The sequence below is a fragment of the Taudactylus pleione genome, unplaced genomic scaffold (genome assembly GCF_031769625.1).
Source record: "Taudactylus pleione unplaced genomic scaffold, aTauple2 ptg000923l, whole genome shotgun sequence".
Taxonomy (NCBI): domain Eukaryota; kingdom Metazoa; phylum Chordata; class Amphibia; order Anura; family Myobatrachidae; genus Taudactylus; species Taudactylus pleione.
The window spans coordinates 712,598-777,098 of NW_028285324.1; the positions used below are offsets into that span (position 1 = coordinate 712,598).

General features: G+C 43.9%; 1 protein-coding gene across 16 annotated transcripts; it reads left to right on the top strand.

The window, feature by feature from the left end:
* The first annotated feature begins 1,852 nt into the window (after positions 1-1,852).
* Positions 1,853-57,923, top strand: LOC148473391 (uncharacterized). 16 transcript variants are annotated; one of them, XM_088459644.1, is made up of 6 exons: positions 1,853-2,040; positions 23,672-23,713; positions 34,293-34,624; positions 37,305-37,379; positions 37,519-37,599; positions 54,311-57,923. In XM_088459644.1, the coding sequence occupies exon 6, from the start codon at positions 54,521-54,523 to the stop codon at positions 56,234-56,236; it is 1,716 nt and encodes a 571-aa protein (XP_088315770.1). In that variant the 5' UTR covers positions 1,853-2,040; positions 23,672-23,713; positions 34,293-34,624; positions 37,305-37,379; positions 37,519-37,599; positions 54,311-54,520; the 3' UTR covers positions 56,237-57,923. The 16 variants fall into 16 exon arrangements, with proteins under 16 accessions (XP_088315770.1, XP_088315769.1, XP_088315771.1 ...); XM_088459643.1 differs by lacking the exon at positions 37,519-37,599 and having other exon boundaries at positions 37,305-37,454; XM_088459645.1 differs by lacking the exons at positions 37,305-37,379; positions 37,519-37,599 and having other exon boundaries at positions 34,256-34,624.
* Positions 57,924-64,501: the final 6,578 nt, after the last annotated feature.

A 64,501-nucleotide genomic window follows, 5' to 3' on the forward strand; every position in this document is an offset into this window, starting at 1 on the left:
AGCGGCCGCAATATTGGTGCCCCCTCCACCCCCCAAATTAAAATTTGCCACCCCCAGCACCTATGCAAGCCCCAGGTGCTACACCCCCCCTATGCAGGTCCTCTTATACAGTGCCCCCAGTAGTGCCCCATATACAGTGCCCCCAGTAGTGGTCCCCCTATGCAGTGCCCCCAGTAGAGGCCTACCTATGCAGTGCGCCTTATACAGAGACCGCCTATGTAGTGCCCCCCAGAAATGGTCCCCTTATGCAGTGCCCCTTATACAGTGCCCGCCTATGTAGTGCCCCCCAGTAATGGTCCCCCTATGCAGCACATCTAGTAGTGCCCTTTATACAGTGCCCTCAGTAGTGGTCCTCCTATGCAGTGCCCCCAGTAGTGGTCCCCCTAATGCAGTGCCCCCAGTAGTGCCCTTTATACAGTGCCCCCAGTAGTAGCCATTCCTATGCAGTGCCCCCAGTAGTGCCTCTTATACAGTGCCTCCAGTAGTGGTCCCCTATGCAGTGCAATTTACAAATAATGGTGATACCAATACCATGCGCCTACTGAGCAGCCCGTGATCTTAAAGTGTAAAAAAGTGTCTCCTACAATTCAACAACATAGAAATAATTTTTTTACCAAAAAGATCTTCAGGCGCTATCAACCTAATTCTCCCTGAAAGGAAAATTCCAAAGGTTGATGTCCTAACATTCAAACAAACAGAAAAAGAGAGAATCCCATAGTGTAGTATTTAGGGTTCTTCTAAAATGTCCCAATTTTTTAAAGTCTGTCAGGACTCGTACCAAATCTGATGGTCTACTATAGATAAAGTAGACAAAACAGCAATTGTGACATAGGAAATTCGTGGATCTCTTCCCAGAATGGATATTTCTCCTCATCTAGGTATAGGGTTCCCACGATGGTTTATAGAATGAAAATGACAATACCAAATAGTGTGACTGTTTTAATTCATATACACATACATAGTGGTCCCCCTATGCAGTGCCCTTCATACAGTACCCTCAGTAGTGGCCCTTCCTATGCAGTGCCCCGTTATGTAATGCCCCCAGTAGTGGGTCCCCCTTATGCAGTGCCCCGTTATGTAATGCCCCCAGTAGTGGGTCCCCCTTATGCACTGCCCCTTTATGTAGTGCCCCCAGTAGTGGGTCCCCCCTATGCAGTGCCCCTTACAAATATAACACATAACACAGATTACTTACCTGAATCCCCGTTCCTGTGCCCGCCATGTCCGCTCCTCTGTCTGTCCTCCTGCTCGGCACTACTGCAAGAACCGGAAGGCAGGAGCTCAGCTCCTTCCGTGGATAAAGCAGCTAATGAGAGTCTATCTGACTCTCATTGGCTGCTAAAACAAACACATCGCCGGTGGCACTGCCGGCGATGTGTTTGTTGCTGATTGGCACTCCGGCAGCAGCAGGTCATGGAGGTGGAGCGCCAATCAGCAGCGGCACTCCTCCATGCGGCTCCTCCTCAGCAGTGCCCGGAACGGACGAGTGACAATGGAGCCAGGTGCCCCCTTCAGGGCTGGTGCCCGGCAACAAATGACTCCATTGTCTCCGGGAGTTCCGGCCACTGGTCATTGTGTGAGAGAGTGCATTAGAGAGCATCTTTGGTGCAATCATGCCATACCACTGTAAAGTCCACAGCATAACATGACTGGGACTCATCATTCACAATAGCTAAAAACCAGACACTACAAAAACCTAATATATGAGAACCAGAATAACCGCAAACAATACTACAGCCAGAGACTAATTTTCTTTTTATCTCTTATTAACGAGGCCGCCCCTCTATGACGCGGTCGTGACACCTTGCCTATAGCATTAGCATAGCACAACCCATGTGAGGAGGAGCCACCATTCACAGCAGGTCACATGACAGTGATGTCAGCACACGTTACTGCCTCCGTTGCTGCAGCTGAGCTCTAGTCTGCGGCATCTATGATCTTCTTCCTGCGAGCGGGCAGTAACATGGTACAATCTGCCGTCAGCAGGGCCGGAGGATCTAATTGCGGTGCGTCCCCTGCACGGCCGCTGTATCAAGGCAGGTACGCCGCATCTCCTCCTGAGGCCTGACTCCTGCTCTCTTATTGTAGTAGGCCTTTTTCCTGTTGACATGCTTAGTAGGGAAAAACGCTGCTACAGTTGGGGAAGAGAATAACCTCAGGTAACCCATACACGCAATAATGCTGGATTATGTGCTTGTACTCTCTATACAACTCCCACTCTGACTCATTTTTTTCAGGGCTTTTTTCATGTAGAATGTGAACTTGGTACCGTAAAATGTAGCCATGTATTGCATATTGATGTAATATATAGTAATGTTTTGTAGCCATTCAGTGCTGTGACATCCTCCAGTAAATGGCCTCTCTACACGATCCTGTGTAGCACCGCGAAGACAGACATATGGGGAATCCAATAAGTCTTCACACCGCACATGTGCCGGCATTGTTTTGCGATCCAGTCCTTTGTCCACGTCACTAGTTATGGCTATCATTAACAGCTGTCAGTTTTGCCATCGATGGAGGAGAACCAATGGTTCTCCATCAATAGCAGAGAGCCTCCGCAATGTTTTTGTTATTTTTTTTTGGAAACCCACTGATGGCCATCCCTACAAGTCACAGGGTGGATGCTAGACACAAGGGGCGGAGCGATGGAGCAGTGTACTTCACTGTTATTCTCCACCCAGAAAACTAAAGGCAGGTATCCACTTGCCGATTAAAATGAGCGATTGAATGATATTGTTCTCGTTCAATCGCTCATTAATAGTGCACAAATCGGGCATGAAAATAACCAGTGATGCGCGCTCCCGCTGGTCGTTTTTTACATCCATCATTGCCTGAACATGATGGTCAGTCTGCCGATAACACATTGGGCATGTTCAGGGATGAGGGAGGGTGTCTGCACTGAATTACATATCGTTCAGTGTAGGCACTGCAGGGGAAGAGGAACGACTGTATGATTGCAACATTGTAATCGTACTGTTGTTCCACTATCTGCTATGCACCTTAAGTTTCGGTTCGTTTTGCATTCTGGAGGTTGGTAAATCTGATATCTTTGCTGTGGCTGCTGTTGCAAATGCAGTATCAGCCATGGTACATTTTGTGAATACTTAATAATTACAGGTATAACCCTGAAAATGGCTGTTTGTTGAGAATATCCTGCAAATATTGTAATATCATGTTGTTACCAGTCTACAGAAATGAGTTATAGTGAATCAGTGGCAAAGCATATTTAAGATTTAGGGGGTTATTTATCATAGAGATATATAATTTAAAAAAAAGAAACCAACCAATCGGCTCCAAACTATTGTTTTTTAAAAGAAAGCAAATTTTCACAACCTTTGGCGCTGCCCCATATAGCAGCAGAAAAAAGATCAAAATATAAGTCACCAACTTACAGATACATATAATAATGATCTTACAAGTCCGCGCTAATGGGATGTTCCAAATAATGAAGCTTTTTCACAGACTCCGGACGTATTTCAATCAGTCCATATGAAAAAACATTAAAAACAGAGAATTCTTTTATCATACAGTTCATGCCATACATGTTGTACACCTCGGGTGTCAGAAGTGAATGGAGGGGTGATGATAGTCCCAATTCACAATGGTAGTAGATCTTCAGAGAATGTTCTAAACGTCCATGAAGATAAAACCACACCGTGATATCAACAAATAGTGCTTACATGTAAGCTTACTTGGATAACGTGATACAGGTACGTAGCGGTTTCTTTTAATAATCTTCTTTAACAGAAGTAACTCCACAGATTCCACATATGGATATGGTCCACAGAGCCCCAAAAAATAAAGGGACCAAGAATGGCTAAAACTCCAACTTTATTATAAAAAACATATGGAAACACATAGTAACATACCCTATGTGCTTCCAACAATCCTACAGCGAAAGATGGATCCCGGGAATAACACTAGGTAGGTATAATAGACCGCACAGGGTAAACTAAAATACAGACACTAGGACGCGTTTCGACGCTCTGCGGCGTCTTTATCAACTTGAGTGTCTGTATAAACAAGAAATATAAACCCAATTGGGCTACAAAAAATATAAAAGGAAATTACTGCAGGACAAAGTGCCATGACTTACCAATAATTGCGGCGAGTGTTAACATACGGCCGCCATCTTGTTTGAAATGACTACATGCCCCATAAGCCACCACTGGTATTTAAACCCTATGTGGGGTAACTGGATAATTCATAGGACACTACAGTCACATGGTATACCTCACTATAAACGTCATCCAGGCATGCCGCGCATAACAATATGACGCGGACCACGTGACTCAGCGGGCATCAATTTAATTATAAAAACTTCAACTCCCATGGGGCATCACAGTTACATGGACATGTATTGATCTTATCACAAACGTCATAAGCCCATGCCACGCATGACAATATGACGTGAATCCGTCGTGACTTAGCGGGCGCCATTTTAGTAGTAAAAACTACAAATACCATAAAACATAGAGGAAGAATGTAACCGCCTCTTACGGCCCTACTAACTCCAATATATGATTAGTAATAACCATCGCGCAAGAACTCTAATGCATAACTATATCGAAGACTTATTAAAATAAAACTTGATGAAAATAAATAAAATGAATAAAAAACGGGTTAGAAAACCTTGCGGTTGCTACACAACCCAAGGAAAGGGATTAACCAACGACATTATAGCCGGTTTCCATCTTGTACATAACAAGTAATGAAATAAACATAATTTATAAAAACCATTTAATTTCAAAATCGGAATTTAATCCTTTAGGTTTAAGTGTCTGAAGATCATATATACAACGCATCTCTGTTTTGGCAAGTCTAATATCCCTATCCCTAACTCGCCAATTATCCCTAACATAAGCAATACCACAACAATGTTTCAAACCCTTAATAGAGCTGTTATGTTTTTCCTTAAAATGCATAGAAAATGGGTGATTCTCAGAACCTTTAGTGATATTGTACACATGTTCCGCCCATCTTAATTTCAACTGACGTTTAGTCTTTCCAATATATGTTAGATCACATTTACATGTCAACGCATATACCACATAATTAGTATGACAAGTAATGAAATCTCTGATCGGAAAACAGTGACCATTAATAAACACTTCAGTCACCTTAGACTGTGGGATCTTGCATGCCTTGCACATTTTGCAATCTCCACACCTATAGAAACCTTTGTTCCTTGGTAATAGGTGTCTTTCATTAAGGGGAAGTGCACTAGATACCAATCTATTTTTGATGTTAGGAGCTTTTCTGTATATGATTTTAGGTTTTGATGGTAAGATCTCTTTCAAAAGATCATCCTTTAATAGGATTCCCCAGTGTTTTCTGAAATACCTTCAATATACTTGTATTTGTTGGTAAATTGTGTGTTGAAAGACACAGTATAATTATTTTTACAGTTTTTATTTTTGTTGTCTTCCAACAGGCACTTTCTATCTGCCTTTTGTACTTCTTCCATATCGCCTTTTAATTTTGAGGGACTGTACCCTTTTTTAATAAAATTCTTAATCATTTCTTTGGCCTGAATCTTATATGTAGAGTTGTTGGAACAATTACATCTAAGTCTCAACAGTTGTCCCTTCGGTACGTTCTCCAACCAAAGGGGAAGATGGTTACTTTTTCTGTCAATATACGTATTGCAATGCGTTGGTTTCCTTAAATTACTGGTCTCAATTTGACCGTTACTCACATAAATTTGTAAATCTAAAAAATTCACAGTAGCTTTACTATTGGAAAAAGTGAGAACTATGATCAACAAATTCTTATTAAGATATAAGCAGAATTCCTTCAGCTCTTCTTCATCACCATCCCAAATAAATAAGATGTCGTCAATATAACGCCACCACTGCACCAGGTTTGTGCCCCAGCTATGCCCAGACCACACATGAGACTCCTCCCATTCAGACATGATGGCGTTATATTGACGACATCTTATTTATTTGGGATGGTGATGAAGAAGAGCTGAAGGAATTCTGCTTATATCTTAATAAGAATTTGTTGATCATAGTTCTCACTTTTTCCAATAGTAAAGCTACTGTGAATTTTTTAGATTTACAAATTTATGTGAGTAACGGTCAAATTGAGACCAGTAATTTTAGGAAACCAACGCATTGCAATACGTATATTGACAGAAAAAGTAACCATCTTCCCCTTTGGTTGGAGAACGTACCGAAGGGACAACTGTTGAGACTTAGATGTAATTGTTCCAACAACTCTACATATAAGATTCAGGCCAAAGAAATGATTAAGAATTTTATTAAAAAAGGGTACAGTCCCTCAAAATTAAAAGGCGATATGGAAGAAGTACAAAAGGTAGATAGAAAGTGCCTGTTGGAAGACAACAAAAATAAAAACTGTAAAAATAATTATACTGTGTCTTTCAACACACAATTTACCAACAAATACAAGTATATTGAAGGTATTTTCAGAAAACACTGGGGAATCCTATTAAAGGATGATCTTTTGAAAGAGATCTTACCATCAAAACCTAAAATCATATACAGAAAAGCTCCTAACATCAAAAATAGATTGGTATCTAGTGCACTTCCCCTTAATGAAAGACACCTATTACCAAGGAACAAAGGTTTTTATAGGTGTGGAGATTGCAAAATGTGCAAGGCATGCAAGATCCCACAGTCTAAGGTGACTGAAGTGTTTATTAATGGTCACTGTTTTCCTATCAGAGATTTCATTACTTGTCATACTAATTATGTGGTATATGCGTTGACATGTAAATGTGATCTAACATATATTGGAAAGACTAAACGTCAGTTGAAATTAAGATGGCCGGAACATGTGTACAATATCACTAAAGGTTCTGAGAATCACCCATTTTCTATGCATTTTAAGGAAAAACATAACCGCTCTATTAAGGGTTTGAAACATTGTTGTGGTATTGCTTATGTTAGGGATAATTGGCGAGATAGGGATATTAGACTTGCCAAAACAGAGATGCGTTGTATATATGATCTTCAGACACTTAAACCTAAAGGATTAAATTCCGATTTTGAAATTAAATGGTTTTTATAAATTGTTTATTTCATTACTTGTTATGTACAAGATGGAAACCGGCTATAATGTCGTTGGTTAATCCCTTTCCTTGGGTTGTGTAGCAACCGCAAGGTTTTCTAACCCGTTTTTTACTCATTTTATTTATTTTCATCAAGTTTTATTTTAATAAGTATTCGATATAGTTATGCATTAGAGTTCTTGCGCGATGGTTATTACTAATCATATATTGGAGTTAGTAGGGCCGTAAAAGGCGGTTACATTCTTCCTCTGTTTTATGGTATTTGTAGTTTTTACTACTAAAATGGCACCCGCTAAGTCACGACGGATTCACGTCATATTGTCATGCGTGGCATGGGCTTATGACGTTTGTGGTAAGACCAATACATGTCCATGTAACTGTGATGCCCCATGGGAGTTGAAGTTTTTATAATTAAATTGATGCCCGCTGAGTCACGTGGTCCGCGTCATATTGTTATGCGCGGCATGCCTGGATGACGTTTATAGTGAGGTATACCATGTGACTGTAGTGTCCTATGAATTATCCAGTTACCCCACATAGGGTTTAAATACCAGTGGTGGCTTATGGGGCATGTAGTCATTTCAAACAAGATGGTGGCCGTATGTTAACACTCGTCGCAATTATTGGTAAGTCATGGCACTTTGTCCTGCAGTAATTTCCTTTTATATTTTTTGTAGCCCAATTGGGTTTATATTTCTTGTTTATACAGACACTCAAGTTGATAAAGACGCCGCAGAGCGTCGAAACGCGTCCTAGTGTCTGTATTTTAGTTTACCCTGTGCGGTCTATTATACCTACCTAGCGTTATTCCCGGGATCCATCTTTCGCTGTAGGATTGTTGGAAGCACATAGGGTATGTTACTATGTGTTTTCATATGTTTTTTATAATAAAGTTGGAGTTTTAGCCATTCTTGGTCCCTTTATTTTTTGGGGCTCTGTGGACCATATCCATATGTGGAATCTGTGGAGTTACTTCTGTTAAAGAAGATTATTAAAAGAAACCGCTACGTACCTGTATCACGTTATCCAAGTAAGCTTACATGTAAGCACTATTTGTTGATATCACGGTGTGGTTTTATCTTCATGGACGTTTAGAACATTCTCTGAAGATCTACTACCATTGTGAATTGGGACTATCATCACCCCTCCATTCACTTCTGACACCCGAGGTGTACAACATGTATGGCATGAACTGTATGATAAAAGAATTCTCTGTTTTTAATGTTTTTTCATATGGACTGATTGAAATACGTCCGGAGTCTGTGAAAAAGCTTCATTATTTGGAACATCCCATTAGCGCGGACTTGTAAGATCATTTTTATATGTTTATTATTTTTTAAACACAGCCTGCAAACTGTAAATTGGAAACTGATTGGTTAGTACTTTCTCTCACAATTTTATCTCTCTCCCAGCTTTGATAAATACCTCCCTTAATTCTGTAGTGTAAAGGTGCCCATCCACTAGCAGACATGAAAACGACTGCACGATTACGACATTGTAATCGTGCAGTCGTTTGTCAGTCTGTGATGAGCCTGCACTGAACGAGCTGTCGTTCAGTGCAGGGTCATCAATCATCTGCAAACATGCTGAACCTGACGATATCCTCAGGTTGTACAGCATGTTAGCACGATGATAGATGTCTAACCGACCAGTGGGAGCACGCATCGCTGGTCATTTTAGACATTTTTTGCAAACTATTGAACAATCGTTATCGTTCACTTGCTCAACGTAATAACTTAATCGTCTAGTGTATGGGCACCTTTACTGTGTAAAGCATACTATAATGCATTATATTCTTTCTTATCCTATTGATAATTAAGAACAACTTAAATGGCCGGATGCAGAGTTGAATGTATTAGGGCAGGCATGTCAAAATCCTAACCGGGCCGAATATACAAGGTCTAAAGGGGCCTCTCCACTAGGCGACCTGAAAGACTGAATATCTAGTGTTCAGACCTTCAGGTCGCCGAGGTGCGGTGCCCGCACTGAATGGCGTTCACTGAACGTCATTCAGTGCAGGAGCCCGACCTATCTCTGAACATGCCGAACCTGACGAGCAGTCTACAGGTAGATAGTCGGGGTTGGCAAGGACCCAGAGTGCACGCACATCTCTGGTCTTTGTCGGCTATCCATTACCCGACTTTGTGAACAATGCGACCAAAACCTCCATCCCCGCCACGACAGTAGCAGAGTTTGGCGAGATAACAGGTTCCCGGTGAGTGTTTTTAATATTGATTATGTGGCTATATAAAGGGATCTAATGCCTACTGTTAGCCATGTTTCTGATGAAGGACCTATTAAGGTCAGAAACGCGTTAAGCTTGCCTCTGTGTCGTGTGTGGTGGTATTGGCTATAGCTACCTGTTATCTTTGGTAACTGGGGGAGACGGAGTCCGGACCTGTCATTATCTCCAGCCCTTACTTCCATCTGGGGAATCCAAAGAGGACCTTGGATGCGCTGCTGCCTCACCACGAAGGATTTTTTTTACATGCTATTTTTACTTCTTGACCTTGTAAGTGCAAGGTGTCATTAAAACTTACCTTTTATCATAAGGTTTTGCACTCTCTTTTGTTTCTGTTCTTGTTTTCCCCCCATTTATCTGCACTTGTTGTTGAATATATGGGAGACACACCTGTTGTTTCAGATTACATATATCTGTGTAGCAAATCCCTAATAAGACGGACTGACCTACTGTATAAAGAAGGAAAACACTAACTGACTATATGTGAAGTGAATTTATTTACTGTGGTGTTTTTTTGTTCACTTGATGTCACTTTATTTATTATTTAAGTGTGTTGATTTACTCACCTGGTTGTTATACATGTGTAAAAGGAAGCGCAGATTTATTACACATTTTATTTTTATTCTATTGGTTCATTTGGGGTTGTGGATGTACACTCCCTTTGTGTAATTTCCAGCAGCATATCCTATCTTTTAACAGCGCACTGTTTAAAGCACTGTTCTCATTATTAAGGGTCTCTTGTCCCAGCATGAGAACTCGTAGACTTGGTGACTCTGCAGCAGCAGGAGACCACCAGCAAAATGAGGAAAGTTTCACAAACACCCCCTACGATCTACATGGGGAATTAGACACTCAAAAGAGACTTTGGGAACTCCGCACAGAATAGATAACTATCACATAAGACTATTAGGGGTATTCAATATGGAGCGAAAACTCAGTTTTTGCGATGTTTTCGCACCAATGACGTAATTATCGGAGGTTTTGGTTTTACACCGTATTCAATTTCAAAGACTTTTCGCAGGTTCGAAAAGTCTTTGAAAAAAAACGGGGATAACTTTCCACCACTGAATAGGTGGCGAAAAAAAGTGCAGAATTGGGGTTTAGGGGTGCAGGCTTAAAAAAAATAGCTGCACCCATGGGAATGACATTTTAAAAATAACTGTGTCAAAAAAAGTTTAAAAAAAAAAATATAGACACCCCAAAAAATGAATTAAAAAATTGGGGTGAAAAAAAAATTTTTTGGAAAAAAGTGTTTAAAAACAGGGAAATAGGTTCAGGGCTATTCTGCGCGTCGGGCCACGTACTCCACAGAAGTCTCTGTGCGCACAGGAACTCCTCACACCACGGACATCAGTTGGCGGCATACATACCCTTTCCCCACCGTTGTGCTGACAGGTACTTCATTTCTTCTCCCTCACGGGACTCTCATCAGCTGCTGGCTATACACTTTAACCCTGCAATGCTATGGTAACAGGGTGAGTGTACCGCCCGCACTGACAGCAGAGAAAGTACTTTATTGTTTCTTCTCTGTGCCCTGGGACATAGACTCTCATTTCCACTCCAATGGTAATTACAAGACTGGTAAAAAGCAGATCTATGTCCCTTTAAGTGTCTGTTTCTCAGCACACTCTAATCGGGGGTATACCATTACAAGGTCTATGCAGAGGGACGCCTCATGCTATTATAGTATAGTAATTTAGAACTATATGTCCATGGTGTTATGGCAATTATCTGTCATTATATTATGTAAATATTGAATGGTGACATTTGTTTAGCATTACTGCATTTTCGCCTTGACAGTCATATTTACTAACAGCAATTGATGTTATCTTATGTGCTTTTCCAGACTGTGACTTATATTTAGAATTAGAAGTTATGCACATTCCTGACTTTGTTTTTCAGGAATCATATTTATATAGCATTCATGTAAGCTATTATACAGTTGCATACGGCTTTCAGGTATACATGCAATGGATTACAATGCACTAGCCCTTTATTAACAATTGCTGCTATTCATGTCTTCTTTGAATATCACTATAATAATTTTTTTTTCATGATTGTTCCACATGTTAGATCATCTGTTTGCAAACCGCAAATATATCATGTTGCACTAGCACTTTTGATCTGTTTATTATACATTTTCTCATATTGTTATTTATATTGATTTAATTTTTTCACTGTCTGCATGTACATAGTGTATACTTTGAGAAGCAATTCTTATATTTATGATGATATAACTGTCTTTTTCAAGGATAAAAATAAGTTGTTTTGGTTTTCAGAGTTCCAACTAATGAATTTTTTTAATATATAATAATAAAAGTAAATTTTTAATATTAACACATGACTTAGTGTGCCCCAAACTAGGGAGTTGTTCTTTTCTCTTCCTCTTCTCTTCATATATCACATGTCATATCTACATACATCTGTATCATACACACATATAGATAGATAAATATATACTTCTTCTCATTCTACATATGCAATGTTCTACCCAGAAAATGTTTCCAGCCGGGTGGGGTCCTTCGCAATAATATATAATGATTTAAACTCGGGGCACTCTCCCTGGCTCCAATACGGCACATCTCCGTACAACCTACTGTCTAGCACTCCCGCCCCAATGCGCCACATCCTGTCATCCAGAACCCTCACTAACGTGTCCTTATGCCAGACGCACTGAGAGCTAGGGGTGTATCTAAGGGCCCAAGCACCCCAGGCAAAGTAAGGGACTAGTGCCCCCTCCCCCCATATTTTAGGAAAAACAAAAAAATGTAACAGTTGCTCCCTTTCCCATCACACATAACAATATAGATAGACAGACCTATAGGGCACAATTCTATTCTACGCGATGTGAATAGCGCCGGGAGTGAGCTCCCGGAGCTATTCAATACACAGCGCTGCTAAGCACGACTAAGGATTTCTTCTCGCTCCCCTCCGGGGATGCAAGCAGAAATCCAACAAAAGTCCCGGCGCGAGGCTGTTTTCTGCCCTTAGCGCCGGGAAAACAGCAACGCGCTAGTAGGTTAGGTCGGGGAATGCCAGTTCTCGCATCTAAACACCCTGTTTAAGGTGCAAGAACAAGCCTTCCCCGACCTAACATCGCGACGAATTGAATAGCTCCGGGAGCTATCTCCCGGCGCTATTTACATCTTGCTCAGTTGAATCGTGCCCATAGATAGATAATGAAAAGAGGCTGGTACTCCCTAGTTGAATAACGGCATGACCGGGTGCCTTCTGTGGGAGACAAGGTATGTAGCAGACGTAGAGCAGCAGCACTCACAGGAATTCCAACACAGAAAGGTTATATACATACAAAGCTATATCAACTTTTCAGTTTAATAACAGTCTGCCAATCATTTTGCTCTGCGGCCGCCCCAGGGTCCCTCTCCCTTCAGCAGTAGCACACCACTTCGGATCACATCAGTAACAAAGATCCGATCTCAGACACTGCTGGCCAGGGTATACGCTCCCCTCTCCTAAATCCGGCTCTACCTGCCCTCTTTTATTATGAGACACTGCTGTTGCCGCTGTGTCACAGAGTCCAGAGCTCTGCGTGGCTGTCCTGATTGACTGCAGAGACTCCGCTTGGATAGGCTGCAAAGTCTCCATCCCACGAAGGGGTCTGTCCCACTGGTGATAGGTTGTCACATCCGGCATCCGTGTCCGTAGCAACATGGATATATTGGGGGTGACCGTGCGACATGGGACACGGCACATTGGGGCGGGAGGGAGTGCCGGGCGGTGGGCTGCTGGGCGTTTTGCCCGAACAAAACAGCCTGGGGAGAATACTGATATGTTGACGGAGGTAAAGAATACAATATAATTCAGAGTATTTAATATGCACACTCTCAGAAAAATAACACCTTTTAATTCAGTGCCATTTTGTACTAATGTACGAAAGACTGATATTATCGCCGGTATGTACCCAATAAGAGGTAGACCGTGCTTGGTATCATCCCGCACGTGGTGGTTGATCCTGAGCAGAGCTGGGTGTGGGAGATACTGTCCCCTACTACCAGCTGCATTGTGTTACAGAGTCTAAAGATGGGAAGAAGTCCAGACCTTGGAGCTATCAGGCTTTTACAGAACTTTGCACATAAGAGTGTTGTCTTTGGATGGGCATACTGGAGATGTTTGACGTGACTGACATTGGATACCCTGTGTGTTAAGCCCCAGAGGGTTCACTTATCACAGATTTGTCTACGCAGCCTACGTAGCCCTTTGGGGCTTATCTCAGATTTTTCCTAGCAACTCTTGAGGCTGCGTAGAAAAATCTGTGATAAGTGAACCCTCTGGGGCTTAGCGCATGGGATAATGATACCTCTGCTTTAGCCGTGAAACCCCGCAGCAAATGTAATCTGCACCTGTGTTTCAGCATGTCAGGTTTTTGTGACTAACTATCTTCCCAAATCAAATCCTCTGATCTTGAATATCAGTCACTTTCAAAAATAAATCCCTTACTACAGATAATTAATCAGTCATGTATACTTCATGTCTCATCTTTCCCTAATGAGAGTATAATTATCAATAGTTTAATACAGATGGTATTTACTGCAGGAAATATTTGTTGATCCACATTTAGTATGCTTATATTATGTTTGACATACTTAATCAAATGGTACTATGATCCTTCAATTTGGATAATTCAAAGAATTGGCCCTGCAGACCACATGTGCTGCCAAATAAAGCATAATAATATTCCCTTCGTTATGTTGCTACTATTTAGTCCTTGCCATACATACCAGTAGTGCATGTCCACCATCTGTATGTCACCTGTTAAGGCTTGCAGGCCCCACATTCTAATCTGTGATATATATATATATATATATTAGAGATAGATAGATAGATAGATATATATATATCTATATATATATATTAGAGATAGATAGATATATCTATATATATATATATATATATATATTAGAGATAGATAGATAGATAGATAGATAGATATATATATATCTATATATATATATTAGAGATAGATAGATATATCTATATATATATATATATATATATATATATATATATATATATATTAGAGATAGATAGATAGATATATATATATCTATATATATATATTAGAGATAGATAGATATATCTATATATATATATATTAGAGATAGATAGATATATATATATATATATATATATATATATATATATATTAGAGATAGATAGATAGATATATCTATATATATATATTAGAGATAGATAGATATATCTATATATATATATATATATATATATATATATTAGAGATAGATAGATAGATATATATATATTAGAGATAGATAGATATATCTATATATATATATATATATATATATATATTAGAGATAGATAGATATATCTATATATATATATATATATTAGAGATGGATAGATAGATATATCTATCTACCTCTAAAATATATATATATATATCTCTATCTCTATCTATCTCTATATATATATATATATATATATATATATATATCTCTATCTATCTCTATCTATCTCTAATATATATATATATATATATATATATATATATATATAATTAGAGATAGATATGTGGACACATCTATGTCTATCATCCCTGGGCTACATAACATAACTCATGAGTGTTCTATGACACTGGAGCGCTGAGCATCTTTTCGTGCAACTTTTTACTAGGGATGTGCAGGCTCGGTTCTACTCGGTTCCGTTCGGTTCTTTTTACCGAATCTTATTGGCTATCCAAAACTCGTGACAGCTGAAACCCAATAAGATCCGGTAAAAAGAACCGAACGGAACCGAGTAGAACCGAGCCTGCACATCCCTACTTTTTACCTTCCATTAAGTATTATTTGCACGCTGATGCGAATAGGACGCACAAGCAGCTGCTGACTAAAATGAAACGCGGCATGCCTATATTCTGTGTGCAACTGCGGGTGTATCTGTGACACTAACATAGCGTTTCCTGTGCAGAAACACCCGCAGTTTGTGTTAGCCTTCCTCATATAGAGGTGGCATATACAATCTCACATTTGAGTTACTGAGTAGGCACTGCTTCTCTCATGGTAGTGTCCAGAATGATGACTGTGTAGTATATTTCATCTAAACAACTACAATTTCAACTACATATGTACAAATAATAAGCACTTTTTACCACATTGTTTCCAACAGTAGAGTCATGTGAACATGAGACCTCAGATTAGTCAAGACTCAAACTGTTTAAATTATGCAAAAAGAGATACTTAAAACCCTCCATTCACCGGGGGTGACCGCTGCACCACCATTTTCCACACCCGTGGGACACTGTGACCCGCGGGAGGGGACAGAAACTGCAGACTGTTTCAGTGCCGGAGGGTGCTTTCTGCCCTTTACAAATCGGGCGGGGCGTGGTGCCCTGCTGAAACAGCCTAGCGGGAACACTGGGGCTTGTGACAAGGATATGCCCCCTCAGGTGGAGCACCTTCGATGGGTGCAGAAACTCCCTGCCCACACCCTCATTGCCCTGCTCTGCCTACATTCTAGCGGGAACATATGCGAATGTAGGGCTTGACAAAATTTTCTAAAATCTAGGAGCCAGGATGAAAGTGTAGGAGCCAAACGGCCCGCCCCCCCAAAAATAAAATTTAAAGGAGTGAAGAGCACATCTCTGTGTGTGTGTTATGCAACCTTCATAGACCCTATGCAAGTCCACAAAATGGTCACAGTTGCATGGGTACAGTAAAATGGAGGCCCCCTCACTGCTCTACACAGCTCCCCTGCTCCACCCTCCAGTAATAACGAACCACATTTCACATAAAATAATGGTGCCAGAAAGTACAACAAAACCCCCTCCCCTCGTGGTCACACCACTATCCCTCTGAAGCCGCTCCGCAAACCCTGGCCACGTATAGGCCCTACTACTGGAGAGCTCTATGCAGCCGGAGATAGGAGACAGACAGCCGGGACGTACAGGATCAGCGTAGACTGGGCCAGAAAGCAGGAATCGGAGCAGGCCAGGATGGAGAGGAGTCGTCTGCGCAGGCCAGGACGGACGAGGCACAGCAGTCACCGCAGATGACACTCAGCACATGCACTCCTGTGCATGATATGAGCACCGCAATAATATAAGCATGAATCCCCGCCGGAGCTGATGAGGATCTGCTTCCTCCCTCACTGCAAAATCTAGTAGCCAGGCAGCAAAATCTGAAAGCCATGGCGACCTGGCCCCCGGGATTTGTTGAGCCCTGTGAGAATGAATAAATAACAATGTGGGATTATCCTGCGAGCCATAGCGTAGTCTCCTGCATTATGCAATTATTTCGTTTATCAGTATAAGAGGGCGATTCAATTGTTTTTGGATTTTGTAACGGCGTCTAAAGTGACCAATTGTCTTCTGTGACCAGCTGCACTTAATTCCCAGGACAGCCCTGTTCTTGCGTCCTAATGCACAGGAATATACTTTAAGCCGCTTCTCTTGTCCTAACTGCTGGGTGCGTTGTAGTTAGAGCCCCGAGGCCCTACATTATGTGGATTCCTGCTCGCACCTCAGGAGGGAGGGTGCAAGCAGAAATACGCGACAAGTGCAACCATAGGCTGATTACGCATAACATTTTAATACTGATGTGTCCACATACATCTAGCCTCCTTGCACGTTAAACAGCCTTTCTAGTCGTGCCATGCCGTGTGACTTTTTCACTTAAAATCCATCCTATTCGCATCACTTGCGAATAAAACGCATTTTAATGTAGAAGTTGCACAAAAAAACGCTCAGCGCCACCGAGTCACACGGCGCTCACGCGCTATGTGTAATGCGACTTGTAGCACACAGAGAATCGATGTATGTGGACACGTGTAGCTCCTGGTCACTTTAGATTGGAGCTACAATACCCAGAATCATTTGAATCACCCCCTCAGAGCAGATTAGAACGCGGGTCATCCTGCAAGTCTTAAGGTGTATACACACGGTCAGATGAGCGATTGAACTATTTGTAAACTGTTTGCAAATGATTGAATGATTTTTGACTGTGTTAAAATGAATGGAAATTGTCCAAAACTGGCTGCAAACACATCAGATGTCAGATATCGTTATCTGACAAACGGGAACGCGCATTCTTCATCGTTGCATACATCAGATTTTCCTTCAGATATGAACGATTCAACGATTTTTTTTTAGATCTGAAGAAAAATCTGACTACTAGTACCAGCGGGCCCTTAATGCCCAGCATGCTTGTGCTTCACAAAGTACCAGCATGTGGGGGAAGCTTGCTGGGATCTGTAGCTCGCCAGCAAAAGACAATTTTAATACAACTATCTTTTACACTACACTTTACACAATCAACCCGCCACCCTCCGACTGGGGATAGCCCCGGGCCTTCAGCCCAGGCCTGGGGTGCCCTAGAGAGGGGGACCCCTTTATACCTGACCGCTAGTCAGCCCAATAATGTATTGGCTGGGGGACCCGGTGAAAGGGTTCCCCTGGCTGTGGCAATACACCCCTGATAGAGTCTGATGCAGGTTATGGAAAATACAGGGGACCCCCTACTCCTTTTGTCCCCTGTATTTACACAACCAGGATTGGCTCTGAAAAGTTCAGTGCTGGTTATGCTTTTAGGGGGGGGGGACTCCACCACATTTTTTTTATTTTATTTAACATGGCATCTGCTTTATATACCCTCTAGATCAGGGGTATCAAGCTCGGGCTATCCAGCTGCAGTGGAACTACACATCCCAGCATGCCCTGCCACAGTAGTTTTAGCATGCCCTAATAGCAAAACTGTGTATGTTGGGATGTGTAGTTCCACTGCAGCTGGATGGCCTGAGTTCGACACCACTGCACAAGATAGTACAGCCCATTATTTAAATTTAGCAGAAATTTTTAAGATGCTCGTCGGGTGTTTTGGAGAGCAAACTATATATGGTAAACGATTTGGAAATTGTTAACTACGCACAATATATCGTTTGGGTGTTGGTAAGCTTGCACAGTGTGTATGCACCATATCATTTGTCCAGGAGTTCCAGGAAGTTCAAAGGAAATTGTTGATGACATTGCATTGTTTGCAAGACGTCTAGTGTGTACCCAGCTTTAGGCCCCTTAACTCGTATGATGTGTGTGAAGGCTATAAATGGCATTGAATATCATTCCATTACTTTACCCCTATGACAATGTATGGGATATGTATTAATCTGCATGGAATAACATTTAGACTGGGCAGGGCAGAGAGGGAACTCTCACATGAGCTAATTGGTCTATACAGAAACAATTGTAAGGATCAGTACTATGGCATGTAGTGATCCTTTCGCCCCTATACCCTAATTTTGAATCTATACCTATATAGATTCAAAATTAGGGCTAATACTCTTTCTGCCCGATGCAAAGTCCACATAAATCAAGACATGAATGCAGAGCCTGTGTTTTATGTATGGAATGGTCAAGGGAATAGTGCAGATAGGTAGTGGTGAATATGGAGGGGTCAGGGAGGTAGTGCAGAGAGAGTGTTTGGGAAGGAGGGGTCAGGGGGTAATGCAGATAGGTAGTGGTAAGCATGGAGGAGTCAGAATTAGTGGTGAGCTACCCAGTAACTCTTGGTTGTGGGTAAATGAGACCACTACACATGTACTAACATTATGCCATGCTGTAGTGCCCCCCACAATAGGCCACACAGTGCCCCCCACATTATGCTGCACAGTAGTGCCCACACATGCCACCTATAGTGCCCATGCCCCACATTATACCACACTTTAGTGCCCACAATTTATGCCACCTGTTGATCTCTGAGTTCAAGACGCATGTGCTGAGCTCCAATCAGAGCTCTGCACATGCTCCTCCGACCCCCTCTGCAAAGACTACTGGGATTTATTACCCAGTAGTGCACTGAAGTGCTGAGTCTGAGTCTGGTCCTCTCTGCATGTAGCTGCTGGCTGGGTCAGTCACAGCCTTCATGACTGCCCGGCAAGCAGTTGTACTGCAGGCTGCTATACAAATAGCGCCATAGGCCATGCCCTCCTGTGATAGAGGACGTGGCTACAAATCACTGGGGCCCACCTTGGATTTCACCGAATCCCCGGTGGCCCAGTCTGAGACTGGCCCTAACTTTCTATTAATCTTGAAAATTAAATTCTTTGTTTTTAGTTGTTTTTTCTTATTTACCATGTGAACCTTTCTTATACTTTCACCCATATTTCGCCCTCATCTTTTTCTCCACAGGTGACCTTTCACCTAGATTCACACACACACACACACACACACACACACACACACACACACACACACACACACACACACACACACACACACACACACACACACACACACCTTGCTACCTACAGTTTTTTTTTTTTTTTTATACTTTATAACACTTGTATATCATTCATAAGAGATTATATATTAATACTGGTACTTGGAAATGATTCAGGATTTCAAATACATAACAATATTATTTAGTAATTTGTTCAGACTCTTAGGGGACAATTCAATTGTTTGAGAGAATTAGCTCCTGTCTGGGAGCTCATTTAATTGTTTTGGGCGACCAGTCCCGAGGCTGCTCTTATTGTGGGTGTTCACAGCCTCCTGAGGTGCGAGCATAAAGTAGGGCTTTGGGGCTGGTCGCAAGTCCTGGGCAAACCATTACTGGGACGTTCCCGGCACTTAGCATGGGAGAATACACTTATGCTACTAATCCAGTGCATTAGGGCGTGAGAATGTGGCCGTCAGGACTAGCGCGGGACAGGTCATGCACACGAAAGAATTACCTCCTGGCCACTTTTTAGAATCCCACCCATGGTGCTACTGTATATTTTACTGTGTACTAATAGAAGTTAAATTGTATTATTTATTGATAACTATATACATTATAGTGTATATTAATTTGCTCTCCAGTTATTAACATTGCTATATCTCCTGATAGATCAGCATCGTTGGGCTTATGGTCAGGTTATCAAAACTGACACGGATTGATCTATAATTACTGTGATCACTAGCTGGTGTAACTAATATAATGCACACTTAGGGTGTTAACTAATTCTACTTGGTTAATGTATTTGTAAATACATACAGCGTAGTGTCCACTATAGGGAAGGCAGGGCAGCTATCTAAGAAGGGGACTTTGCACGTGCCCGGAATTGGGGCGTGGTCACTTGAAAAGGGGCTGTTGCCTTGAAACGCATCCCCTTAACACCACTGTAGGGGGCGTGCCCAGCACTCACAAAGATGCTGGTCTGCCCCCAACTTCTCCCCACAGTGTGAATAGATGCTCTTCACTCGCAAGTGATTGTATCACCCCAAACCTCTTTCGGGTGGGGACAGCACTTTTCAGCAGGGCAATTAGGTCAGGAAGCTGCCAAAATAGCTTAGCAGGAATTCTGCGGTGATTACATTAACACTCTTTGGACTTTGACATGTATTCTATTAAATGAAACCACACAATATCATTCTTTAACCATTACAGACATGAAGGACCTACACAACTTGAATTATATATATTACGCCAAGAAACAAAACTGCGGCACTCCAAGGTGGTTGCTGTAAAAAGGTATATATTTGGCAATAATCTTGCCGACGTTTCAGAGCTGCGCTCTTTTATCAAGGCAGCCAAATATACAATACTGACATCGAAGATGACAAACAAGACATGTAAATAACACTCACAGCAGTTTTGTTTCTTGGCGTATTTTATATGTGCTGAGGGTACCCAACAATAACTCCATTAGTAGCAACGAGTGCCAGTCCTCTTGTGCATCATATATATATATTATAACTTTACCATGCTTTTACATTTAGCTAACTTTAAATATTTGCGACCACATGACGTATTTGTAGTTGACATAGTGAAAGTTAAGTTTTAACTAATGTTGCAGTGTACTATTGAGTTGGGACCACATTTTCACACCTTAGTGGACTATGGGGCTGATTCAGCTAAATGCAGATTCCTGATTATCGGGAATCTGCTCGTGTGCAGAATGGGTACTGCCTGATTGCACGCAGACCTTTCTATGCCTCTGCCTGGTTGACAAACAGGCATTTAAGGGGTGGTGTGGCAGCAAGGATGGCCGGCCCTCCCCGTAAAAGGGGGCGTGTATGTGTTTTCTGGGAGTGCCAAGGCCAGGGGCTGCGTCCAGTTTATTGGCCTCGCAAAATGGCCAGCCTGAGTAAGGCGAGACTAAAGCTGCATACACACTGGGCCTAATTCAGACCCGGATGCTAAGTCGCGATCGCTCGCTGCCAAAAGAGGCCGGGTATGCAATTTCTGCGATCGCACTGTGTGGTGTAAGGACGCCCTCTGTCTCAGAGAGCGACGGCAGTGAGCGTACTCTGGTGTATAAAGACGCCCACTTTCCTTTCTTAACACACGTCATCTCCAGGAAGTGTATGATTAATCGGTAACATCGAGAGCCATCGGAGCTGCACGCAGCGCTTGAGGTAGACCCTACCCCGCCGCAAGCACTGCGATCAGTACTGACTGAAATACAACCAGGTGATGTGTACAATGACGCATGCCCTTTAAACACCGTTTTTACGCCCAGACACGCTTGCGTTCGCCCCACCACTCCCCCGTTCACAAGCACCTTCCCCTGTTACCACCCACAAAATGGCACTATCTGTCACTCAAGGTATCGCTCAGTCTTTGTTCTACGAGCGCACAATTCCCGATCACAGTGACTGGCACGCGCACTTCGATGCAGACGAGCGACAATCGCCCTTAGCGATCGCAGCTTAGCATCCGGGTTTGAATCAGGCCCACTGTACGATCTGTACCACCAACGACTTGAAAGATATCTTTCAGTGAGTCATCCTGCCACATCTCTGAACAGGCAAAGTTGACGATATCGTCCAAGTTGGCCTGCATGCATAGACGAAAGATATTATCGTTCATGCGGGAACGGTCAATCGTTCATATCGTTCATTTTTGTGCAGTGAACGATTGACCGTTGAACGATATCGTTCAGGAGAATTGTCCCGTGTATGCAGCGTTAAGCTGCATACTAAATATTCAATTAAATTGTTGAACAATTTTCCTTCAACTATCTGTAGTGCAGGACAAACGATATTTGGCGTACACACTGAGGGATATCTATCTTTCAGTGAAGTCACCCTGCCACATCTCTTAACAGGCAAATCTTGATGATATCGTCCAAATTGGCCTGCGTGCACGGACGACCATAGACGTATCGTTATCGTCCATGCGGGACTGGCGCATCGTTGGTCGTTTGCTGCATAAAAATGTATCGTTATCATAGATAACGTACCGTGTGTACGCACCTTTACTCCGCTTGCCAGCGCCCGATGTTGAACCAAGCCTGCACCCTCAGTCGCAGTGCTGGGATTGCAAATGCAGCAGGGGGTCATACATCTCCTGCTATATTTGCATATCAGCAGTGTGCAGCTTTGCAATTACGTTCTAAACTGAATCACCCCCTCTATTCTCAGATAGGAGTTCTCAAATCCAGTCCTCAAGTATCACCTCAAGTCATGTTTTGTGAATCTCTTTAATGCTCGGATGAGTTGATTTATTTTGCTGGGTCAGTGATTATACCACCTGCTTCCACATGCAGAATTCCACAAAACATGATCTGTTGGGAGAACTTGAGGGTTGAGGACCAGAACCACTGCTCTACCATGATGGGCTAAATGTAATGGGTTGTGGTCTTACGATGTTAGCGGGGATCTGTGCAAGTCTCCCTGTATTTTTAAAGAAACAACCATTTTAAAGGCTAAACCAAGGGGGTGATAAAGCTATCGCCCATGCATGCCAACCTGGTTGATATCGACCAGGTTACGTAGGGACCCGCAATCGTAGGTCACCTGCCCGTCGTTGGTGGTGTGCTGGATGATCGATATCTATCATCCAGCACACCGGGAAAGTACAGGTCGGTCAGTAAGCGATACCGTTATCTCTGTTTTGATCGTACTGTGTACGCACCTTAAGAAGACTTTTTGATAAGATTGCCACAATGATTGTTTCACAGAAATAAGCGTTTTACAATATATAGAGGATACTAACAAATACTGGTAAATGGAATCCATATACTAACCCTATAGCACCTACCAGTGGACACACTAGTGCAACACGACTCTGCATATATTGTTGATGACTATTAAGAATGTGTTCTAGCATTATCTGCCGAAATATTTGGTGCTTTTGTGTGGATAGTGAATTGTTTATTTTAGATCACTTTTATACATTTTAACTTTCACTAAAATTGTATCGCTGGCTGTATTTTCACACCTTTTTAATACATAGTTGTAACCCCTTTTCCACAACTTGAATATGAAATATGCGAGTATGGGGTATTTTCTAAACAGATTTAGTGCCTCCACCCAAGCTATGAGAGTTCTATGTGGGCCTGTTTGGGTAAGCCCAAACCCTCTGTACTTTGTGATGTGTCCTAAAACAATAGTTATACCTTTTGCCCTTTTTCTTCTCTTTTTTTTTTTTCAGAAATTGAATTAATGTTAAAGCAATTCACTTCACCTTACACAGGTAAATGATGCATAACAGTGGTATGTATTGAGAAAGAGTATGTGTATGTATGTATGTGTGTGTGTGTGTGTGTATGTGTGTTTATGTATATATATATATATATATATATATATATATATATTTTGTATTCCACTTCAGGGTCCACAGGGTGACCTTGGGGTATAGGTGATGCAGAGACATCTGGGCACCATATGCAGTAAATTTTTCTCCCAGGATGCATTTGGGTCTCCCTCTATACCCTGCCTCCGGGCCAGAGACACATCAGTTTCGTTGGGTGTCCAGCCGGAGTTGGGTCGCTGCGCGGGGATCCGCCCCCTCTGAGGTCTCCGGCTGCCTTTTTCTCCTGACTGAAGTCGCAGATCACACAGAGGGTGCGGAGCCCGGGTCCCCCTACATACCTCTCCTACTAGAATTGGTCAGTGTATGTGGCACTATATCCTACCAGACGCTAAGTCTGCGTAGTTGATTGGTAGTGCCATTAAGTGCAGGTGTTGTTTGTTCTGCATTGTATGTGACTGCATGCTAGCGCTGTCTGTCTGAGTTTCACTTTCTTCTGTCAGCCATTTTTACTTTCCCTGTGTCTTTTTTTTTTTTTTCTCACTGTGCCCTCATAACAAGTGTTGTCAGGGTACAACCTCAGTCTGTTTTTTTTTTTACTGTATGTGGTGGGTCACATACAGTATACTGGTATCCTCTTCACCATATCTGGTAGTGAGAGTGATATGCCAAGTTTGGCTCCCGCTTGGCTGGTATGTAAAAGGTTTACAGCAGAATTATGGGTGGGAGACATGGTCCTTGAGGAATTATGTTTGAGGTGCTATGTTCCTCCAGGTCTGTTTACGGTCTCTGCCACTTTGCTGGAGCCCTCTTGGGCGTGCTTTGCACAAGCACTGATGGTCATTGTGGGACGTTTAGCAGGCCTCCTGTGTTTTCCGCTCTAGGGTTTACACATCAGCAGCTTATGCCCTCTCAAAGTCTGCTTCAACCAGCTACACCCATGCAGGTGTTGTCCTCCCAGTGGGTTAATACGATTCCCAATGCATTAGAGTGTAGCTGAGGTGCGACAGGGGTAGGCACCCCTCAGTAGACTGGATAAAAGAGTTTAGCTTGAGACGGTGGCAACTCTGTATGATGATGATGATCTGTCATCTGATGATGGGCTGCTCCCGGAAGTCTCAGACTCCGAGTCCCCTACATGGGAGGTAGAGGCCAAGTCTAAAATTTAACTTCTGGGTCTGATACAAGCTGTGCGGGCAGCCTTAATCATAGAGGTGGACGAACCTCCAGCACCTAAGTCCAAACATGAATTTTTCATGCAACTGCTATATTTTCTTTGACCAACTGGTGGACCACCTGGAGGTGGCATGGAAAACACCTGGAAAGCATTACCAGCCACAGAAGCATCTGTCCTATGCTTACCCTTTTGCTGCTGATTATTTTACTAAATGAGGAACTTCACCAGCGGTGGATTTCCATGTTATGCGCTTGGTAAAAAGCGCAACCCTCCCAATGCCTTCCATGTTGTCACTGAAGAATACTACTGATAGGAAGGTGGAGGTTTGCCTGAAATCCATTTATTCCCTCTCAGGCGCCGCATGCAGACCAGCTATGGCTATCTGCTGGGTGGCTCGGGCTATGAAGTGTTGGGCTAACACCTTGGAAAAGTCCCTTGTCTTCGGATGCTACCGGGGAGCAGTTGAATCTTGTGGGCAACCTCCGAGATTCAGCTACTTATATTAATGAGGCTGCCTTAGATGTCAGCTTATTGAATGCTAGGATTTCCGCTGTGGCCATTGCGCTCGCCGCTTTCTGTGGCTTCGTTCTTGGAGGGCAGATGCGGACTCCAAGAAGGGTTTAGAGTATTTACCTTGTAACGGTAAAGTTTTGTTTGTCCCTGATTTGGATAAAATTGTGCATACGTTGGCAGCGGCTAAGTCTACTTGTCTGCCTTCTGCTCTTGCTACTTCGGGGTCTCGTACTCAGTCCTTTCGGACCTATCGAGCCCCAGGTAAGGTTAGAACTCAGTCCTTTCCTAGGCCGTCAGCCACCAAGAAAAATACCAAGCCTAAGAAACAGGCTTGGAGTGCGATACGTCCGGCTTCCAAGCCTGACGACAAGCCCTCAGCATGATGGGGGTGGGCCTCCTCCTGGGGGATCCCAGGGTGGGAGGCCGACTTCTTCAGTTCGCACAATACTGGTTTCAGACTACCACAGACACCTGGGTGAGAGAAGTGGTCTCTAAGGGGTACGCCCTCTCCTTCCGCAGACTTCCTCCCCATAAAGTTCTTCTGCACCGGCCTCCTGTCCAACAAGGCCTTGGCTATTCAAGAGGCAGTACAGTCCTTGCTTCAGGCAGGCGTCCTTATACCGGTCCCATTACCCCAGAGGGGAACGGGTTGTTATTTTAGCCTTTTCTGGTTCAGAAACCGAACGGATCCTACCGACCTATCAATCTCAAGTCCCTGAACTAATTCCTCAGGGTACCTCGGTTCACGATGGAAACACTACGCTCAATCATACTGGCTATGGAACCTGGGGATTTTATGGCGAATATTCAGGATGCATACCTGCATATTCCGATTTACTTCAGCTCACCAGCATTTTCTCAGGTTTGCTGTGTCACAACAACATTTCCAGTTTCGGGCTCTGCCGTGTAGCCTCTCTACTGCAACTCGGGTGTTTACAAAAATTATGGCAGTAATGGCTGGGGTCTGCCTGTTACTATACCTGGACTACCTTGCTGTTGGTAGGGTCTCCAGAGGTACTTCACCACCACCACCTACAGCTGACTATCTGTGCTACAGATGCACGAGTGGTTGATCAATTGGAAGAAGGCCTCCCTGATTCCATCTCAAAGGATGCTCCATCTGGGAGCTCTGTTGGTTTCACAACTGCAGAGGAATTTTCTGACCGCAGAAAAGATCTCCTCCACTTTGCAAACACGAGTGCGCAGATGCCGAGTGTCCATACACTCAGCTGTGCAGTTGCTGGGATCCATGGTGTCGACGTTCGATATGGTGGAATATGCCCAGTTTCATTCCCGGCCTCTGCAGAAATTGATCTTCCAGGTGGGACGGATTACCCCATCAGATAAAGGCACAAACGATAGTGCTCTCTCCGGAAGTGTGTCTGTCTCTTGCTTGGTGGCTGCAGACTGGTCACCTCACCAAGGGGCGCCCATTTTGGGTTCCGGACTGGGTCTTTCTGACGACGGACGCCAGTCTCCAGGGTTGGGGAACAGTGACAGGTCCGCACTCCTTTCAGGGACTGTGGACAGCCGATCAACCTATTTCTAACTTCAGGCAATCATCAGGGCCCTGCAACAAGCCAGACTCCTCCTGCACGGAAAACCCGTACAAGTCCAGTCAGACAACGCCACAACCGTGGCTTACATAAACCATCAAGGAGGGACTCGAAGTCAGGTGGCAATGACAGAGGTGTCGCGCATTCTGACATGGGCGAAAGGCCATATAGCCAGTGTTAATCCCAGGAGTTCTCATTTGGGAAGCGGACTTCCTAAGCCGTCATGACGTGCATCCCGGGGAATGGTCTCTTCACCAAAAAGTGTTTCAATTTCTAGTGGACAAGTGGGGCCTTCCGAATGTGGACCTCATGGCCTCTCGACAAAATCACAAACTTCCTCTGTACAGATACAAAATACGAACAGTAACGGCGCTGTGATTAACAGTAAAGAATATTCTACTGCTGCTCTCTGAGTGGTGACTAGCCACTCTAATGGGATAAACCCAAGCAAAAAATAGTGTAGAAGAAAGCGCAAATAGAATATTGATTTGATATATTTAATATAAAAAAATGTTAGACCTTAATGGTAAAAACAGGGGAAGAACCACCTGAATCATATATAAATCCACAAAATAAGTACAAGAGCTGTATATATATTCAACAGTATAAATTTAAATTGAATTCACATATAAAATAGAATTGAATTAAATAATATTAAAATAAAATACATGTATAATTGTTGCATATATATTGATCAAATTGTTCTATATATATCCTTTATGAGACAAAAGCCTCAATCCGATGTTATAGGTATACAATCATTCCCAAATGATAAAAGGATTCCTGTTAGATGAATAATATAACCACTTGTGCATATTGCACTAGTATTGGTTAATTGAACAATGGTATTGTGCACAATACTAGCTGACCTGTTATGTAACTCCCAATTGCGCTCCGAAAACAAACAGAGGGCAGTGTTCCGAATGCCTCTCTGATGTTGAAAAGTCATCGCACAGAGGGGTAATGATGATGATGTACACCGGGAATATAGCAGTCCTGAATAACCACTCAGTGTGGAGTCACCTAGCAGGAGCCATCTGACTGGTGTGTATATGCTTTCAATCGCCGCAGCAGTAAATGATCGCTGTTAGTCAGCGGTCGGGACTCCGTGTAAGGGAGAACCAGGAGGAGAGCTGAGCCGAATATCAGCTGGATCTGCGGCTGTTGGTATTCCTGCCACACACAGTCGGAGCTCCGTTGAAGCCAAAATAAATAAGCCGGGTATTTGCTGGTGTGCGGCTGCTGGAAATAAAGCCTGTGCCGGTGCTTAATATTCCGTCTGAAGTTCAGTCATAAATAAGGAAATAAGTCTAACGCGTTTCTCAGCCTTCTTGTATCTTGGCGTTCATTGTCTCTGAGGAAACGGCCAGATACAAGAAGGCTGAGAAACGCGTTAGACTTATTTCCTTATTTATTTTGGCTTCAACGGAGCTCCGACTGTGTGTGGCAGGAATACCAACAGCCGCAGATCCAGCTGATATTCGGCTCAGCTCTCCTCCTGGTTCTCCCTTACACGGAGCCCCGACCGCTGACTAACAGCGATCATTTACTGCTGCGGCGATTGAAAGCATATACACACCAGTCAGATGGCTCCTGCTAGGTGACTCCACACTGAGTGGTTATTCAGGACTGCTATATTCCCGGTGTAAATCATCATCATTACCCCTCTGTGCGGTGACTTTTCAACATCAGAGAGGCATTCCGGACACTGCCCTCTTTTTGTTTTCGGAGCGCAATTGGGAGTTACATAACATGTCAGCTAGTATTGTGCACAATACCATTGTTCAATTAACCAATACTAGTGCAATATGCACAAGTGGTTATATTATTCATCTAACAGGAATCCTTTTATCATTTGGGAATGATTGTATACCTATAACATCGGATTGAGGCTTTTGTCTCATAAAGGATATATATAGAACAATTTGATCAATATATATGCAGCAATTATACATGTGTTTTATTTTATTTAATATTATTTAATTCAATTCTATTTTATATGTGAATTTAATTTAAATTTATACTGTTGAATATATATACAGCTCTTGTACTTATTTTGTGGCTTTATATATGATTCAGGTGGTTCTTCCCCTGTTTTTACCATTAAGGTCTAACATTTTTTTATATTAAATATATCAAATCAATATTCTATTTGCGCTTTCTTCTACACAATTTATTCCTCTGTACAGGACCAGGACAAGAGACGCCAAGGCTCTCTTGGTTGGTGCTCTCAGTCAAGTGGATCTTCCAGTTTGTGTACCTGTTCCCTCCATTCTCCCTTCTTCCTCGAGTACTTCGGAAGATCAAACAAGAAGGAGGCACTGTTCTACTGGTGGCTTCAGTGTGGCCCAGACGTCACTGGTAGTCAGATCTTCAGAGTCTATCCATCGACACTCCGTTGCTGTTGCCTCAACGTCTGGACCTGTTGTCTCAAGGTCCTTGCCTTTACCCGGACTTGGGTCGTTTGGCTTGGATGGCGTGGCTCTTGAGACATCCCTCTTAAGGTCCAAGGGATTTTCTAGCTCTGTGGTTAACACCATGCTCGGAGCGCGAAAACCAGCCTCTGCCTGGATTTACCACAGGGTGTGGCACACCTACTTTCAATGGTGTCATCCCAAAGGTTACGACCCCCAGGTATTTCAGATATCCAGAGTTTTGGCTTTCCTGCAGGCGGGTTTGGATCTTGGTCTCTGCCTTACCTCACTGAAGGTGCATGTCTCTGCTCTTTCAGTGTGGTTCCAGCGAAGGATTGCTCCTCTTCCTGATATCCGCACTTTCCTACAGGGTGTCCTTCGCATTCGGCCTCCCTTTTGTCCCTCCTGTGGCACCTTGAGATTTGGCTGTTCTCCTTAGGGAATAATGCAAAAACTCCGGCGCTTATCAGTTTGAATAAATGAGTTACTATCAAATATAATTGACTGACATACTGTATAAATCCAGCTGCAAAGACTTAAATGAGCCTGTGAAAACGCATTCTAAAATCAAACACTAAGAAAAAAGACGACATATCTCTGCGCTAATGAAAAATAAAAACAGTATGTGAGATGGCAGACAAAAACAGAAAAAAATCTGTAGAAATTGTCAGGACTCAATCAAAATTCGTAAATACTATTTTTTTAATTAAATGATAATACATGAATAATAACTTTTAAAATACCAAATTTTTGGACTTAATACGTCATATTGCCTCTAATTATCATTCATCAATCAGTTAGATCTCTCAACTCCTTAGTACTGATGTAAAATCCAGGTTATATGGCTTGATGAACTCCCGCAGATATTAAAGTATAAGTCCCACGTGTAGTATATACTTATATTGATCATGCAAATTAGCCAGACAATTACCCTCTTAAGAATATTGTATACGGTTGAAGTCCCGTGAGGGTGAAAATCAGAAATGGCCTGGAGTGTGACAGTCTATAGTGATGCTCACCCCGCAGGTATGCTCTGTGTCCTGGAAACGCCTTGCCGTGACCCGGCTGCGGGTGCCTTGGATGTGTATATTGGCACCAGCAGTCACTCCGCTGGGACAATGTCTTGCAGCAGCGGTCTGCACACCAGCGTCCTGGATGATCGGGGTTTCAGCAAATGGACGTCTTGGCCAACAAGTAATAGCTGGGGATCCCTCTGACGTGTTTCGCCCCTGAAAATAGTGGGGGCTTTCTCAAAGGGGGCCCTTCAGGGTCCTCCAGATGAAGTACTGGACTTGGTGGATCAGATTTGGGGCTTCCTTCTTGCCGTTCCCCATTTCTTGTCTTTCACTAGGACAGGGCGGTGCTTCGGACTCGCCCTTGGTTTCTAGTTTCCACATTGAGGAAATTATTGTGCCGGCCTTTAATTCTCCAGACCTCTGAGCAGGTGAGGCCTCATTGGATGTGGTACGTGCCCTAAGGATTTATCTGGACCATACCAGTTCCCTTCGAAAGTCAGACTCCTTGTTTGTCCTTTATGGTTTCCACAAGAGGGGATGGCCAGCCATTAAACAAACTTTGGCTAGATAGCTTCGTATGACGAGATCTGAGGTTTACACTCTTAAGGGGCTTCCAGTGCCGCCCTCTGTTACTGCTCATTCTGCTCGGTCTGTGGGTCCTTCGTGGGCAGCTCGTCGTGGCGCCTCAGCTGTTAGCTTTGTATGGCAGCAACTTGGTCTTCTGTCCAGACACTTTTGAGGTATTATGCTTTTGATACCTTTTTGCCTCTCAGGATGCTTCCTTCGGGCGGCGGATTCTCCCCTCTGCAGGAGCGTCACCACCCTTGAAGGTACTGCTTTGGGACATCCCCAAGGTCACCCTGTGGACCCCTATGGACCCTGAAGTAGAAAATGAGAAATATGGTAAGAACTTATCTTTTGTTATCTTTATTTCTACGAAGTCCATAGGGTCCATGCAGCACCCACCTTGACGCACCTGTGCTTCAGATGGGCTTCGCTCTGGTCACCGGTTTTCATCTCCTTCTGTGTAAGAATGTGATTCTTGTGTGTTCCAGACTTTCTTCTCTCTTTTATCCGCCTTTGGCTTGCTACGAAACTGAGGTGCCTCTGTCCAGGGGCGGGGTATAGAGGGAGACCCAAGTGCATCCTGGGAGAAAAATGTACTGCGTAAAGTGCCCGGATGACTCTGCATCACTTATACCCCAAGGTCCAAGGTCACCCTGTGGACCCTATGGACTTTGTAGAAAGAGAGATAACAAAGGTAAGTTCTCACCATATCTCTCATACACACACAAAAAATATATATAATATATAATTTTTTTGTGTATATATATATATATATATATATATGTATGTTTTTTGCAGTTTAGAAGTGTAATGATATTGCATTGAAATTACAATATTTGTGAGTAGAGTACATACAAATAATTTTTCTATACAACAAATGACCATTTCAACCTAGGTAACTTTATGGATGTAACATAGGTTAAATTGACAAAAAAAGTTGTCCAGGTGAGAGCTAAATGTAGACTTCACTAACTGTTCACTGTTCATAAGTTTCGGTTGCTTAACTCTGTCCCCTACTGGATCCTTCTTTAGTAACCCCTTTGTTAGGCTTTGGTGAGCTGAATGAGATGTATGTTACGAAGTACTATAGTCATGAATGCAGAGGTAAAAGTTCTCGGCTCCTGTGATCCCTTCCTTGTAATGATTTCACTTGGTGACTAAAGACTCAATAAAGTATTGATGATATCCTAGAGGCTCCTTAGTCTTAGTAACTGCTGAAACAGTATTATTGAATGGTTGGCAATATGTAAAACCTGCTAAAGCAGGTTTAGGCAACTGCAGGCTTGGGTGTATCCACACCGGAATTGTGGGCATCTGCTCTGGAGTATGTGGGTAGGTAATATTTTTCTATATACTTTTATACATATTGTATAGGTCAAACTGAGTCTAACTTGATTAGCAATTTATGCTCCACTACACACACCAGACTAATAAAGAGATATATATAATATTTATTTATCTATCTATATCTGGCACTCCTATAACCAATTAACAAATGCCGCAGTGCACAGCTCAATAATAAAATAATATCCAATAGATAGCGGCATTCCAGCGGGCTTGTAAATAAAGATACACAGTACATAGAACTATCAACTTTTTGGAATTTACTCCATCTTCAGGATAGTCAAAAAGTCATATTAAAATTACAAATATATATATATATATATATATATATATATATATATATAGAAACACATACACTCACCAAATAGCATCCACCTGCGACCGACGCCCGTGGAGCTCGGCAGCTTCTGGGTTTGCGTCATCTCTGGAGTCCTGTGAATGATGCCACAATGGAGGCGCGTATTGCGGAAGCGCGGTCATGGCAACCAGACAACACTGAATTGGCTATGGAGACAAAATATAAACAACACAGATCACCAATTGTGAATACACAGAACATATTGTCTAAAGCCTAAAACCATAATGTGGGGAGCCATTACCAGTGCAGACACATAGCTATCACATACAGTATATTTAGATTATTAGGATAATCTCTTTAACAGTAAAAGTGATATGCGACCTTCGGCTTATTATTTGATACCATCCTATCATTTTTACTCATTATAATTGGAGAGGTAATATGACACTATGCACGTTGTCTCTATACACTACATTATAGATCTGGACAGCACTTTTACTGTTAAAGGGATAATCTCTGTAACATTAAAGTGCTATCCAGATTTATAATGTAGTATATAGAGACAACGTGCATAGTGTCATATTACCTCTCCAATTTTAATGAGTAAAAATGATAGGATGGTATAACCTAATATATGTGATAGCTATGTGTCTGCACTGGCTCCCCACATTATGGTTTTATTCTTTACACAATATATTCTGTGTATTCACAATTGGTGATCTGTGTTGTTTATATTTTGTCTCCATAGCCATGCCAGTGTTGTCTGGTTGCGTGGCGTCGGTCGCAGGTGGATGCTATTTGGTGAGTGTATGTGTTTCTATATATAGGTTTGTATTTTTCACATGACTTTTTGACTATCCTGAAGACGGAGTAATATCTGTTGATAGGAGTTCTACGTGCTTAGTGTCTTTATTTACAAGCCTGCAGGAATGCTGCTATCTATTGGAATATATATATATATATATATATATATATATATATATATATATATATATATATACATGTGTGTGTGTGTGTGTGTGTGTGTATATGTATGTATGTGTGGCACTCCACATCTGGCATTAGAAATGCCCTGGTGCCCTCCACAATGTTCCCTAAGGAACAGCACATGCACAACTAAAGATGAATTGCGGCACTCACGGGTCTTGCAAAGATAAGAATATACTGACACCTGTGTCAATCCTGCTCGACGTTTCAGTCAGAATAGACTTCTCGATAAGTCTATTCTGACTGAAACGTCGAGCAGGATTGACACAGGTGTCAGTGTATTCTTATCTTTGCAAGACCCGTGAGTGCCGCCATTCATCTTTATTTGTGTGTGTGTGTGTGTGTGTGTGTATATATGTATATATACATACATACGTTGCTGTGTCCCAAATGGACCAGAGGAGTTCTCGTACCCACACTAATAGTACTGCCACTGTTTCCCCCCGACTCTTTCAAGGAGTTAATGTATGTTAATAGGTAAGCGCTATACTATAGTATTGTAGCTCTCTTATTGGTGGGACCCCTCTCCCTTTGTTAATTTAACTGCAGCTGAAGTATAATTCATAGTGACTACTATCATCCTAATTGGTCTCTCGCCACCTCTTCCTTGCAGTCCAGTCTCCGCTGCTTTAACACTCGATTTTCACCAGCTGTAGGTTTATTAGAGCCTTCTTGCAGTGGATTACTATCCTGCTTCACAACAGGCATATACACGAATCCGTCTTCCCGATGACAGCCACGGCTGGCTCTTTCCGTCTCACCGCCTCCTTGCTGCTTTGAGCTGCCTGGCACCCTTGTGTCTGCCCTGCCCGCCGTTGTCCACCACAGCCTCGGGGAGAGTCTCTGACATGGCGCCCAACCTCCAATGAGGGAGTAATGTCCAGGCCAAGCCTTCACTGGCTACACTGTCCGCACACCAGATGCCGCCGGGAACTGCCCTAGAGATGCTGCTCTTGAGACGTGTGGCGCTGGGAATTTAGAGGTGAGCACTCTGGGGGTGGGTACTGCATTCTAATACAGTCACCTCCTTTTATAACATGTGCCATTGGTCGTGGAGGAGCACAAACCACACATTCATACACATTCTATACAATAAGTTGTACATACAATGAACGCTAAAGCTTGGCATCCACTATACAATTATCTATCAGATATCTGTCCAATCTGGCTGGTTGGAATGCAAACCTGGTAATGTATGGGAGCAAATGACAGTCGATCATATGGTTTTAAACACTGAAAAAAGGAAAAAAAAATTGTTCAAATTGGTTACATTTGTGCGTTTTAAAAAAAATTATCTGAACAACCATCTTTGGCTATTTTACTGTGTTTGTGAGCAAATGGACGATTGTCATTTGCTCCCATACATTACCAGGTTTTCATTCCAACCAGACAGATATCTGACAGATAATTGTATAGTGGATGCCCAGCATTATTACTCTTTTATTATCATTTATACATCAATCTTCTTTTTAATTTATTCTAAGCATTTTGATTTAACACTCTAACCCATTTTATAAACCTATAGTCAAATAAAACATCTGATTTATGAGCTCATTCTACCATTTCTCTTACTGTATAGGCACAAATTATGATCCACTTGTATTGTAACAACAAAAAGGGTGTTGCATATTACTAAAAGTGAAGTATTAAAAAGAGGCTTTTCTAGTACAGATGTGTCCACATACATCTATACTCCATGCGCTACAAGTCACGTTACACAATGTGCGAGAGCCGTGTGACTCTGTAGTGCCGAGCTTCTTTTTGTGCAACGTTTCCCCTTGAAATGCGTCTTATTTGCAAAGTGATGTACTAGGACACACAAGCCGCTTCTGCTGATTAAAAGGATATGTGAACGACGTAATTCAGACATATTGGCTGTACACACCCACCGATACAGTTTCAATATATTTTTCATCGATAGAACGAGTGATATATCACTAATTGTGTACTCAGTAGGGTGATCTGTCATACTCCCTAAATTTTATATAAAAATTACTATAAATAAATAAACCTCTTCTTTGTTTATTGTAATAATTTTTATAGTTAACACTCACCAGCTTTGTAGAGCTCTGTGGCACTGCAGGGATATGAGGCAGCAACAGCTCAGCCTCTCTTCTGTATAGTCAGACACTGCTTGCAGAGCTGGGGGGTGGGGCCACACAACGGGCAGTAAGCTGCACAGAAAGAGAGCTAATAGAGACATGCCTCTCAGTATGGGTGGCGTACCTTGAGCACTGATGGACACCTTGGATGTGCCATGTGACCTCGTTGTGCTGCCAAAATAGCGCTGACCCCGTTGAGGCATGGACTTCACTAGACCTCTGAAGGTGTTCTGTGGTATCTGACACTAAAGCTGGCCAAACACTAGACTGTACTATGCACAATTTGGCCGATTCCGACGAATTGTAATTACAAATCGAGCTTAATATGTGCAAATCATGAGTGCAAATGCGCGGCATATCATTCAGTGTTTTATGCCTGAACAATATGTCGACCCAATCTGTACGATGCCGACGTATTTACTTTACACAGATGCATGCACGGATCAGTGAGATCTGTGCATGCATCTGTGCTAAAATAAATAAATAAATGATTAAAAAGTGTTTAAAATAAAAAAAACATGCTCCCCCCCCCCCTCAAAAGCGCAACCAGCACCGGGCTTTCCAGAGCCAGTGCTGGTTGTGAAAATACAGGGGACAAAAGGCGTAGGGGTCCCCTGTATTTAGCACAACGAGCACTGGGATAATCGAGCAGGTCCTGGTTTTGGAAATACAGTGTATTTTCCATAACCAGCACCGGACTCTTTCTAGCGGTGGAGTACTGTCACAGACAGGGGAACCCTTTTACCAGCTCTCCCGGCCAAAGCATTACCCCTGACCGCTAGGCTGAGGATCCCTGGGGAGGTTGGGACCCCCCTAATAAAGAGGTCTTCCTCTCCAGTGCACTCCAGGCCTGGGTTGATAGCCCGGGGCTATCCCCGGCACCCCTGGCCAGAGGTGCCGGGTTGATAGTGTTATTGTAAGTGTAGTGTAAAAAAAATAGAAGTGATATTGTCTTTTGCAGGTGAACTACAGGTCCCAGCAATCCTCCCCTACATGTTGGTACATGGAGAACCACAAGTACCAGAATGTGGGGCATTACCGGCCCACTGGTACCTGTAGTTCACCTGCAAAAGATAATATTAAAATAAACACAAGACACACAAATCGTGATAGTAACATTTTCTCAAAACATACATACACACTTACAATCATACATACTCGCCTAGTATACCTGTAGCCACTCACGTCCACTCCCCTTATTCTTGCGTGGATCACGTACTCTTCGTTCCAAGAAGGCATCTAAGGTCTTCGGAAAACAAAAAAATGATTTGTCTTGATCTGCGAACTGGTACTATCCTCTAAAGACAGTACTACCCGAATGTCCGCTCAGCTGCGGGATTTCTGTGTGCTGAGCTTTCATTGGCTGAGAGAGGCGAGCCAATGAGCGATTCCCACCATTGAAGCCAATGTTGAGAACCGATAAGGTTACCTTAGCGTGGATTTCTACATGGTGGACGTGAATGGCCACAGAGATACTAGATGAGTGTGAGTGTGCATGTATGTTTTAATAAACTTTTACTATCGTGGTGTGTTTTGTTTATTTTAATTTTTCGTTTCCAGGTGAACTACAGGTACCAGCAGGCCCGTAATGCCCTGCATGCTGGCACTTGAGGATGTGATTCACAGAAGGAATAGGCGAGTATCCATGGATTTCTACATTGACAAGTGGATGTGAATGGATACAGGGATACTAGGAGAGTAAAAGTGCATGTGAGGTTTTTTTTTTTTTTTTTTTTTTTAAATGTTGGATCATGCATGATATATCTTTTATCAGATTGTACAGTTTATGCACCACATCGTGTCCTGGAGCTGCCGAGTTCAAGGGAGATTACTGATGACATCACATCGTTTGCAGGTGTGTGGCCAGTTTAAGACATTAGCAGCAGATCCTTTTAAGTCCTTTAAGTTGCTAGGTGGGGCGTTCATAACTCAAACTTCTTTTCTCTTTCATCCACTAGGGGACACTGGAGGTGCTTACGCTGGGGTATAGAGGCGTGGATAACTGGAGCCGGCACTTTAATTAATTTAGAAGTGTGAAGCTCCTCCCCCTCTATGCCCCATCAGCCCTCAGTTTAGAAAATGTGCCTACTAGGAGCTGGTCACAATCCGTGTGCTCCAGCAACACATCTATTTTATTTATTTAGGTTATTTTATTTTGTTTGCATCTTTTTAACACTTTTAGGTACCCTTCGCCACCTCTCTAAAGGTGGGGTCCGGGTACCTGGCGCCCTGCCTTATAGGAGGCAGGAAGGAGTGCACAGCGCTTATACTAAAAGCACTGACAGCTCCTTACCGCCACAGCACATTCTCAACAAGGAAGAGAGAAGTGCTGAAGCTGCAGAGAGACTCCATCGGGGACCACGCTGTGAGTAACCACCTGCGCATCCCCCGGCTCCCGCTTCCGCCGCTGCCCAGCGTTCTTACAGAACTTAGTGTGCTGGGCAGCTAATGCAGACGGCTCCCTGCTCTGCTGACTAAGTCCTTATCCCCGCTCTTACACTGCATGCGGGGCTGCTAAGCAGAGCTCTCTCCGCGCTATTACAAGGCGCGGGGCTGATGACTGAGCGCTACAGCGCGCCACCTGGCTCTCCCTCTCCCCGCTCATTAAGTGGCCTGGGGCAGCTATTAAGTGCGCTACCGCGCGGCTGGCCTGCTCTCCCTCCCCCTGCTATTACAGGAGGCGCGGGGCTGATACTGAGCGCTACCGCGCGGCTGCAACGTCTCTCCCTCCCCCTGCTATTACAGGAGGCGTGGGCCTGAGGACTAAAGCGGTACAGCGTGGCCCCCGGCTCTCCCTCTCCCCGCTCATTGAGTGGCCTGGGGCAGCTAATTAAATGCGCTAGCGCGCGGCTGCACCTGCTCTCCCTATCCCCGCTGTACATGCGGTGAGGCACGCGGGGGGAAGGTTAATGGCCAGACATCTTGTATAGCCCTTTCGGGCATAAAGAAGGGGCGGAGCTTAACGGCAGCGCGGGTCTCTCTCCTCTACGCGGCAATGGCTGTATAACAGCAGGGCTGCCGTTCTTTCATGAACAGCAGCTCATACTGCGTCTCCATTACAAGGAGATTACAGTGTAAGAGAAGGCTGGACTCCTCTGCTGCCATTCCTCTGCTGCAGGACAAGTACATCTCCTGATTACATCCTGGTAAAGAGGCTGTAAGTAACTGGGGTGTAAGTGCAGGTGGAGTCTGATCTGTGGGAGGGGGGTTTCTCCTCCTCTGTGTCCCACAGCCTTCTTGTTTTTATATGTCTGTGTCTTTTCTGTTTTATGCTGTTTCTCTGAGTGACTGTGTGTACCATGTCCAACAGAACCAAGGCTTCTCAAAGGCTGTTTGTCTGTTCTGAGTGTAACAACAAACAGACCAAGCCACATGCGGGGTCCAGCCTACGGCCACACCACCCTGAACACTCCCGATCTCGGAAGCTAAGCAGGGTCAGATCTGGTTAGTACTTGGATGGGACCGCCTGGGAATACCAGGTGCTGTACGTTATGTGATGCTAACAACGGATCCACAGATGGCGATTACTAACTCTCCTACACCGCCAGGGGCCACTGACGTGGTAGGAGTTATGTCAGACTTAGCAAAGTTGGCTGAGGCGCGCAGGTTTTAACCTCCCTGGATAGCTGGGTTAACCAAATCTCCAGACACCCTGGGTCAGGTAAGGGGTGCAGCGGTGCCTGCACCCTTCACTTCCTACAAAAAAAAAAAAAACTCACAAAAACGTACTCTAATGTCTGTTCTCCAGTCAGGAGAGTTGGTCGAAGAATTCCTCGATGCGCGGTGCTTATAAGACGGCATCTGTTGAGCAATGCAGCCAGATAAGTGGTTCCAAATTCCACGTAGGTTTCCGTCTCGCTTCCCTTTTCCATCATCCATGATGGAGAAGTGGGAAACACCTCCTCCTATAGATGTCTGTTTCCCGTCTCTCTAAGAAAACGGCACTTCCGGTGTCGGGAGCTACTGTTTTAAAGGACCCTTAGGATCGTAGGTTGGAGACAACACTAGGATCTATATATACCGCAGCGGGAGCTCAACTTGGACCTACCCTTGTTTCCGCCTGGGTTAACAAGGCTGTGATGTGCTGGGCTGATCAGTCAGATTAGTGTTCGCATATCTGCATCTGCTATTTCAGGATCCCAGAAGACCTTATACTGGACCTTCGTTTGATTCCTTTCGACCGCCTCATTCCTTTCGTGGTAGAGCAAGAGAGTTCCCACGCAACCGGAGGCGGCAGAGTTAAAGGTCGTCCTTACACGGTTCCACGTAGACCAGAGCCCAAACCAGTTGAAAAACAGGTAGCATGACGGTCTTCCGGCCCACCTGGGGTCTCCTGCGGTGGGAGCCCGCTTGCAAGAATTTCAACAGGTTTGGAACCAGACCTCTTCAGAACCGTGGATTCACAGTACCTAATAGACTTCGAAGCCCCCCCCCTCCACCTCGGTTCTTCACTACGAATTCTACAGGAGGCTCTTAGGTCTCTAGTGTGTCATCTGTGCTAGTTCCGGTTCCGGAGCATTAGCGAGGTATGGGGTTTTTTTTTTTTTTTTTACTCAAACCTGTTTGTAGTGCTCAAACCGGATGGTTCGGTCAGACCCATACTAAGCCTTAAGTCTTTAAACCTGTATCTGAAGATGTATCGTCCTTCGGTCATCAGGAGTGAACATTGTGAGCTTGAAACCAGGGGAGTTCCTATTATCCCTGGATATCAAGGATGCTTATCTCCTGGTTCCCATTTGGGAACCACACCAGGCTTTTCTGAATTTTGCCATAATTAAGATCATTGCCAGTTTCAGACATTGCCGTTCGGGTTATCCTCGGCTCCCCGCATAATCCCTTATTTGGACGATCTGTTGCTCAAGGCTCCATCGGTATCTCTTTTATTAGATATGCCTTACTGACCTATCACACTCTAAACCAACACGGTTGGATAGTCAACTTCAAGAAGTCAAATCTCAATCTGTACCAGAAACTTCTATTTCTGGGCATGATATTGGATACGGAATCACAGAGGATTTTTCTTCCAACAGACAAGGCCAGGGATATCCTGTTGTTAGTCCAGCTGGTCCTCAGAACAGGGAAGGTATCAATGCTTCTTTGTCTGCGTCTCTTAGGAAGGATGGTAGCTGCCTTTGAGGCACTGAAGTTCGGACGGCTTTTCAGCTGGACCTGTTAGCACAGGGATCAGGGTCTCATCTGCTTCTACATCGACAGATCTGTCTGAGCCCGGTTACCAGAGTGGCCCTTTTCGGGTGGACGCAATCCACCAATTTTTTAGCGGGCCGTAAATTCGGAGTGGGAGACTGGATCATCGTAACACGGATACCTGCCTCCGAGGATGGCAAGCAGTAGTCCTTTATTTCCACTTTCAGGGTAGATGGTCTCCTCTAGAACAGACGTGGCCCATAAATGTGTTGGAACTCAGAGCAATTTACAATGCTCTGATAGAGACAATAGAGTTTCTACAGGCTCGTCCTGTAAGAGTTGAGGCCGACAACGCGACGTCGTTTACATCAACCACCTAGGAGGAACTTGGAGTCGCATGGCTATGCGAGTAGTAACTCAGATCCTCCGGTTGGCTGAGAACCAGTCAGTAATCCTGTCGGCGGTATTCATTCCGGGTGTGAACAACTGGGAAGCAGATTACCTAAATCGACAGGATGTCCATCCCGGGGAATGGATGCTTCATCCATCGCGCTGATACGTCGATGGGGAGTTCCTCAGGTGGACCTCATGGCGTCACGACTGAATTGTCAGCTCCCGGTATATGTGTCCAAGACTCGAGATCTGCAAGCGGAAGCAGTAGACGCTCTGACAAGTCCGTGGATCTACGACTTCGTTTACCTTTTTCCTTCTATTCCGCTTCTTCCTCGTCTTCTACAAAGGATAAACAAGAGACAGCCTCTGTAATTCTCGTGGCTCCGATCTGGCTTCGGAGAAGTTGATTGTCGGACCTTCGGTCCCTATTGTCGAATGATCCATGGCCCCTTCCTCGGCGCCCGGATCTTCTACAGCAGGGCCCCTTTTCATACACCCCAATCTTAGCACAACTGCGTTTCGTGAGGTGGCTCTTAAAACCGATATCCTAGGATGCAGAGGCATACCAGACGCGGTTATTCCTACCATGATACGCGCCAGAAAGCCAGTTTCGGCTGTGCATTATCATCGCTTCTGGCGTGCTTATATCTCAAATGGTGTTCCAGTCGGTGTCTTCCGTCTAGAATTTTTCTTTTGTCTCGTTTCTGCTTTTCCTTCAGACAGGTCTGGATTCTGGCCTGGGAACCTTTAAAGGTGCAGGTTTGTGCCCTTTCCATTTTCTTTCAAGGGAAATTGTCCCTCCTTCCTGAGGTGCAAAAGTTTCTTCTAGGGGTCTTGCGTGTGCAGCCCCCTTTTGTACCTCCAATAGCTCCCTGGGATCTAAACTTTGTGCTTTTGTTTCTTTAGTCGCCCATGTTTGAACCTTTTGGAGGAAGTTGATCTTAAGCACCAGGATTGAAAGACTGTCCTCCTCCTGACTCTCGCTTCAGCTCGTAGATTTTCAGGTTTGGGTGCTCTGTCTTATAGCCACCTAGGGTGGAGCTCCGGACGATACCGCCTTCCTTTCCAGGGTTGTGTCGGCTTTTCATTTCAATCAGCCTCTTCTAGTACAGTCGTCGGTGAAGAACTGGTGGTTCTTCTACCTTGGATATGGTTAGGTCTTTCCGCATCTATGTTGCAGGACAGCGTCCCTTCGTAGTCTGAGGAGTCTTTTTTTTTTGTCCTCTATGTTGTTGTTCGGAGGGGTTGGCCAGCGTCTAAGCAGATTTTGGCATGTTGCATTCGGCTGACTATTCATCAGCCTTATGTCAGTGCCGACCGTGGGCATCCATCGTCCATTTTGGCTCATTCCACACGTTCTGTGGGTGAGTCATGGGCGGCCGGTAGAGGAGCCTCCACGTCACAATTGTGCCGTGCGGCCATTTGGTCTTCAGTTCTCACGTTCATCAAGTTTTACAAATTTGGTACGTTTGCTGCTTCGGCATACCGTTTTGGCCGTCTAGTTCTGCAGGCGCCGCAGAGCGCTCCCGCCCGTTGGGAAAACTTTGGGACGTCCCCAGCGTAAGCACCTCCAGTGTCCCCTAGTGGATGAAAGAGAAAATGGGATTTTGGTACCTACCGGTAAATCCTTTTCTCTGATTCCACAGGGGACACTGGACGCCCACCTCTGCGCTCTTTGCCTGTCTGTTCTGTATGTTGTATGATTCAGTTATTGTGTGTTCTTCTCTCCTTTTTATTACTCAGCTTGTTCTCCATCTCCTCTCGGTCTTCCATTTTCTAAACTGAGGGCTGATGGGGCATAGAGGGGGAGGAGCTTCACACTTCTAAATTAATTAAAGTGCCGGCTCCAGTTATCCACGCCTCTATACCCCAGCGTAAGCACCTCCAGTGTCCCCTGTGGAATCAGAGAAAAGGATTTACCGGTAGGTACCAAAATTCCATTTTTCCAGCACATACCATAGATGCTTAATCGGATTGAAATCTGGAGAATAAGTCAACATCTTGAACTCTGTCATGTTGCTCAAACCATTCCTGAACAGTTATTGCAGTGTGGCAGGGTTAATTATAATGCTGTAAGAGGGCACTACCATCAGAGAATACTGTTGGCATGTAGATGTGTACTTGGACTACAACAATGTGGTATGTGTCAAAATATCATTCACATGAATGCCAGAACCCAAGGTTTCCCAGCAGAACATTGCTCAGAGCATCACACTGCCTCTGCTGGTTTGCCTTCTTCCCATAGTTCATTCTGGTTCCATCTCTTTCCTAGTTAAATGATGCACATGCACCCTGACGACCACATTAAAAGGATGTGTGATTTATAAGAGTAGGTCACCTTGTTCCATTGCTTCATGGTCTAGGTCTGACTCTCCCATGCCCATTGTAGACATTTTCAGAGGTGGACAAGGCTCACCATGGGCACTCTGACAGGTCTGCGGTAAAGCTGCGATGCAGTGTGTATTCTCACAGCACTATGTGTTCTGACACCTTTCTATCATAGCCAGCATTAACTTATTCAATTTGTTATACAGAACCTAATCTGTGGGATAGAACCATACGGGCGCCCATGACCTTGTTGCCGGTTCACCAGTTGTCCTTCCTTGGACCACTTTTGATAGGTACTAACCCAGTGTTGGCTAACCTTGACACTCCAGCTGTTAAGGAACTACATAACCAAGCATGCACTGCTACAGTTTTGCTATTAGGGCATGCTAAAACTGTGGCAGGGCATGCTGGGATATATAGTTCCACAACAGCTGGAGTGTCAAGGTTAGCCAACACTGTACTAACCACTGCATACTGGGAACATCTCACAAGACCTGCCGTTATGCAGATGCTCTGACCTAGTTGTCTAGCCATCACAATTTGACCCTTGTCAAAGTTGCTCAGATCCTTAACACTTCTACATTTTTCCTTCTTCCAACACATCAACTTCAAGAACTGCGTGTTCACTTGTTGCCTAATCTATCCCACCCCTTGACAGGTGCCATTGTAACAAGATAATCTGTTATTTATGTCACCTGTCTGTCACTGCTGATCTGAATATAGTAGTATTGCATCTCCAAATTACATTTGTTAAAGGAACTGCAAGCTATGGAGAGTTGAGCATAAATGTAGATACACCTGTTTACAGGTGTATCTTTTGCACCAAGTATATGCTTGTTCAAGTTTGCACTGATGATGACTAGTCTAGGGTATTGGTCCGTCGCACAATGTAGTAGCACATACAGCTAATTTCCATCCAACTCTGCATCAGGCCCATACTGTTTTACACCTTTGCTGCTAAAGAAGAGTGGGACGCTGCAGGATTTCAAATGGGGGAAGGGGACTTACCTAAAAGTACCTGCCCCTTTACAATTCCTGTCACTCAAATCTGACAGGGTGTTTGGCCTAATAACTGCATCATGACATCATTAAGCTCTGCCCCTTCCAGGACGAACATTGCAGAACTTTTTAAAAGCCAGAAACTAGCACTTTTTTAATCCTCTCTTCCTTATCTACCCTATGCTGGCACCTACAGACTCAAGCCTTTCATTTGAAAGATGGATGTCTTCTTACAAATGATGTGACCTGTTTTGAGTATGGGCAGGATGCATTTTGAATGTGAATATGCATCCTGAAGTGATCGCATGCATATCAGAGTTTAGTAACGCCGTATGTATGAAGATTTAAGTAAAGGACACCTCTTCCGATAAGGCTTATGGCCCGGGAGTCCTTCTGCGCATACGCAAGCCACGGGGAACCCTTTTGAGGAAGTCTCCGAAAAGAAGCCCATATAGGATTCTAAAGGTAAAGATAATCATAATAAAAGTAAACTTAAAGCAAATGTTTAACAGTTACTTATATAGCACCAGCATAATCTGTTGCGCTATACAATTGGGAACAAAATAGTAAGAGACCAGTAATAAAACAAGACTGGCTAATAATAGACAGGTAAGTGGGTCCTGCTTGCCAGTTTACAATCTGTAGGGAAATAGGCATTGATGCACAAGGAAAAGTGCTACCAGTCCAGCCAGATTGTAGGGGTCCTTGATGGGCTGAATGCTCCCAGTCACACAGGAATGTTGGGCGGGATGTAGTTATGTGACCGCCGACTGCTGAATGCTGGCAAAGGATTCATGTTGGGCGTCAAAATACCGACGCCCATCATAATCCCGACGACAGAATCCAGGAGGATGCGTGCCCGAACATGGCAAGTACGGGCCGTGCGTCCAGTTAGTCGCGGGGGGGAATGGTTAGGCTTAGGGCAGTTAGCTGGGTTAGTGTTAGGTTTGTTTTGGGGGGGGTTAGGATTAGGCACCTCCTAGGTGGGAGGGTTAGGGAGCGGTAAGGGGAGGTTAGGGTTAGGTACCACTAAGGGAGGATTAGGGGGGGGGGCAGGGGAAGTTAGGATACTTACCTGCCTCTGTCAGGATCTTCATCCTGTCGTACAGCCGCCGACATTTCAATCCCATACCTGTTGGGCAGTGATGTGAATGTAGAAAGCGACATTATGTAAAGTTAGAGGGTAGGTAATTGACTAATTTAGAGGTTACATGGGTGGAATTTGATAATCTTACATAAAGAGACCAGTTTTCAGTGAATGCTTCAAGGTTTGGACACTAGTGGATAGTATTGTTGTGCGTGGGAGGGCATTACTCAGAGGACAGCCCGAAAAAAGTCCTGTAACCATGAATGGGAGCAGGTAATGAGTGTGGATGAGGGATGCAGATCCTGTGCAGAGCGAAGGGGTTGATCTTTGAGATAATTTGAGATAAGCGAAGAGATATATGTTGGTTTCGTTTGGCAAATAGCCTAAAGTAGAAGTATTTTACATTGGTTACCAGGTTTTTACTGAATTCAGTGTGGGGTCTGACAGCAGCAGCAGAAGAACATTTTGCGAGGTAGATCAGTCTAGTAGCTACACTAAAAATAGATTGTAGGGGTGTAAGTATGTTTAGTGGAAGACCAATAAGGAGACTATAGCAATAATAAGATGATGAGTGTATGAATTAGACTTTCTACTTCAGGGTCCATAGAAGGTCCACAGGGTGACCTTGGGGTATAGGTAATGCAGAGTCATCTGGGCACCTTACGCAGTACATTTTTCTCCCAGGATGCAAAGGGTCTCCCTCTATACCCCGCCCCCGGGCCAGAGGCTCCTCAGTTTCGGTGGATCACTGAACACGCACTGGGGCTGTTGCAAACAGCTCCTGAAGTATGAAGATTAGAAGAATAATTTTCTTCTAGTGTGGACAGTCCAGTGGAAGTTCGCACTTCCGCGTTGTCACCCCGCTGGCGCAGAGACTCCGGTACTGATCCGGGGATCTCGGCAGGCCTCTGGGGTCTTTGCTAGCAGGGACCCCATAGGATCCCTAGACTGCAGCTGGATGCTACAGGGTAGCAGGTAAGCGACACGCAACCGCTGTGGTGCACGCTGAATCGCAGTCTTTTTCCTCGAGGGCTGGGGACAGCGTGTGGAACCAGGCACTGAGTCCTGCGCTTCCTTGCGGGACCGGTCCAGCATCTTAGGGGTTAATCGTTGGCCGGGGGAGGCAGCCTTCCCTGTTTTACAGCTGGCTCCTCCCCGCTGCACAGCGCGCTGCCTTCTGGCTCCACCTCCCCTGCTCCCCTGAGTTCTTCGGCGGCCATTTCTCCTGGCTGCGTGTCGCAGATCTCGGCGGGCGGTGTGGAGTCCGGGTCCCCCTACATACCTCTCCTCTTGGTGGTGGTCAGTATATGTAGCGCTTTGTCCTACTAGACGCTAAGTCTGTGTAGTTGACCAATAAGTGCCATTAAGTGCAGGTATTGTTATTATTCTGCATTATCTGCTACTGTATGCTGGCGCTGTCTGTCTGAGTTTCCTTCTGTACAGTCAGCCTTTTTTTGCTATCCCTGTACTTCTTTTGCTATTCTGAGCCTTAGCACTGGTGTTGTGTGGGTGCAGCTAAAATCGCAGTCAGTTACCTTACTACGTAGTCACATTTAAAGAGTAGTATCCTCTTCACTGTCTGGCAGTGAGAGTGATATGCCTAATTTGGCTCCTACTAAGCTGTGCTGTAAAAAATGTACAGTGTTGTTAGGGGCAGGGGACATAGCCTCTGAGGAGTTATGTTTGCGGTGTTATACCCCTCCAGGTCCCTCTGCAGCTTCTGCCGCTCAGCAGGATCCACCATGGGAGTGCTTTGCAAAAGCACTGACGGCCATTGCGGGGCATTGGGCAGGCCCTCCTGTGTTTCCACAGTTCGGTCTTCAACAGCAGCACCTTTTGCCAGCGCAAAACCTGCTGCAACCATCTACACCAATGCAGCTGTTGCCTCCTCCTCCCCCCAGTGGGTTAATACATTTCCTGCTGTGTTACAAGATGCAACTGAAGTATGGCATATGGTGTATGACGCACCCATCAGCAGACCGGATAAAAGTCTTGCTGTTGTCGCAAACTACTGTGTGGGATGACTATGATGTGCCATCTGAGGGTAGACTGCCCCCGGATGATTCTGACTCTGAGCCCCCTCCTCAGGAGGCAGAGGGGAAGTCAAAAATATATATTCCAGTTCTGATACAGGCTCTGAGGGCAGCCCTGATAATTGAGGAGGATGAGCCTTCTGTGCCTAAGTCTAGGCATGCATATTTCATGGAAGAAAAGGTGACTGAGGCTATATTCCCATTGTCTGACCAACTGGTGAATCACTTATTAGCATGGAAAACGCCAGGGAAGCGTCATCAACCTCAGAAGCGTCTAGCCTCTGCTTATCCTTTTTGCTGAGAATTATTTTACCAAGTGGGAGACTCCACCGGTGGTGGATTCCCATGTCACGCGCTTGGTTAAGAACGCAACGCTACCTATGCCTTCCATGTCATCCCTGAAGGATTCTACAGATGATAAGGTAGAGGTCTGCCTTAAATTTGTTTATTCCCTTTCGGGGGCTGTGTGCAGACCAGCTATGGCCATCTGCTGGGTAGCTCGGGCCATGGAATGTTGGGCTAACAACCCGGAAATATCCTTGGCCCCAAATGATACCAGAGAACAGCTGAATCTTGTGGGAAACCTCAGAGATTCTGCTACCTACATAAATGAGGCAGCGTTGCCAGGATTTCCTCGGCGGCTTTTGCAGCTCGCCGCTCTCTGTGGCTCCGTTCTTGGAGGGCAGATGCAGATTCCAAGAAGGGGTTGGTGTTTGCCTTATGACGGTAAAGTTTTGTTTGGCCCTGATTTGAACAAGATTGTGAATATCTTGGCAGCAGCTAAGTCTGCTTGTCTACCTTCTGCTCCAGCCTCTTCAGGGGCTCGGACTCCGTCCTATCGGGCCCCAGGTAAGGCTAGAACTCAGTCCTTTCCCAGGCTATCCACCGACGGGAAATCTGCCTGGCCTAAGAAGCAGCCTTGGAGTACCAGACGTCCGGCTGCCAAGTCTGATGACAAGCCCTCCGCCTGATGTGACGGGCCTCCTCCTGGGGGATCCCAGGGTGGGAGGCTGGCATCTTTAGTTCACTCAGTGCTGGTGTCAGACTACCACGGATTCCTCGGTGAGGGAAGTGGTCTCTCTGGTGTACTCCCTTCTTCCCCATCAGTTCTTTTGCACAGAACTTCCACAAAACTTGGACAAGGCTTTGGCTATTCAAGAGGTGGTACAATCCATACTACAGGCAGGGGTCATGGTACCGGTCCCGTTGTCTCAAATGGGCACAGGTTATTATTCCAGCTTTTTTCTAGTCCAGAAACCAAATGGTTCTTAACGTCCTATTCTCAATCTCAAGTCCCTGAACAAATTCCTCAGGGGTGCCCAGGTTCAGGATGGAAACTCTGCGCTCCGTTATACTGGCTATGGACCTGGGGATTTTATGGTGTCTCTGGATATTCAGGATGTATACCTGCTTTTTTCGATTTGCTTCAACTCACCAACAGTTTCTCAGGATTGCTGTGTCATGACAACATTTCCAGTTTTGGGCTCTGCCGTTTGACCTTGCAACTGCACCTTGAAAACTCACAAAGGTCATGGCAGCAATGGCGACCCATCTGCGGCTTCAGGGGGGTCCACCTGTCACCATACCTGGATGAACTCTTTCTACTAGCAGGGTCCCCAGAGGTGCTTCGCCACCTGCAGCTGACGATATCTGTGCTCCAGGGGCAAGGGTGGTTGATCAATTGAAAGAAGTCCTCGCTGATTCAAAGAATGCTCCATCTGCGAGCTCTGTTAGATTCACAACAGCAAAGGATTTTTCTGACAGCAGAGAAGATCTACACTTTGCAGACGCGTGTACGCAGATACTTCACAATCGCCGAGTGTGAGTCCACTCAGCCATGCAGTTACTGGGATCGATGGTGTCGACGTTCGACATGATGGAGTATACCCAGTTTCATTCCCTGCCTCTGCAGAAGTTGATCCTCTCCAGGTGGGACGGATTACCCCATCATATACGGACTCAAATGATGGTGCTCTTTCCGGAGGTGTGCCTATTTCTGACTTGGTGGCTGCAGACGGACCACTTCTCCAAGGGGCTCCCCTTTTGGATCTCGGACTGGGTCCTTCTGATGACAGGCGCAAGTCTCTGGGGTTGGGGCGCAGTGACAGGTCCCCACTCCTTCCAGGGAAGATGGACCGCAGAGGACCTGCGCTACCAATAAACATTGGAAATTCGGACAATTTTCAGGGCCCTGCAACAAGCTAGACTACTGCTTCACAGACAGCCTGTGCAAGTACAGTCAGACAACGCCACGAAGGTGGCTTACTTAAACCGTCAAGGAGGAACTTGAAGTCAGGCGGCAATTACAGGTGTCTAACATGGGCGGAAGGCCATCTACCACCCATATTGGCAGTGTTCATTCCAGGAGTGCTGAATTGGGAAGCGGACTTCCTCAGCCGCTACGACGTGGATCCCGGGGAATGGTCTCTTCACCAAGAAGTGGTTTCAGCTCCTAGTGGACAAGTGGGGCCTTCCAGACGTGGACCTCATGGCCTCTCGACTATATCACAAACAGACACTCTGCGGGTCCAGGACAAGAGATGCCAGGGCCCTCTTGGTGGACGCCATCAGTCAAGTGGACCTTCCAGTTTGTGTACCCGTTTCCTCTGTTCTCCCTTCTTGCATTCTTCGAAAGTTCAAGCAAGAGCTAGGCATGGTCCTGCTGGTGGCTCCAGCATGGCCCCGACGCCCATAGTACTCAGGTCTGCAGAATCTGTCTATTGACACTCCGTTGCTGTTGCCTCAACGTCCGGACCTGTTGTCTCCAGGTACTTGCCTTTACCTGGACTTGGGTCACTTGGCTTTGATGGCGTGGCTCTCGAGACATCCCTCCTAAGGTCCAAGGGATTTTCTAGCTCTGTGGTTACCACCAAGCTCAGAGCAACCTGCTTCTGCTAGAATTTACCATAGGGTGTGGCACAACTATTTTTATGGTGTCTTCCAAAAGGATATGACCCCCGGGTGTTTAGGATATCCAGAGTGTTGGCTTTCCTGCAGGCAGGTTTGGACCTGGGTCTCCGCCTTGCTTCACTGAAGGTCCATGTCTCGGCCCTTTCAGTATGGTTCCAGCGTAGGATTGCTTCTATTCCTGATATTCGCACCTTCTTTCAAGGGGTCCTTCGTATCCAGCCTCCCTTTGTCCCTCCTGTAGTGCCTTGGGATTTGAATGTTGTCTTTGGGGCCCTCCCTTTGAACCACTGGGCTCAGTGGAGCTCAAATGGCTTACTGCCAAGACTTTCTTCTGACCATTGCTTCGGCCAGAAGGGTGTCCAATTTGGGGGCTCTCTCGTCGTCCCCCATTTCTAGGTTTTCATCAGGACAGGGCAGTGCTTCGGACTCGTCCTGGTTTCCTTCCAAAGGTGGTCTCTAGTTTCCACATTAATCAGGAAATTATTGTGCCGGGTTTTAATTCCCCAGACCTCTCGGCAGGTGAGGCCTCATTGGATGTGGTACGTGCCCTCAAGATTTACGTGGATTGTACCAGTTCTCTCCAGAAATCAGACTCCTTGTTTGTACGTCATTGTTTCCACAAGAGGGGATGGCCGGCCAATGAACAAACTCTGGCTAGATGACTTCGTATGGCTATCTTTGAGGCTTACACTCATGAGGGCCTTCCTGTGCCGCCCCCTGTTACTGCTCCTGCTACTCAGTGTGTGGGTCCTTCGTGGGCAGCTCGTCGTGGTGCCTCTGCTGTACAGCTTTGTAAGGCAGCCACATGGTCTTCTATCCAGACCTTTTAGGGACATTATGCTTTTGATATCTTTGCCACTCAGGATGCTTACTTCAGGCGGTGGATTCTCCTTTCTGCCCAGGAGCGTCCCCGCCCTTGAAGGTACTGCTTTGGGACATCCCCAAGGTCACCATGTGGACCTTCTATGGACCCTGAAGTAGAAAAGTAGAGAGATGCTAAGAACCTACCCTTGTTATCTCTCTTTTTCTACGAAGTCCGTAGGGCACCCGTCCTGACGCACCTGTGCTTCTGTTGGGCTTCGCTCTGGTCACTGGTTTTCCATCTCCTTCTGTGTGAGAATGTGATTCTTGAGTGTTCCAGACTTTCTTCTCTCTTTTATCCTCCTCCGGCCTTTGGCTTGCTATGAAACTGAGCCGCCTCTGGCCAGGGGGCGGGGTATAGAGGGAGACCCATTGCATCCTGGGAGAAAAATTTACTGCGTAAGGTGCCCGGATGACTTTAATCACCTATACCCAAAGGTCACCCTGTGGACCCTATGGACATCGTAAAAAGAGATAACAAGGGTAAGTTCTTACCATTTATCTACTATTTTGCAGTGTCTAGTGTGAAATTTCTGTGTATTCTGGATATGTTTCCTAGATGGATGTAACAGGATTTGGAAACAGGGGACATAACATACCACCTCATCAGTGAAGCATGGTGGTGGTAGTGTCATGGCGTGGGCATGTATGGCTGCCAATGGAACTGGTTCCCTTGTATTTATTGATGATGTGACTGCTGACAAAAGCAGCAGAATGAATTCTGAAGTGTTTCGGGCAATATTATATGCTTATATTCAGTCAAATGCTTCAGAACTCATTGGATGGCCCTTCACAGTGCAGATGGACAATGACCCGAAGCATACTGCAAAAGCAACCAAAGAGTTTTTTTAAGGCTAAAAAGTGGAATGTTATGCAATGGCCAAGTCAATCCTCTGACCTGTATCCGATTGAGCATGCATTTTAGATGATGATGACAAAACTGAAGGGAAAATGCCCCAAGAACAAGCAGGAACTGAAGACATTTGCAGTAGAGGCCTGGCAGAGCATCACCAGGGATGAAACCCAGCGTCTGGTGATGTCTATGCGTTCCAGACTTCAGGCTGTAATTGCCTGAAAAGGATTTGCAACAAAGTATTAAAAAGTGAAAGTTAGATTTAGGATTGTTTAGTTTGTCCCATTACTTTTGGCCCCTTAAAAAGTGGGAGGCACATATAGAAACCATTGTAATTCCTACACTGTTCACATGATTTGGATGTAATTACCCTCAAATTAAATCTGAAAGTCTGCAGTTAAAGCACATCTTGTTTATTTAATTTCAAAGCCATTGTGGTGGTGGTGAATAGAGGCCAAAATATGAAAATTCTGTCAATGTCCCAATATTTATGCACCTGACTGTAGGCATGCCACATATAATTTAAATCGGCAGAAGCTGCTTGTGTGTCCTATTTGAATCGACTTGCGAATAAGACACATTTGAAAGGAAATAAAGTTGCACGAAAAGATGCTTGGTGCTATGAGTCATGGCACGACTAGAAGGGCTCTTTAACACACAAGGAGGCTAGATCTATGAGGACACATCTGTAGGTAACTACTATTGGCCTGTGGGGACATTATTACTTCTGTCTTTGAAAGCTTAAGTTAGAGGTGGTGAGATGACCTCTCAGATGGAATGGCAGAAATACATTCAGTATTGCTGATGAACACAGATGACAATAGATCTGGAAAGTATAGGTAGATTTGAGTATCATCTGCATACAAATCATAAATCCGAAAAAGTTGATTAGTTTGCAAAGATGTGCTATAGATTGCGAAAAGTAGGGGAAACGAAGAAGAGGTGGGTCCAGAGAAACAAATCCTGAAAAAGTGATTTGGTAAGTAGGTTGAGATTCAGGATTGGGCATTGTGCTGAAGACCTAGGGATTGCATTTTTTGTATGCGAAGAGAGTGATCAACCGTGTCAAATGCAGGATAGAGATCCAGGAGAATAAGAAGTGAGTAATGGCCTTTAGACTTGGCAGTGATCAAATCATTGACTATCTAAGTCAGAGCAAACTCTGAAGTGTTGGGAATGAAAGCCTGACTGAAGTGGGTCCAAGAGTTTAGTGAGTCAATGTGTTAGGTGCAGTGTTTCCACTTTCAAATGTTCAGATTTCCTGGTCTCAACACTGGTTTTCTAGGAAAATTTCCCTGACCATTTTTTTTTTTTTTTTTTTTAAATACTGTGGTGATTACACAACAGGAGAGCTAACAAAATGAATTACAGTGGAAAAAAATGTAAAAACTGAAAAGGTAATTCTGTTCAGCCAGGAAAAAGAAAATACTATACCTTAACATTGCCAGATTTACCCGTAAACATGCTGCTGCAAACCATAAAAAAAAATCCAAAACTGGAAACACTGCTGAAAAACAGGACAAGAAACCCAAACGTGGAAACACTGGTTAGAAGTTTGTAGGCAAGTCTCTCAAGTAGCTTGGAAGGGCATAGGAATTGAGATAGTATGGTAATTTGAGGGTAGGTTAGGGTCAGAATTGTGTTTTTTCAGAATATATGTAATTATTCAAGCAAGCAGTAGAGAGGGATTACGATATATAGTTAAAGTTGGGATGAGTACAGGAGACTGAACTCTACGCATTTGTTAAGCGTATAGAAGGAATTTTCAGTAGGAAGATTATATAAGTGATACCATATTTTCTTGCAATTTCAAAAAAAAAAAAAAAAAAAAGAAACACTGCTTTGTTCATTTTGGGTAGATTATCATGAGGAGAAATAAGCAGTGACGTGAACATCTTACCTGTGCCTTTGTGTCTAACCGCTACATTTAATTGTTTTTTTGTTTTTTTTTCTACAGGATGTTCAAATGAATCTCCAGAATTGCTGGGTGATAATTGAAGCCTATTTCTTCACTGTACTGTTATACTTAATGTAATACATCAGAACAAGTGTCTGATATTTGATGCAGAGAATTCAATGCTATGTAAGGATGGAGATGTCACGGCCACAGAATATACACAGCCTCTGTATACGTTTATAAGAAGGAAACACTGGTCAATGAGAAACTATGACAGACCCTTACAGGTATATGCCTCCACTCCATGCACAATCTGCATCTCCTCTTAAAAATGATCTTGTGCCAAGCGAAGAAGAAAACCTTGGAGCTATTGATGTTTATATACCCACAGTTCAAACATCTCATTTTAAGGATAAATCAGTCTCAAGTGAAGACAGCAATTTGACAGACACTGATATTACAACAGATGATATGAAGATAGAATACATGCTAGTTAATATTAAGGAGGAATCTGACTCAGGTGATGAAGGACATGTCACAGATCTTTATACAAGCGCATCTACTCCTGTTAAGGAGGAATCTGTATCATGTGATGAAGAAGATCTAACAGATACTGATGTTTTTTCCACAGAGGACACAAAGATAGAATACACATTAGTTCATATTAAGGAGGAAGCTAGTTCAGGTGAAATTGAAAGTTTCACAAATACCGATAATTGCACTTCCAGAGAACAGAACCAACCCTCATTTGCTTGTGCGGAAAAGTGTAACAAAAATGTTCGCAGACCTCGGCCTGAGGCAAAACTCTTTTCGTGCTCTTTGTGTGGAAAACGTTTTAAGCATAACTCAAACTTGATTCTCCACAGGAGAATTCACACAGGAGAGAAACCATTTTTATGTGCTGAATGTGGGAAAGGTTTTATCAGTAACTCAGAACTTGTTATGCATCAAAGAATTCACACCGGAGAGAAACCGTATCCTTGCTCTGATTGTGGTAAAAGTTTTTCCCGCAAATCCTATTTGGTTAAACATCAGAGGATTCACACTGGTGATAAGCCCTGTATTTGTGCTGAATGTGGGAAAAGTTTTAGACTTAAGGCACATCTGTCTAGACATCAGAAAATTCACACAGGAGAGAAACCATTTTCTTGCTCGGAATGTGGGAAATGTTTTATCAGTAACTCCGAGCTTGTTATACATCACAGAAGTCATACAGGAGAGAAACCTTATTCATGTTTGAACTGCCAAAAATGTTTCATCAGTACCTCAGATCTTGTTGTGCATCAGAGGATTCACACAGGAGAGAAACCATATTCTTGTTCTGAATGTAAGAAATGTTTTATTAGTAACTCACATCTTATTAGACATCAGAGAATTCATAAAGGAGAGAAACCATATTTCTGTACTGTATGTGGGAAATGTTTTGTAAGTAATTCTGTTCTAGTTGCGCATGAGAGAATTCATACCGGTGAGAAACCATATCTTTGTATAGTATGTGGGAAATGTTTTACTAGTAACTCTGTTCTAGTTATACATCAGAGAATCCATACAGGAGAGAAACCTTATTCTTGTTCTGAGTGTGGAGAATGTTTTAGGCACAACTCAAATCTTACCAGACATCAGAGAATACACACTGGAGAAAAACCATATTGTTGCTCTGACTGTAACAAATGCTTTATTAGTAACTCTGATCTGGTTATACATCAGCAGCGAAATCACACCGGAGTAAAACCATATTCCTGTTCTGAATGTGGAAAATGTTTTATTAGTAACTCTGTTCTTGCTACACACAAAAAAATACACTCTGGAGAGAAAACGTATACTTGTGTGGAATGTGGGAAATGCTTTGGGCATAATTCCAATCTTCTTAGACATCAAAGAATTCACTCTGGGGAAAAACCATATTCTTGCTCCAATTGTGGGAAACTATTTGCCCAAAATTCACATCTTTCTAGTCACCGAAAAATTCACAAAGATTTATCGTAATTCTGTTTTCAATTGGGAAAATGTTAATACATTCTTGTTTTTTTTTTAAATCTTTTAGTATTTTAACATAAGACACTTACAAGAAAGCACATCAATATACAATGTGGTAGTACATAATCTCCTGTATACAGTAGAGCGTGAGTCCAATACATAATATGATCAACTTGAAAACATAAAAGCAAACTCAAAGAATGAGGGTTTAGCGATTGTATAATAGTCAAGGTGACAAAATATTAAAAAAAAAACAAGTTCAAGAAATTATGGATATTACAGAGAAGGGAGCGAAAGGTTGGACAGGGGAAGGGGGAGGACACTGTCCAGTTCTTTAAAGAATTTCAGAAAACACAGTAGATTCTATATATGTGCATGTTAGGAAGGTAACACTTTATACAGCTGTAGTTATTAGATATGAGCGGTTCGGTTGTGAGCATTAACGCAAGTTCAGATTAATCTTATTGGCTACATAAAACATGTGAGAGCCGGATAGTAAAGGTGCATACACACAACGATTTTGTAACCGATTTTCTGTCAGATTTTCCCTTGAGAAATTGAATGACTTATTGAAGTGTAATGAATGATTTTTACAACGATGAACGAAAAATGTTCCTTCCCTTAATGAAAATCGTTATGTTGGGACAGTCTGAAATGGACGATGAACTACAAACGGGAGCGCACTTTAACGATTATCGTTTGTTATCTCAGAAACTGAACGATAACATTAACCACAAATCGTTCAAAAAATCGTTACGTGTGTATGCACCTTTAAAATGTCGTTTTGGAGATCTGAACATAACCAAGTAAAACCAAACCACTCATCTCTTGTTATTAATTGTTTGAGAACCTGTGGTTTAGATGAACATGTCTAGACAAAACCCAAGCTCGGTCCTCAGGACCTCAAACAGTGCATGTTTTCCAAGTCTCTTCCCAAGATCACAAGTGAAATCATTTGCTCCACCTGTGGATCTTTTAAAATGAGTTGGTGTGTTATGACTATTCCTGTGTACCTAGTAGGTGATCTGAAAACATGAACTGTTTGGCGTCCTGAGGACTGAGCTTGAGAACCACTGATCGAAATTAAACTCGGAACTTGTTTAAGTGATTCTAATATAATAAAACTAAAGCGAATGTGGCTGATTAATTATGATTTTTTTTTGTGTTCCACTTTTTAGTCTACTAGTTATATATCTACAAGTCATGTAACGCAGCGAACCAGTCACCTTTGCGCCTTACACGATCTTTCTACTGACCTATAGAAGGAAAATTCCAGACAGTCTACTAAATGGTCTATTTTGTTATCTGTTCTTTAACTGTGATAGGTGTTGTGCACATCTGGTTTTCTTTGTCTGCTGCGTGAAAATATTGTAAACAAGTTTTGTGTTTTCTTTCTATATTCATCCAGGAATTGAAGGGAAACCATCTATAGTGTTTTTCAAATAGCCTACTCTAATTTTCCTTTTGGATTTATCTATCTTTAGAAATCAGTTAACCAATTTGTGGATAATTCATCCCATAACTGTAGATCATATGTTATTGACAGTTTAACCTTTATGAACTTTTAGAAAAGACATCTGTATTGGAGAAAGGGTGTAAGTACCCTTGGTTTTGTAATATATGTGGATGCAAAAGAAGATATACCATGCCCATCATAAGCAAAATGCACACAATATATGATTTTATTATTTGGAAAGGCAAAGGAGTTATTGATCTAAGCACCAGTGCACCACATAATGTAAAAGATATCCTCGCATTGAGTAAAGTTTGGGCTAGATTCACAATGTGACCACTTTTGCAAGCCATTGTTTCTCTACGAGGCTCCGCTGGAAATTTAAAGCGGCAGTAATAAGTGCAAACCACTACACGCCTTGCACTTATTATTATTGGTGCTTTACATTTCCAGGTTAAAGCAGTCTCTTCGTAATCTAGCACTTTTTATTGAAACTGGTCTTGGTGAAAATTTAGTATGGCATCCAAATACCTTTTAATGATTTTATATGCACACGTGATTTACTAAGGCCATATATGTTATGTGGTGTTTAGTATGTCTGATGTTAACTTGTTCTAAGCTCTTATTTTCAGTTAGTATATTATATGCACGCTGTTCACAAGACTTCTGCTTTCCCAATTTTGTGAGAAAACAGCTGTAGCTTTAAGTCTGCAACTACTATTGACAGATTAGAATATAATTTACATGTTCATTATTCCTATTTAAGAAAGTATACATGGATTTCTTAAATAACTTGCTGGTATTTCCACATGAGAGCTCAAGATCCCTTATTTTGAGTCCAGATAGCCCTACATCTTCAACATTTACTGTAAAAGAATAAGCTTTGGAGTACATAACGTAACAAGAAGTATTAAGATATAATTTAGATGACTTATAACAGAATGATCTACAGTGTGTTGTGGGCCTTCATGAAATGCCCACAGTTTGTAGTTAGGGCGTAGCAAGTCACTCTACACTCTAAGGGCCTGATTCTGAGTCGCATGCTGTAGTGTTGGTCTGTGTGTCTCTTGCTGTTATTCCTTTGTGACTTTATGCAATTACCGCTACACTCCTTTCTCTGTGGTACAGCCGTGTGTGAGAATGAGCAAGGACTGAGATGCCCACTCTGAGTATCTATAAACACCACTATCTGTCACATCATGGAAACTTACACCAGCCCCATGCTAGGTACAGTTTCTTCGTCAGAGTATGGCTTTCAGTTTGAGTGATTATGCATTTGAGTTGTAACCACTTTATCGACATGCCCATAAAATGGACCATCTCTGTCTGTCTGAACAGCCACCTCCCAGTCACTGCCCTGGAATGGCCAGCACATTTCCTTATTATTTCTGATCGTGTGTCTCAATCGCAACCTCGCCACTGCATACACACCCCGCATATGCTTTGTGACCTTTTAGTGACTTAGACCATAGGTTCTCAAACTTGATCCCCAAACAGTGCATGTTTTCTATGTCTCCTCAGAATCACAAGTAAAATAATTAGCTCCACCTGTGAATCTTTAAAATGTCAGTGAGTAATGAATACACCTGTGCACCTGCTGGTTGACATGGAAAATATGAACTGTGTGGGGTCCTGAGGACTGAGGCCCTCATTCAGAGGCAGTCGTAAGAAGCGACCGCTCAATCTGAATGAGGGCGGCTGCTTTGAATTTTAAGTGTGGCCTCCTGGTCGCTAGCTAAGCTGTGGGTTACCACCCACAGCTTAGCGACCGACCAGGGTGATGGTCGCGATGGTTAAGACCATCGCGACCATCAGGGATTGCGACGAGACCCTAAGGTTGGGTCTCGGCAACCGCAAGCCCCAGAAAGCTTCCTGCTCTGATCAAGCATCCTGCTGATGTCAGTGCGGCCGCCCACAAAACGGCAGGCGTTCCTTAAGTAATGCCTCCGTTTGTGAAACCACCCCTCCACCCAGCCTTCAAAACGGGGTGAGCTGTTGATCACCATCGATAGCCTCCCTTTTTGTAGAGAGCTCTGGAGCAAGAGCTTTTCTCTCGCTCCGGGACTTGCGCACGTGCAGTGCAGCCGCTGCGCGTGTGCAGGGCCATAACATCGACCCGGTTACGAGCGCTCAGCGCTTGCGACCGGGTCTGATTGAGGGCCTGAGTTTGAGAACCACTGACTTAAGCTCCAGACACACGGAGCGACTGTCACGATCAGACAACGATCAGATCGAACATCCAGCACATGCAGCAACCCCTCAACTACTAGAACGATCAGCGATTGCGGGTCCCTGTAGTAAACAGGCTAACTTGGTCGATATTGACCAAGTATGCCTGCATGCACGCACGATGGTCAATTTTGCTATCGACCATTCGTGCCCGCACGTCGACCATCATTTGGTCGTTTGCAGGGGCGAGAAACTCAGATTTTAACGATAACCATAGGATCGTTATCGTTCAAATCTGACAGGTTATCTGACCGTGTCTACGCTGCATTAGATGCAGGATCATCGGCATTGCGTGCAACTCAGATTCAGGCCTTAAATTATAATTTGGGTACCAACACCAGCAGTGCAAATAACTAAGAGTTCAATTCCTATTTGTATAGAAAAACTTATTGAAAATACAAGGGTTGCACAAATAGAAAGCGCTCACCAGAAAACGCATTTACCATACGGCTATAGAAGTACAAAACACCCGTGTATTGCTCACGAAAAACAAAACAATTCGCATAAAAAGGAATCTATAAAGTTCCAAGATAAATAATTGTCTTGATTCACTCTTTGGATATTCCACAATTCTCTTTTCACCTCCTTGGGATATCTGAATAAATGTCTCTCCCCTATCCCGAATACTTATGCTATTGATAAGTCAGGAGGGACACATAAAAGAGCGGAAATTGTGCAAAGTGTTTTTAAAAAGCAAAAATGTAATACAATATTGCACTTACAAAATAAAGAAGACATAAAGCGTATATAGAACCCCACAGTGGCGCACAGCACTTGTCAGTCCTGAATAGCCCAGATGTCATCAGGTATAGCAGAAGCTGGTTCTGGATATCCACATCCAAAACAGTTAGTTTGACCACCAGAAGTCCATACCAAATGAGCCACAGCTTGACGTGTTTCCGACATACTGGTCCTTCATCTTTTTCGGATGAAATAACTGCAAAGCCTACGGTAGGCGCAAGCAGAGATGCACTGGACCTGGCACGCTGAGAGGGGCTATTTGCCGCGACATGAACAAAAGTACATGCGGGGGGCTATTTGCCAAGACATGAGCAAAAGTGAATGCGAGTACATCTCTAAATGATACAATAGTGTTTCTCAATAGAAAAGTCGAACTCTAAAGAAAAATAAACGTTACTGTTTGTGATTATATAATTGCCAAATGTGACCCCCCCTCATTGTGTGTACACTCAATTTCTAGAAGTGAATGGCAGGGCACGTTATATGCCACAGATACCCCTTTTACACCAGCCTGAAAATCCTGGGTTGATGCATGTGAATGTGCATCAACCCGGGATTTTTGTCTGAGTAAATGGATCCATCCGTGGCCAGGGACCCAACTCGGGTAGTTTGCAGGGTTGACCACGGTTCCCGCGTCACCCTGCAGTCTAAATGGCACGATCTGGATCATGATGACCTGGATCGTGCTGTATGCCACCTGATTGACATCTCTAAGCGTCCACTGCAACCAGCGCCAGCACGGAGCAGCGCACCTCACCCACTCTCCCTGCCTCTGGAACGCTGCGGAGTGTGGTCGGGGAGGGAGGGGGACAAAGCTGCTCACCTGCACTGGAAGAACCGACCCAGCTCTGGTGTGGACGGTGCTGCCCGGGTTGGCGCCGAGGTATAAAAGGTGTCTGTCCTGGGTTGGAAACTTGTTCGAAATCCCACGTCAGACCCGGGACTTTTGGTATAAAAGGGGTAATGCTGCCCATCCATTTAATGATGCGGGGGACGACGGCACGATTACGACGCCGTCGTCTCCTGCGGGGTGAACTGCATACACTGAACGTTCAGACGTTCAGTGTATGCCAATCAATCATCCCCGAACATGGCAACCTGACGGTCGTCAGGATTACCGTCATGTTCGGGCGATGATGCAGCGATGCATCGCTGGTCGTTTTTAACCTTTTACTGCCCGATTTGCGGGTGATTACCAAGCGATGGAGCGATAACACCTGTCGTTATCACTCCATCGCTAGGTTTAATCGCCTAGTGGATGGACAGCATAAGAGTAACCGCATGTTACATAGCTGGGATGCATAAGATTATGCAGTAGCTCAGCCATTGATTACATTTTTCAGACTTGTATTACTGACAGCTGAAGATATCTTATATTTTTCAGCACATTGTTCTATACAGACTCTTAAAACTTGCAACTATCAAATGTAAATAATAATTATTTTCTAAATAAGGCAAATGCCTATACCAGCTATAGCAACTATAATTCGCATTCAAACTGTCTTTGAAGTTGTGACAACGAGGATACAGTTCCACAATCTAGTAATTGTCTGTCCATCCCCATTAACCGAGGTTCAATTTGTATTCACTCTGTTTCAAGGCAATGTAGATATACTTATAAAAAAAATTTGTAGGTAACCATTTGCATTTACTTAACTACACTAGGATATGTCAACCCTACTTTGAATAATTTTCTTTAAAAAACCCACTCATCATACCCCATAATTCTAGGAGAAAATAGCATCCATCAATCTCTCTTTTGCCACTTCATGAATTAGGCATTCACCTACTGAATGCTCGTTAACAGAGTGTTGTTCTGCAGTTGAGATATTGTAGAGCACGGGTTCCCAACCACGGTCCTCAAGGCACACTAACAGTCCAGGTTTTAAGGATATCCATACTGCAGCACAGATGACTTAATTAGTACCTCAGTTATTTTAATTTAACCATCTGTGCTCAAGCCTGGATATCACTAAAACCAGGACTGTTAGTGTGCCTTGAGGACCGAGGTTGGGAATCACTACCTTAGGGTGTTGGATCTTGCATGCATGGCCATGAGGGCCTGCCAGTGCTGCCTTTGCAATTGCTTGCTGTCCTATGGTCAAAACAGATGTTCTCTAAATCTGGTGACTGTGTCCTATTGGCAAGTGCATGAATGTACACTAAAGGCATAAGGTGAAATTCATCTACTCAGAGGAATAATTTAGTTCTAGAGAAATCAGCAGGAAAAAGACATGTTGTCACAAGCCGTGGCAGCGGCTTGTTTCCCACCGGCTTGGGACCTACACTGACTCACAATATTCAGAATCCGGTTCCGCTGATTACCAAGCATCGGGGATGCTGCAGAGAATGACTCATACTCCCATATGCTGCTGATTGGCTGCCCCTCCTATTTGTAGCTTCCAGATTCATTCCCCCCTCATCGGTTATAGAGTTTTCTCCTACAGCTCTGTCTGGTTGTTCCAGCTATCCTCCGTGATTGTCTACACTTCACCGCTGCTTTTGTTTACCACTCTCCGTCTCCCACCACGCTGCCTTCCAGGCTTCAGCAGGTAGCTCAATTATTCAGACTGTTGTTCCACTCTGCTCTGATTGCCATTAGCTTGCTGTCTGTTTTCATCATCCACATGCTGTGCTCAGTGTATGCAGGCTCAAGCTTTTGGGTCCGTGCTTCCTCTGTGTAATCAGCACCTACAGCTTTCTAAGCCCTACTGTGTGTAATCAAACTGTACATTTACACCTGTACTATTTTCAGCTTGTATCTCATCTAGCCAAGTTATCATGCTCTCCTGGCAGGCAACTCATCTTGCCAATTTATCATGCCCTCCTGGCAGGCAACTCATCTAGCCAAGTTTTCCTGCCTTTTCTGGTGAGACACTTTTCCATTCTTTAAGACACTCTCATAACACATGTGCTTTGATCAGCCTGTAGGCTCAGAGCTTTTTAATTTGTATATAATAAATTACATCATGATGAGTGACATGTAACTACTCTGGCTTCCACAGTTGCAGTACTTCTTTGGCTGGTAAGTGTAGAGTTAGACATAATGTCGACATTTAGCATGTCGACATGGTCTTGTTGACACTGACATAATGTCGATTGTGATAATGCCAACCATACTCTCTAACCCGAACCGCAGCCTAATGCTGATGTGGTACACTAGAACCTTAGTATACCACCTGTGTAAGAGTAAGCATATATACAGTATATAGGTGTAAAAAGGGTACATAAGAAAATTCAAATGTATGGAAACATTGTCTGTAGTTGCCATACTTATCTCTCCTGTATGATATTTAGCACCCTGCGCGGAGTGCTCTTGTATAAGCATTTGTATAAGGTTTAACCCAATATTGTGGACAAAAATATGTTTATTCTTTGCTGATGGCACTTCATACCTATCACACATGGGTATGCAACTGCGATGCCGACGTTCTAATTCCCGGCAAGTGTCTAATGACAGGTGTCAAAATCCCGACACCTGTCATTAGACCTACACCCGGCTTACCTTCTATTGGGTTTGGACAGTCGCGGGGGCGGGAGGGTTAGGTTAGGGGCTCCCGGGGGGAACTTAGGGTTAGGCTAGGAGAAGGGGGGGGTTAGGAACCCCTAAGTTAGGGTTAGGGGGGAGGTTAGGTTAGTAAATAGAAAAATACTAACCTGTCGGGATCTTCACCGCCGGGCCTCCGCTGTCGGGATTTGAACCGCCTGCCATGCAGTTCCATACTGATTCCCACACATGCCAGGACTGGAGGGAAGTTATAAAAAGTCCAGCTGCCGATACTGCATAAGGAGCACTACTGGGGTCTCTGCATAGGGTACTACTACTGGGGGCACTGTATAAGAGGAACTGC

Bases quoted from the DNA above. Each gene is read 5' to 3' on its own strand.
- LOC148473391 (XM_088459645.1), top strand. From the start codon at position 54,521: ATGACAGACCCTTACAGGTATATGCCTCCACTCCATGCACAATCTGCA.